The 71559-nt window shown below is 42.3% G+C and overlaps 2 protein-coding genes across 2 annotated transcripts; both read left to right on the forward strand.

Moving 5' to 3' along the window:
• The first annotated feature begins 1260 nt into the window (after positions 1–1260).
• HMX2 (H6 family homeobox 2) lies at positions 1261–3133 on the forward strand. The gene is made up of 2 exons (XM_021526382.4): positions 1261–1684; positions 2394–3133. Exons 1-2 carry the CDS (start codon positions 1408–1410, stop codon positions 2939–2941), a joined length of 825 nt encoding a protein of 274 aa, XP_021382057.2. The 5' UTR covers positions 1261–1407; the 3' UTR covers positions 2942–3133.
• Positions 3134–4221: 1088 nt separating this feature from the next.
• BUB3 (BUB3 mitotic checkpoint protein) lies at positions 4222–15953 on the forward strand. The gene is made up of 9 exons (XM_021526371.3): positions 4222–4254; positions 4439–4556; positions 6693–6887; positions 7373–7442; positions 8433–8584; positions 11271–11429; positions 12732–12909; positions 13411–13627; positions 15611–15953. The coding sequence occupies exons 2-9, from the start codon at positions 4548–4550 to the stop codon at positions 15618–15620; spliced, it is 990 nt and encodes a 329-aa protein (XP_021382046.1). The 5' UTR covers positions 4222–4254; positions 4439–4547; the 3' UTR covers positions 15621–15953.
• The last annotated feature ends 55606 nt before the right edge of the window (positions 15954–71559 follow it).

The following is a 71559-nucleotide window of genomic DNA, read 5'->3' on the forward strand; positions in this document are numbered from 1 at the left end:
AATCAACGGCTGGAGCTCGCCGAGACCCCTGCCCCACCCCGCGGTTAAAAACCCGGTGCTACGGCCCCTGCCAAGGCCAAGGATATTGCACCTGGACACGGATGCGACCAAACCCACCAGGATTTCCGAGCTGCAGCAGCCCGGCCGGGGACGGCTGCGGGCTCGGGGCCAGCCTCACCCACGGACACGGGTGTCCGCGGCGGAGGAGGGACCAGGGAGGGAGTTCATCCCTTCGGAGGCGGACAGGGCGGCAGGGGAAGCGTGGGGCTGGGGTCGTGGGGCGACTCGGGGATCAGTGTGGTGCAGAAACACCGGCCCCGTTACCGGGACTCATTTCTGAGGCTTCCCCCGCCGGTGGGAGGGAGGCCCCAGCTCCCGGTCCCGGGCAGCCGTCGGGGCTCGATCTCCTCCGGGGAAAGGGGCTCCAGGCCCCAAACCCGCGGGCCTGGGGAGCCTCTGGGGTCGCAGCTGCCGCTCCGTCTGCTCTGAGGAAATCCTGGCGGGCTCCTCGTCCTCGGCCCCACGTTCCCTTTGGGACAGGTGGGACACAGCAGCCGCCACCTGCGGGTTTCCCCTTCCGAGGGCAGCACCGGCGGGGGAAGAGCCGCGCTGGCTGTGATTTATAGGCAGCCCCGAGGGGAAGAGCCCCTGACTCTGACAAAGTTTATTGGGAAATGCAGCGGCACGTACCCTCCTCCCTCCTGCTCCCCACGGCTCCCAGGCCCGGGGACGAAAACGCGGGAGGCATTTCGTGGGACATTTGTTACCGGCTGCAGCACAGCAGCGCAAATCCCGGATTCTGGAAGGTTTCCCAGTGCCGCCGAGCAGGCAACACACACCGCGACAGGTTTTTTTTCCCCCTCCTTTAATGAGGAGCAGGGTAAAGATCCCCGGATATGCACAAGGTGTTTATCCCGACACCCCCCGCCCCCGGCCGGCATAAACCATTCAGCCCACGTCGCTGTCGCCCACTCGAGGCGGAGGGCAGGAGGGATGGCGGGCGGCCAGCATCCCTCCTCCGGGGCCGCGGGGTCAGCGTAGCCCCCGGGGACGGCGGCGAGGACCCGGCGGGGGTTCCCCCCTCCAGCCCCGGCGCATCCCCCCGCGCCTCCCCAACTCCCGGAGCCCGCGGGTTTCCAAAACTTTCCGTGGCCGCCGTGATTGGCGCGGCGGAGGCCACCTCCATGCAAATGAAGCCCCGCCGCCCGGCGCCCGCAGATCAATAGGGACGCGGGGGAAGGAGCATGCATTCCGCCTGGGTCGGCGCGGGGAGAGCCGGCCGCCGCACGCCCCAAGCGCCCCCCGAAACACCCCCCACCCACAGCTCCCCGCAGGCTGCCGGGGCACCCCCCTCCCGAACCCCTCTAAAGCGACAGCTTCCCTCCTCTGCTTTCTTATGAACCCAGGATGAGCAGCAAAGAAGACCCGAGCAAGTGCTGTCCGGCGGCTGCTCCCATCTCCAGTTTCACCATCCAGTCCATCCTGGGCAGCGGCAGCGCCGATCCCCCCCGGGAAGCCGGAGACAGGGCGCCCGGCTGGCCCGCCCGCGCCCGGACCCTCTCGCTGTCCTCGGAGGACGAGGAGCCGGACGAGAGCTGGAAGCACCGCGGCTGCTTCTGCCCCGAGGCTCAGGGCCCCGCCGAGGCGTGCCACAAGCACCAGCCCCTCAGCTTCACCTGTCTCGGTGAGTACCGGCGGCATGGGACGGGGCGGACGGGCCGGGAAGGGCCGCGGAGGGCTCGGCCCCGGTCCGGCCCCCGCCGGGAAGAGGGAGGCGGGGGCACGCCGCACCTTCTCTGCTCTCGGGGCACAGAGTGTTTGAGCCGTCCGTGGGTGAAGAGGGGAGGAAGGAACTCCAGGGAAAATGGGGTGACTTTTTTTTTAAAAAAAAATTCTTTTCCGCCCCATCCGCCGTTGATTTCCCCGAGGGATGCGGTGCGATGGATAACGCTCGTTTTCTAAGATTCCGATTACAGCGCTCGGGCAGAGGGAAGAACGATGTTTATTATGATTTTTTTTTTTTTTTTTAGCATTATTTCTGAATAAACGGTCTATGAAATGCGATGCTGTAAAGTAAAATTTGCCGACTCGTGTCGGATAGGAAGCCTGGTACTCAGCTGCTTTCACTGAGGCACTCACACCTACCTGTCCGTCCGTCCGTCCATCCATCCATCCATCCATCCATCCATCCATCCAAAAAAACAGGGGGGCAGGGATACCCAGGAGGGGATGGCTTTCCCCGGAGTCGGCTGTGTGTTCCCGGTGGGGCAGAGGCGGCGGGAGTCTACCCAGGGTCTCGCCTCGGTGCTTTTTTCCTCCGGGCCGGGGGGCTCGGCCGTCGGGGGTCCCGGTGCCGGCCGCCGTGCGACCCCCGCGCTGTCGCTCTGTTGCAGGCAGCGCCAAGGGGAGCGGAGCGGCGGCGGCGGGCAGCGGGGAGCGGGGACCGTTCCTCCCGCCCCCCCAGCAGGACTGTAAGGACGAGAAGGAGAAGCCGCTGGGACCCTCCTCGCCTTCCTGCGGGGACCGGCAGCGCGACGGCGGGGACCGGCAGGCCGGCGCCGCCAAGAAGAAGACGCGCACGGTGTTCAGCCGCTCGCAGGTCTATCAGCTGGAGTCCACCTTCGACATGAAGCGCTACCTGAGCAGCTCGGAGCGGGCCTGCCTGGCCTCCAGCCTGCAGCTCACCGAGACGCAGGTGAAGACCTGGTTCCAGAACCGCAGGAACAAGTGGAAACGGCAGCTCTCGGCCGAGCTGGAGGCGGCCAACATGGCCCACGCCTCGGCGCAGACTCTGGTGGGGATGCCGCTGGTGTTCAGAGACAATTCCCTCCTCCGAGTGCCGGTGCCCCGGTCCATCGCCTTCCCCGCCCCTCTCTACTACCCCGGCAGCAACCTCTCGGCCTTACCGCTCTACAACCTCTACAACAAGATCGACTACTGAGCCCCGCGCCCCCCGGCCCGTCGGGACCCGCACCGGGAGCGGGGCCGGGGCCGCCGCGGGGGCTCCGTGCGGGCTCTCAGGCCGCCCCCATGGAGGGGACACAGCACCGAAACTGATGGGAGGGACGGGCAAACGGAGAGCCCGGCGCGCCGGGGGCACGCCCGTTCTCCCCTCCTGCCATCCTGTCACTTGAAAAGAAAAAAAAAAAAAAAAGAATTAATTAAAAAAAAAGGCGTTATTTCAGATCTGTAAATATTTTTAAAGAAAGTAAGAAAGAAAAAAAAATTAAAGCGTTTTAAGCCTCGTTTGTAAATTTGCCACCTCGGTCGCGTGTCCCCGAGGGGAACCCCGGCTGCGGGACACCCCCGGTGCCGGTGCCGGTGCCGGGATCGATGCACGGGAGAGCCAAAACGACTTGTAACGCCGAGGGTTTATTTTTCCGGAATTTTTGCTCCTTATCTCGTTTCCTGCAGGGAATCCCAGCCGAACCTGACGGGGGCTCGCTGCCCTTCTCTCGGCTGGGAGATGAAGGGCATTTCCCGAAAAGTTTCGTAAACGGGGACCCTTTTTCTGTTTTTCGGAGTGTTTCGGTGGAAGCCGCGGTGATGGGCTCGGTGCTACCGGGGACCGGGCCCTGCTCTCCGCCGCCCGGGTCCGCACTGGGCATCCTCGACGGCTCCCCGCGGGACACGGCCTCGATGGGCCACTCAAAATCAGTAAATCCCGCGGCAAGTGGCGATTAAACTGCGGCCACCGGCTCCGAGGTACGGCCGGTACCGAGCGCCGGGGGTGTAACAGCGACAGCAACGAGGACAGCGAAAAAACAAACCCCCGAAAATCAGAGAAATCAAATATCCGAAGGGAAAAATAAGGCGTTTTTCAATGCGGGGAAGGAGAACGCTCTCCCCGCGCTCCACAGCCGGTGTTTGAGCCGCAGCCCCGGGGCAGCGGCAGCCGGGTTGGGGAGCACAGCCCCGCTCCGCCGCTCCGCCTTTCGGACTCATTTATTTTTAGGGGTAATAACTCGTATTTCGTGTTTTATCCGTTTACACTGCTAAAAGCCCAGCAGCAGCCTCTCTTTCCCCGCTGCACCCGTGCTGTCCCCCCGGGGGCATCTCCCCTCCGTTATCAGCCGGGACGGGACAGGGGACACGGCGCCGCCACCGGCCCGGGAGCGGCGAACTACAACTCCCGGCGCGCCCCGCGGCGGCGGGCTCGCGGCGCACGTCGGGGACGCACGTCACGCGCGTTCGAACCGGCCAATCGCGGGGGAGGGCGGCAGTGCGCGCGCGCGGGCGGCGGCGGCGGCTGAGGTGAGGCCGGGACCGGGAATTCGGGAATTCGGGATTTGGGATCGGGATTGGGGGTCCGGGGTTGAGGATCCGGGATTCTGGGCACGGCCTGACCCTCCCGTCCCGGCCCTGCGTTCATTCCCTGGTGCGGCGCCTTCCCTGCCTGTCTCCCAGGCCCTTCCCTCACTCTCTTCCCTTCCCGCAGCGTTTTCCTCATCCCGGCGCCGTTCTCAGGGACCGAGGCCTCGGGACTGCCCGAACTCACAAAGCTTTTCCTCGGCGGCCCGTGGAGCAGCGGGAGGAGCTCGTTCAGCATGAAGACGGTACTTCGAGTTTCATGTTTTCTGAATAAAAGCGCGGGAGGGGAGTCCCGAGGCTCTCACCGGAGCGTTCTGCTTTGTTCCAGCACCTCCGTCCACCTCAGTGACACTTGTGCCACGAGGAGCTATAAAAACACAGGTTTCTTGCTTGTTCACTAATTTTTTTTTTTAATTTTAATTTTTTTTTCCCAAAACCGAACCCCACAGTTAAATCAGAATTGTCATTTCAGCAGCACGTGCTTTCTCTGTAATATGAAAAAGTTTTTTCTTGTGGTCCCTCAACATTTTACCAGGACTTTGTTGTTTGAGGTGGGCACATCACTATGATTTGGCAATCCTGGTTGTGGAGCAGCTGTTTTGGTGAGAAATGTGGAGCTCTGGGTCTGATTTTTAAAATTTTTTTTAACCATATGTAAGAGGCAGGATATACTTAAATTCTGATATTATGAACATTGTTCTCGATTAGAAATATCTTTGGGACATCCTTCCAGGTTTCTTGTGTAAGTAGCTTTGCCTCCTGGAGTTGCTTTTGGGCTGGTTAATAATTTGTACCAGGCCTCAAATTATACAATAACTTGTACCTCAAACCTCATGTTTTATTGCTTGAGTTTTCCAGCCTAAGTAAACACAGCAATAAGATTGTGCAGTTTAATTTTCTCAGTTGTTCTGAATTCCTTTAGGTTTTGTGTCTCTGGACCTGCATCTGAAACATCCTCAGCAGGTGCTGCTGAATTTCAAGTGATGTTCCCATGGAAAGATGTGTGGCAAAACCTCAAGCCTCTCTTTTCCCAAGTGTTCCTACAGCAGGGCTAGAAAGGGGACTTAGGAAAAAGCTTCTCTATATTTAAAGGTTTTTTTTCCCCTTCACTTCATGCTTGAATAGCAGAAATTGCACTTTATATAGGCACAGTGGGTGTTTTTTGTGTTTTTTAGGGGGTGTCTTGGACAGCAAAGCTCCCACTCAGGAAATCTCTCCAGTGTAGGAATGTGTGCTCCTCACTTCATTACACAGCCTGATGATTGTTTAGTTCTGACGAGCACTGAACTGGAACCACTGTGCCCTAAATTTGCACCTTGCCCTTGGTTCATCTGCTCCTTGTCTCCTGGTTTATTCTCAGAGGTGTAATCTTATATTTGCAGTTGTACATACAAATTCTGGAACAGTGTTACAGAAAACCTGAGCTAATGCACTGCTCTGCCTCTTTAGCAGAAGGTAAACGTGCTGAGAAGGCCTTGAGAAACCTTGAAAAGAGTCTGTGGTTGTTTTATTTGTTTTGTGGGTGTGTAACCAACACTTTCTTCTTTTAGAGTGTTTGTAAGGTCCGAGCTGTTTTCCTGCTGAAATTTGCAGTTCATAGCTTCTGCTGCCCTTGGAAGTTTTTAGCAAGCTGGTCCTGATTGGGAGTGCTGCATTTGCCTTTGGGGTCACTGCTCTTTGATTGAAGTGCTGATATTTTTTCCTGGTCACATCCCAGTTCCATGGTCATGCCACATTTCAGCACTTCACAAAACATAACTTTCCTTTCTTTACCTGGATGCTAAGAGAAAACAATCTTACAGCTTTTTGTGCACATATTTCACTGCACTTATGGAAACCTCAAGGTCTGAAAGTTGCAGAGTGCCCACAGCTATATAAAAGATGATCCAGTTGCAATTCTTGGAAGTGTGTGACAGTCATACCAATCCAGGAGCAAATCAACACTTTTTGGAGTTTTCAAAGCCAATTTTTTCTGCTAATACATGTTTTTTAAAGTAACTTCTTGATGTTTACAATAACTTATAAATACTTCAAAAATCACAGTCACACACTCACCAGAGAGAGGGAAATACATTTGTAAGTAACAATATCCAAGCTTATAAATTATAATAATGATCATAATAGTTTTGTGTTGTTTATTCATGTTGCATTTGATATTTAAAAGCTCTCTGTGGAGAAAGGCATTTAATGAAGTTTTGGACAGGGATTGTCATATTGAATTTTAGAGTTTGGAGAAATGTGGGTGTTCTGAACCTGTTCTGTGTAAAAGTGAAGTTTTGAGCTCTGCTTTGGGCTGCCTTTCAGAGGGCTCAGTCTTGTTCCCTTGCTAGGCCTGTGTTCTTGCAGTCATTAAAATTGCATCTGTGCTTTATTGTCTGCAGATGACGGGATCAAACGAGTTCAAGCTCAACCAAACTCCAGATGATGGGATTTCATCAGTGAAGTTTAGTCCAAACACATCTCAGTTTCTGCTCGTTTCATCCTGGGACACAACTGTGCGGCTCTATGATGTTCCTGCCAACACCATGAGACTCAAATATCAGCATTCAGGAGCTGTCCTGGACTGTGCTTTTTATGTAAGTGTGGGAGGGGTTTTTTAATTATTGGTTTACAGCTGTAGAGTGCCCAAAGTATGAGAAATTGTCAGTCCCTGAAATTAAAGAGGGGGCCTGCCTGTGCTTTTTTTCACTGAATGTTTTGTCATATGGCTGATGCTGTGGATCAACACTAAAATCAGTTTTAGGATTATCCTGCATCCAGATGGGACTTAGGTTGTTAGTAATTTAAAATATGAAGAAATAGAAATTAATTGGTCTAGCCTCTATCTGTCTTTTTAAAATTTATTTTCGTTTTACTTCTAAACTGAAGAAATTCATATTGCTCAAAGCACTTTAGCATGTTGTAAAGCTTCTATCTGTTTAAGTCTGGGTCAGACCTTAACATTTGTGTCTTAATTCCTGTCTTCCCAAAACTCCTGAAAGCAAGTCCTTTGTTATGAGTTTAGGATGCTGAATGCAGAGCAACCATGGAAACCTAATAAGGTAAATTTTGTGCTTTATAGGATCCTACCCATGCCTGGAGTGGGGGGCTGGATCAGCAACTGAAAATGCACGACTTAAACACGGACCAAGGTGAGCAGATTGAATTCTAAATGCTGTCAGCTGCTGGTCTGAGCTTCAGATTTCTGTGCTTACATGCACAGAGTATTCTTCAGGTTCTTTGGGTGGTGGATATTTAAATATCTGCAGAATAACCAGTGACCCTAATAAGGACCACCTAAAAACCTGGAAGAATTTGGCATTGCCAGGAAGTTAGGTAGCTGCTTGCAGGATGCCTTGGATTGTTTCTCTGATGGTAATCATGCCCTGCCATAGGCTACAGTTAGGGGGAAGTAGCCAAGCTGAACTAAAACTGAGCATGTTGTTTTTCAGAGGTTTGTGGATGGATGTATTTAGAATCATCTTTCATGGCAGAGGGTATATAGAGCTTTTGCTTTTGTCAGGCATGGCCTTGTACTACAGTTTTTTCCTAAGAAAACGTTGCGTGAAAGTAACAGTTCCAGTGCCTTGTTGGTGCAAATATGGAACTGGTTTGTCTCACTTTTTTTGTGTTAAAGAGAAAGCAAATTTCAGTCAGTCACCAGCACCAGCCAGTAGCCAGGGCTTGACAAATCAGTGTGTGCAGTAATGGTACCAAAAAGCTCAAATAATTCTGCCACAGCTGACTTCCTACGAGTGTTTTAATATTTTTATTAAGATGCACATTGCTTTTTCTTGACATGTTATTGATGTACACAAACTTAAGTTGCTTTCTGTGTTAGTGTGTTTGTCAGTGTGATACCAGTTGATGCTTTATACCTGCAGAGATCTCTTACTGACTGCCTAGAATTCTTTGATCCTAAGCTCAAGAGACATAAATTTAAATGTAACAATCCTGATCTTTGCAAAAGTTATGCTTCTGAAGACTGAACTATCCTTAGAGGGACTTGTGGTGTAGAAATGCACCTTTAGAATGTCAGAAAATGCTTGTGCTGCAGTTGTGTTCTTTTTTTATTCTTTATTTCACACATTCTGGCTGTTTGTAGGGCCAGTGAAGTTGAAGTATATTGTGTTCTCTTACAGAAAACCTTGTTGGTGCCCACGATGCTCCTATCAGGTGTGTGGAGTATTGCCCAGAAGTGAATGTCATGGTGACTGGCAGCTGGGATCAAACAGTCAAACTCTGGGATCCCAGAACTCCCTGTAACGCAGGAACCTTCTCCCAGCCTGAGAAGGTATGTGCTGCATTCCAGGTGCTAAATAATGCATCCTGGCACTGAGACATCTCACAGGACACTGCCTTGGGCTGAACTTGTGAAGCTGTGAGCTGAATTTGTGAGGTTATATTTAATGATTTTTAAACTGGGTGGAATTGTAGCATTTTAAAAGATTGGTGTTCAGAACGAATTGTCATTTTTTGGTGAGGGCTTTGAGCTTTCCTCGGTGATCCTTAACTCTTGGTGCTTGTGCTGGACCACTTTCTTAAAATTTAAAATAAATTGGAAGGAAAATCAAATATCTTGGCTTAATTGTAATATGCACAGTTGATTTCCTTAAATGTTAAGATTTTAGGTATATCAGACCCTGGCAGTCCTAAGGTCTGATTGGTTTGGAATAGAAACATATCTCTATATCATATTTCTATGTGCTCAGAAAAATATCTCTTTAATGTTTTTTACTTGTGTTCAAAAAATTGAACAGAATCTTGTTTTGTATTAATGCCTAGTAAATTTGGTTATTCTCCTAAAGCTGAAATCCTCTGTGCTAATGAGAGACTCAGAGAAATAAGATAAAATGGGATGATGTCTTCAGCTTTTTCTAATGCCCATATGATGTGTTAGCTTCTCATGCTGCTTACAGCAGTGTCAGTGAAGGAATTAACAGGAATTCCTGTTTTTTTTTTTCAGAGGCTCCTAAACACAGACTGGCTTGCTGGATAATTTTACATACTAATATTTTTTTTTGCCTGTACCTTTTAAAAATTTCATTTAGCACTGTGACATCCTATTGTCAAGTCCTAATTATGAGCCATCATTACATTCCCTTTGCCCCTAAATAGCTCTTAGTTTTGTTCCAGCAGAGCTGGATCTACTTCTGGCCAGACCTTTGTGCAGAATAAAGTAATTGCATTATTTCTAGTTTTGATTTATAGATGTATGTAGCATGTAAAGAACTGTGATAAATTGCTGACAGAATATCATATAATGGACAGCCACAGTGAATCAAGCTGCTTATTGGTTCAGCAAGGTTCATTATGTCATTTTTTTAATGCTGCCTTTGATGAATGTGTACACCTACTCCACTGCATGACAACGGTTTCATTTGATTTATGGCTGTGTGGTGGAGAAAGAACACTCACTGTACAGGTGTGACATCAGTTTGTGAAGAAGATTTAAGATATTTAATCTTCTTTATGCTTTTGTTTCCCTATATGTACACAAACATATTTTATATATAGAGTTTATGAGTAGTTCTGGACCAATTTTTACATCAATAACAAAAAACTGTCCTGCTAAAATATGTAATTACTATTGCCTCAAAGTTTTCATACCTTTTTTAGGAGTAATTGGAATCATCAGAAATTTTGGGCAACTCCTGTGTGAATATTTAAGACTATTTCCATCTTAAAATCTTAGTTTTAAGAGTTCTGTAATCAAATTTAGAGAAGAAAGCATGCTCGGTGGATGAGGGTTGGTTAAAGAAAACTTTTTTATCTATATGTATACATACACACCTGTCTGTTTAGCTTTTTATTAGAAATTAACTTTTTGAAAATGTATTTGTAGCAAATGAAGAGAAAACTTGTTGTATCTGATGTTTCAGTGCAGTCTTACCAGAACTAAGCAGCTTTGTTTGGCTTCATCAGCGAACCAGAAAGTGAAAACAAATGAAATCCTCCAAGCACGTGCCAAAAGCAAACTATTCCCTCAGGCAGGATACCAGATCTCTTACACTTCTAATTCCTGATCTGAGGAATACCCAAGATCTGTTTCCTGTGTATTTGGCTGTATTGGATCACTGGAAAAAGCTCATTCTCATAATTTGCTCTTGTTAGCAGCTCAGTGGCAGTTGTAGATAGCTGGATTCCATCTGCTTATGTATCAACAACTTGGAATTCATTCCATAGCACAGGTTGGTTTTTTTTTTTTGACTAAACCTCTTTCCTTTTTCTTGTATTTTTGTTTTGTATTTTTTTAAACATATTACCAGATGAAGTGCATCCCAAGCAATAGCTGGAAACAACAATTCATGCACTGGATATTTTCATATGAAATTTGATAAGCCAAAATTTCCCACTGAGCCAAGTTTTGGGGTAGAGTTAAAATTCCAAGCCATTATTTTTTTTTTTTTTAATATGTCAAGCATATTGCTTTCTTCAAATTCACTTAGTTTTATTAAAGTACACAAAGTAATTTTTTTTAATGATCTCTTGGCAATTTTATTAACATGAAGCTCAACTCTAAATAGTCAGTTTATAAAGAAAAATACTTGGTTACCAGGTGGAGGAAAACAGAGAAGAAAATGTGTGATGTGGTTTTGGAGGACTAAACTGCAGGATCATGACCTGACAGTGGGAATGCAAAGCCAAGCCGAGATTAATTCCAGTATCCATCACTTCCCCTCCTGTTCCTTTGTATGAATTTTCCTTTTGCCATTAATTTTGGTAAATTTAATGCCTGGAATAGTTTTTGAGCTTCTGAATGCTACATCAGGGTGTTCTCACTAACCAGGTACACATTCCTGCTGCTTATCCCAAATTTGGGTTCTAAATGAAAGCTGAAGGGAATTCTGTTGCTGAGCATTCCGTGGGAGATGTCCCCAGTTGTGTTAGTGCTCATTGCTGACAGCTTATTCTGTACAAAGAGCAGGGGGGTTTCCAGGCTAATATCAGTGTTAAATACTGTAAATTTTTTTTTGAAGGTCTACACCCTCTCTGTGTCTGGGGACAGACTGATTGTGGGGACAGCAGGTCGGAGGGTGCTGGTGTGGGATTTGAGGAACATGGGATACGTTCAGCAGCGAAGGGAATCGAGCCTGAAATACCAGACCCGCTGCATCAGAGCATTCCCCAACAAACAGGTATGGGAGCAGTGGCAGCAGTCACATTTCTGCTGGATATTCTTCAGGAAAATGGGGCTTTATTTTCAAGTTTATTTTTCAGTGGGGATGTGTTTTGTGATCAAACTTCAGGAGGGGGGAGGCTTCCTGGGGTACATTAATTCTTTTTAGTGCAGCTTAGCAATGTTTGCCACTGACTTAGCAGCATATTATGTTGTCATTTTGTTCCTCAAGATTGTCTCCTTTTTAGAAATAACCTATTTAATGAATCATAATGCTGACATGTAATTAAAAAAAAAAATCCTTCACCTCCCCAGTTGCAGTAGAGGAGAGAAAGCCAGAACTGGTGGTTCCTAAGCAGCTTTTATGCATTGTAACCCAGGGTTCTTGAACAGTCTGTGAACAGGGGCAGGATTAAAACTGCATGAATGTCATTTATATATTTTTCTTTTTTTTCTCTCTGACTCCGTGGCATGCACTGCAGAACCCTGGATCCATTATCCAGGGGGAATTGTACAATTCAGGTGCTGTTACAGCTGTTCTGTGCAAGTTAACGTGGTGTGTCTGTGGTGTTTCTTTTTTTAAGGAAAGCAAGAAGATTGGCTTTCTCTGCCAAACTAATTTGTAAGGGAATTTTCTCCTGTACAGAGTGATAGTACAGGAATTGCAAGACCTAGTTACTTGTTCTTGAACTGGCATGAATGCTTTGTCCATTTTCAGTTCTAGTTATAGTAAAACAAGCTGATCTTCCAGATTGTATTGTATGATGGATTTTAAAGAGCCCTGGTATAGCTAGATATCATTGCAATCCTATTTCTGAAAAGATCTATTATGGACTTAACTCAAAAGTGATAATACAAGCATCTCAGGTTGCTCCAAGTCAGGACTGTAATTAACTGGATAAGTGAACACAACTTGTAATCAAGTTTCACTGAAAATACTATTTCAGCTTGAGTGTTTAGTTGTCAGTATAAAGCTCTGAACTAATTTTAATGTAATGTAATTCTGAAACTGAATAGTCCTGTTAGTATCTCTCATATTTCAGGTATTTAGGCCTTGGGGGATAGGTGAGCAAATGCAAGGTGTTCTTATCTCTTGAAATTCTTTTCCCCAAAGACAAGCTTGTTTTTCGACCTGCAGAAGTAATTACAAGTCTCATTGTCAGCTTAAAACTGATGCAATGAGACTCTCTCTTAGAAAGCTTTTTTCTGCCTTCCTACTTTCCTAGAATTTAGAAGGCTATGAAGTAAAATTGTACTGCAGTATTTTCTCCAGTTATAAACTTCAAAAACTTGTAGCTCCAATTTTTTTTTTTCTTTTTAGGGTTATGTTTTAAGTTCTATTGAAGGTCGTGTAGCCGTGGAATATTTGGATCCAAGCCCAGAAATCCAGAAGAAGAAATATGCATTCAAATGTCACCGTTTGAAGGAGAATAACATCGAGCAGATTTATCCAGTTAATGCCATTTCTTTCCATAATGTCCACAACACATTTGCTACAGGTAAATACTCAATTCTTTGTAATACTAGCCTCGGTTCCTTAAGTTTTGATGTAAATATATCAACCTTTACTTCATATGCCCTGACTTTTTAAGCATCTAAGTTGTATTCATGCCATAGGCAGGGTTTTAAAATTATGTGATGTAGTGAGAATTGTTAATTTTTAATGTTTTTTCCCCGAAGCACAGGCTTGTGTTTGGATCTGCAGATGTAATCACAAAGTTTCACTGTCAGTTTAAAACTATGATGCAATGAGAATCTTTCTTAAAAAGTTTTTTTCTACCTTACCACTTCCTTAGAATTTGGAAATTGTATTGCAGTCTTTTCTCTAATTAACTGCTTTAGCAGGGAGTTTGGGAATGCTCATTGTGCTCTTTACCAAACGAATCAGCCTTGTGTTTTTCCTGACAAAATAATAACGAGTAGTTTCTCCCCTCTGCTGCATCTCTTCAGTTTCATTTTTTCCCTCAATTCTAACTTACTTTTGAAACCCTGCCTTGCAGGCGGCTCCGACGGCTTTGTGAACATCTGGGATCCCTTCAACAAGAAGCGGCTGTGCCAGTTCCATCGCTACCCCACCAGCATCGCCTCGCTGGCCTTCAGCAACGACGGCACCACCCTGGCCATCGCCTCCTCCTACATGTACGAGATGGACGACATCGAGCACCCCGAGGACGGCATCTACATCCGCCAAGTGACAGATGCAGAAACAAAGCCCAAGTGAGTGTCTGCTTCAGCTGCACTTGAGCCTCTCCGAGCCTCCACCCCGAGATTTATTAATTTTCCTAAATTCATGAATAGTATTATTGATGGCAGGAGATAGTGCAGCTTGACAGTAGGGCTGGGTTTGATGTTATCTCCTTCGCCCAAGCTTTCAATATCCGTAGGTTGATAGACGGCTGATGGATAAAATTGTGCCTGGTTGTTTAGAGGGAGAAGAATGTCAAACTCTTCTCCTCTTTCAATAGGTGCTATTATATGAAGCTGTAGAGTTATTGCGAGCTCATTGCTTCAGGAATTGAGTGAAGAATTCAAGAATAATTTATGGTAGTAAATGTTGCGGTGTTTGGATATTTAAAACTTGGAATGAATGCGATCTGTCACACTGAGTATGCACCCAGCTGTCAGAGTGAGCTGTGAATTTAGATTCTGTTCTAGGAAGGTTGTGTAAAATCAAGGGAAAGCTCTCTCAGTTCCTGTGTGTTGGAGTTTGCTGCAGCCCTTTGATAACACACTTTTCTGTCATTGTTGCTGTCAAAACGAGGCAAACTGATTGATGGAGGTAAAAATTCCTGTTCAGCTTGCTTTGGCATCAATGTTACATAGAAAAATTGCCATCCCAGTGCAGAATTGTGCTGCCCTTAATGATGGAGGCACAGGAGCAGTTGGCTTTATTTTCAAATTCCTGTGCTTTATCACTGCTAGTTTTTTTCTCTTCTATTACTCAATCTGTCTTACACTTTATCAGGTTGTCTCCATTATTAAAAGTGGCTGTGCAAACAGATAAATAAATGATCAAATTTCTTGAGTTTAAAACCCCAAGATCTTTCCCTCCAGTCCTGGTTGCTTTGGAGCAGCTATTATATATCTACAAAGATGAGATATTTATTATTGTATAACTTCCACATCTCTCACTTGGAGATATTTGTTTTAAAGTAATTTTGATACTCCTAGAAAAATAAAGCCAGTACTATTTTAGCATTTATTTCTGGGAGTTCCTCAAGTGGAAAAATCCAAATATGGTAATTAACTAAAAAAAAACCAAAACAAAACAGCTTGTACTTTTTACATACATTTGAGTTTTTGTTTTTCAAAGTTGATAAAAGAATACTTGCTGCTGTTCATTTTCTTATAGTAAGAACTGCTTTCGGAGTTCTTTTTTTATTCATTGCTACTTAGAGTTGCTAATTCTGTAGATGCTTCATTCTGCTGTACAAGGAGGTTAATCTACAATTAAACAATATTTCCTCTTGGCTCTCCATTATTTTCTGAAACAGATGGTTCATCATTTCCTGGGCTGTTAAACACAGCAAGGTTAAGGTTAGGCTCTTGGGAATCAGCTAGTTTGGAATCTTATTAGGCTGTAGAAGGAAAACTAATAAGAATACTCCTTAATATCATTTTGTGACTGTAAACAATTATTTATTAGCAAACAATTGATCCCAGAAGGGCAAATTGTTTGAGTCAGTAATGAGCTGAGAAAAGACAGAGCATATCTGTGTATTTGGAAAATAATTGTAACGTAATTGCAATGCATTTAGACAGGCATCTTTTTGGACCTGTTTCTATCTTTAAATGAATTTCTGAAAACATTAACGAGGTTTGTATGCTTTTCTGACATTTACAAGTTGCTTGTGCCAACCTTAGGGCACTAAGAATGATGGGTATATTTTAGTGGTTCAGTAGTGTGAGTCATCTCTGGTTTATTCTAAAAATAAGTTACTTAGGACAGAAGACTAATGGCAGTTTCATAGTGATCTTTTTGCATGTTAATTTGAGTCACAGTGTCTCTGCACAATGCATTCTTAGTGCATCAAGATGGTGCCATATTATATAAAGATCACTTTTTTCATCATTAAACTCCTATATTCTATATCTTGGTACAAGTGAAAGCTGGCTTTCTGTTTTCCTAGGATGGTGAATGTTCTACCTGCTAATGATTGCTCTAAATATTCTTCCTAAAATAGAGTTTATTTATTGCAGGTCTACTTAGACTACTGCTGCTACTCCTTCTCTACAAGAGATGCTCACCTGCTTCTAACAAGGCTCCACTAAAACAAGTGAAGTGAGAAGAGCAATCTTTGTACTCCTGTCGTTTCTAATTAAGAAATGTTTGTTTGTTTATTGTAATTTGTCTAAATCTGTCATTCCTTGCCTGCTTCTAATGTTAGTGAAACTATTTTCTTTATCTGCTGTCTGGAGCTGAATTAGTTCAATCCTGTAGATAACCTTTTAAAAATTTAGATATTTTGTAGTATCTGATTATGAAAACTTCCACTGCTTTCTTATTTGTTCAATAAATATCTATAGATTTTTTGAAAATAAATACTTTGTGTAGCAGCTTTTACTGATTTTGAAACAAATGTTGAGACCAAATGCTTAAATTGCAGGAGTTACTGAGTTCTAGATCTTCCTGATGGAAAAATTTTTGAGTCTTTAATCTTTTTCCAGTGAGATGAATTGGGAAATAAAAAGAAATTTTTTTCTTGTGAGTATTACCACTAAAAGCTGTCTCACTCAACTCTGTTTGCAGTGCAGACTCAGACTGTTCTCCTGGTAGCTTGTATCAGGTGTTACTACTTAAATATTTATTTCACAGTGAATTTTACAGAGGGACAGAAAAGCTGAGGCTTGAGGAAGGTGATTGAGGTGTGGGTATTTTGGATTGGAAATGGAATTCATTCTTTGCTTCCAACTTCTTCTCTTCTATCAGTGCCTGTGTAGCCAGTGGGAGCACTTTATTACCTGTAGGAAAACAAACTTGCTGACAACAGGAATGGTACCAGATCGTTGCAGAGAAGGTGGTGATGGAGAGGAAACAGCTCTGTGTGTGCAGAAATCTGACAAACTTGAGCTGTTACCAGGTAGACATGGTAAATGAGTTGTATATGGAATATTTTATAGTTTGTCATGAGCTAGATGTGGATTCTTTGGTAATAGAAACTGGTTTTGATAGGTTTGGAAAAAAATGAAGATCTTTCTGAGTTAAATATGAATAGTGCCCTCACCACAGTGAAATCCAGCCTCTGTTCTGGTAGTTGTGCACCACCTCTGTTCCTTGCAGCTTTAATTGACTTTATTGCAGTGAGGGTTTCATGGCTGGTGTGGGGCAGAGGTTGAATTTTTGATTTTGCTAAAGAGGGTCAATTGCAGCCCAATCATGGGAACTAAGATTTCTCTCAGAGTGACTAGCAGAGCAATAATATGCTTGTGGAAAAAAGAAGTGAGGATGTGTCCAAATTAAAAAAAAAAAAAGTGTGAAGGCAGAATTAGGCTAGGACTAAAGAAAAGGTGGTTTAGTGATGATGTGGAAAAAGGAAAATGTGAAATGGGGAGAGGATAGAGTGGGGAGTTACAGGTGCAGAGCTGTGGGGAGCAAACTGAAATAAGAGGTAGAGAGCATAGGGCAAAACCAAAAGAATTAGGGGAATTCCAAATCTTTTGGTTGACAAAGGAAGCCATAATAATATAGCTAGGAAATTATGCTACCTGTGCAATGTTTCAGTGGTAAGTACTGGGGGAAAATCCTGTTAATATGCTGAGATCTGCATGTTCCAGTGGACAAAGTTTGCCCAGTATGAGGCAAAGACTTGCTGGTTCTCTTTTGGCTTAAAACCCAGAGGAGGATTCCTTGTGGTGAGCTGGTGTTTTATGTAAATGCTTGAAACAAAAATAATGAGACAGCCAGTGGGGAAAATGAACGTTGGTTGGTCAGGGCTACAGCTGTGTCCATGTGTTGGGTAGAAATGTCACAATGTGCAGTTGAAATACAGATACTTCTTTTACAAGATTAATCTCCCTTTTATTAGCACTCTCCTAGAAATGCAGGTCAAGGCAGAGGTTCATAAGCTGGAGGAATCAAGAAACAAGCCTTTTTGACTTCTGTAACAAGCAGCTGAACAAAGGATGTACTGACTCTTGATAGAGGAATTGAGAGCTAAAAAAGCTCCTTAAGTCACTGCTTTTTGGCTGGTGTTGAGGGCCGTGGAGAAAACATGGAGCCACAGCCATCACTGTAATAGAGTCATCAATCACCACTGACTGCTGGCAGCAGTGAATATCCAGGGTTGTCTCTCACAAGAGCCTCATAACACTGTAGTATTAGAAGCCAAGTGGCATCTGTGCCCTGAATGTCACAAAAGCAAGCTGGTAAGTACTTCTTTCTGTTGGCCAGTCCTTCAGGATAATCAGTGTGTGCTTACTGCATGCAGGTCTGGAGCTCTGCTGCATCTCAGGTGGGATGCTTAGTGCTGGTACTGCTGCAGTTATAATCAGTATTAAAAAAATGTCTTCTTTAGGTGGGTGTTTTCCCAAGCAAAACCAGCCAAAGCTGAGCTCTGAGCCCCCAACAAAGACTGAAGTGATGCTGCTGAGGATGACTATGAAGCTGTGTAGGTATTGCCAGCTCCATCTTAATTGCCTCACACTTTTGTATGTGCCCAGTGGTTTTCACTGCCTTGAGAATGACAGATTTTCTGTAGTTGGAGTCAATTAGTCCTCAAGTTCAGCAGTAATTCCACTGCTGCATCTGCTACCATGGGTGCCCAAAGGCTGGGTGGTTCTACTGCTGAGTTCTCTTGCAAATTTGGCCTGAATAACCCATCCCCTGTGAGGGATTGGTATCTGTCCCATTTCTTTGGACCAGCAAACATTGCTCTGGTGATTACACCATTAGCTGCTCTCATGTTGTTCAGCATAATCACAACCACAAAGGTAGTAATTTTTTAGTCAATATGCAACAACTGCTCCTCCAGCAATGTGACATTTGCTCTGAAAAGTGTCAGGATTCTTTGTTTCAAATTATTTAGACAGGTAAAATTTAGAAATGAAGAGTCAAAGACAGGACTTGCCCAGATATTCTTCTCTCTCTGTGAATATCTATTTATTCCTAAGGCTGTATGTGCAGTTTTTCACTTTATCAGACATTTTCCTATAGCATGAAAAGCACAGATGCTAAAACATGTGATAGCAACATGAGGGAGGTAATAGGTCTTCAGAGTCTCCCGTGATTACCTGCAAAGTGGAGGGAATAAACTGTTCTCCATGTCCACTGGGACAAGGCATAATGAGCTTAAATTGCAGCAGAGATTAGTGTAGACATTAGGAAAAACTTCTCAAGTGAAGGGATGGTTAAGTCCACGAATAAATGGCCTGAGGAAGCTGCAGTGTCTCCATCAGTGGAATTTCTCAAGCACAGGTTAGACCAGTGGCTGCCAGGAATTGGGGTTTTAACTGGTTCCATCTTTTGGGCAGGGAAGGTAAGGCAGTGCTGATTGTCCTTGTGGTTCTGCTCCCCAGCTTCCCCTGGCAGTGGGATGTGTCTCCCAGAGCCAGGGAGGCAGTGCCTGGGGAAAAGCTCTGCAGCCCTTATGGCACATTCCAGTACCTAAAGGGGGCTGGCAGGAAGGATGGAGAGGGACTTTGGACAAGGGCATGGAGTGACAGGACAAGGGGAATGACTTTAAACTGCCAGAGGGCGGGGATAGATGGGATTTTGGGAAGGAATTGTTCTCTGTGAGGGTGGGCAGGCTCTGCCACAGGGTCCCCAGAGCAGCTGTGGCTGCCCCTGGATCCCTGGCAGTGCCCAAGGCCAGGATGGACACTAGATCTTGGAGCAGCCTGGGACAGTGTCCCTGCCGTGGCAGGGGTGGCACTGGATGGGATTTAATGTCCCTTCCAACCTGACTATTCTGTGATTCTCTGGTTATACTTCTTCAAATCAATGTATGTATTCATTTTGTAGGCATTTCTCAACTTGGGTTAATTCTGAATTAGGGTTGTTTTCTGAATGAAGGTCAATCAAGAGTAGCTGACTTTTATTTGCTATATAAATTCTTACCATATCTTTATAAATTCTTACCATATCTTTAAGGTTGCACCCAGCTTCATCATCAGCAGCACTAAATAACTCAGCAGATTTGTGTGTTTTAATCTATTCCCCACTTGAAGAAACCCACTGTATTCTCTTCTGGGAAAAACACAGCAAGGTAGCCTCAAGTAGAAACAAAGCGATAATTTATTCACTTAGGCCCAAGATTTCCTGCTAATTAAACTAAGCAAGGGTTGCTTTTCCCTGCTTGTGTTTGCTGCAAGCCACCCTTGCTCTGCAGCCACAACAATGCAGCAAAGGCAGCGATTGCCTCATTCTCAGCTGGGCACAGGGGCACTGTCAGAGGTGATTCTGGTTGCAGAATTTGTTCCCTAAGTAGACAGGACAGACAAAGGTGGAGAGAGAAGAAATATTCTCATTTCACAGTTGTCTACAAAGGCACAGAATAAGGAAGTGAATTTCCTTGTCACAGAGCAAAGGCAGGACTTGAACAGATGTCTTGATTCTGACTGCATGTAATTGGTTTAATTTTTTGCCTCTGCTGTAGACTTACTGTGGGGAGTTATTTCAGTTAATCTTTTTTAGTCCTGTGATGTAATTTTTTGGTCAATAGAACGGCCAGGACTTCAGTATAAAGGTAAATGAGACCAAATTGTTAAAAAAGATTTAAGTCTATCTCTTAAAATGCAGTTTTAATCCAGTGTACACTGGTGTGTTGATATTCAGTAGTGCTACATGGGAAGAGAGATTCCAGTAAAATGCCAAGATTGCCTTTCCTTTAGTGAGGGGAGAGATGTGACAGGAAGAAAGTAGAAAGTACAAGCATGATTAGATGTTGTACTTCTAAAAATAATAAAATGTATCATTGTGTTTCTATATAGTATTATCTAGGCAGAAAAAAATTATAGTTGAAGCCATACAAATCAAAGACTATCAAGAAGTATTAAATAGAGAATTTGTAACTTGTTTTGTAGAACTAAAAAAAAAAAAAAAAATTGGTACAGCTGTTGCCTCTGCAGCAGTCAAGAGAATGAAGACATCAATAAAAAAATTTAATAGAAATGTTATTTACCATGTTGCATACCCCTGGTTTCTGATGCCTCCCATTGATGAATCAGTTTTCTTGTCCCACAGAGGCATTTTGTGTTCTGGGGAGCTGCAGTGCTGCATGTGCACATCTGCAGGATGCTCAGAGCTTGTTGCAAGGCTCTGGAGAAGCTGCAGGTGGGTTTTCCCTGGAAGCAAATGTAGGGTGTTTGTAAATGGCATCCCTGTTCCCAGGCCCAGTTTGCTTTAATATGTCTATAATCCCTGTTTTTAATTTTTCACTTGCTGGTGATAGTCCCTATTCCCCTCTGATAAAGATTATCACCTAAAGATTTCAACTTGTGGCACAGACTGTAATAGAACAGCATAAATATCCTGAATTTGCAAATTGTTTTGAGAACATCATCTTGACTGTTTCTCTTCCACCTATATTTTTAGTGTTAGAGATTATTTGATTTTTTGTGTGAAGGCTTTGGCCTGCAAACACACAGGCTCTGGAAGGTGGTGCTGCCTGAGCAGTGAGGGAAGTGCCCAGTTTCCATCAGAGAATATTAATTTCTGCTAATGAAATTTTGGAAGGGAGCATTTTAAGAAATATTTGTAGATAAACTTTTCAAATTAAACATGTGCAGAACTCTCAGCCCTATACCACAGATTAAATTGCAGGAATATATCAGGGCTGACATATTTCTCTGTTTCTCTATTTGTTTTTAGGATTATAGGCCTTGGTGTGGAAAACGAAAAGTGCTTAAATCTTTGATTTTTTTCCCTTGGTTATAATGGAGTCACTGTTCTTTCCTTGTCATCTGCAATGCTCAGATGCTTTTAATCAAATCCTCAGGATTTAAATTATTAACCATCTTTTTGGGATTACATTTTTTTATTCCTAATTACACGCAAAGATATATATCATGAAATATGCAGCATGTAATTGTGATTAAAGCGTGCAGCTTCCCAAAAGATGGGCCTAACAGTTTGATACACCCAAAATTTAATTAGGCAGATAATGGGGTTAGAGTGGAGATTTGTAAGGATGGAAATATTTGGAGCAATACTTTTTTTTTTTTTTTTTTTTTTTTGATAGTGGTGGAAATCACTATGGAAGCAAATGCAAATAAATTTCTTTACTCATCTCTAGTTGGTGTTGTGTTTTTTTTTTGTTTTGTTTTTGTTTTTCTGTCTTGGTCTTGAGATGATCCATGAAAAACTGAATTTATCTACACAGGGAGCAAGAAATTCAATGAATTGCAGAATTTTCTCCATAGTTGGGTCTTTTGGTTGTTCTTTCTTGAGAAACCAAGCTTTGACTTGAACCACAATGACTTTTCCCAGGTAGATTTCCTGGGCACGTTATTAAAGGCTGTCTCCTCTGCTTGGCTGCCTGCTTTCATGAGGGATGCAGGAATTTGATAGCTTTGAGACCTCCTTCCTCTGTCAAGCTCCCTTGTAATTGGTCTCTGCGTTCCCAAGTTATTAGGGGATGAGAGGAGCAGGGGACGGGCAGACAGACACAGCCAATTTCATTGCACCAATCTCATTTCCGCAGGGAGCTGGAATAAAAAAATCAATTAAGGTTAAAGACCCTCCAGTCCCCTCCTTCAATTACTTGGGCAGAACAATCCTTTGGCTGAAGTATCCATGATACACAATATCCTCCTCAGCCTCGTGCAGGATTAAAACCTCTTGGGGCTGTTTGGAGTGTCCAAGTACAGGATAAACCCCTGGATTTTCCATCAACATTAGCTGAGCTCCTGGAGCCTTTGGCAGTGCCAGGATTCCCTGCTGCAGCTTGCAGGGATGCTGGTTCCTCTTCCAGCATCAGGAGTTTCCTACAAGCTGCATTAGCCCAAAGGAACCTGGTCCCATGCTGCTTTTGTTTCAGCATTAAATTGTGCTGCTAATTAACCAATTTCTCCTCTTGTGAGGGCTTGTCTTATTTTTTCCCACATTCTGGAAATCTGCCCAGTCTTCTGTTTACTCTCCCTCCCCACCTCACTGGTAATTTGTGTTTAAATATTTGACATTTCATCTTCTACTCCTACAGTCAGGAGTAATTCAAGTATAACTTCCAAGTGGCACAGACACGTTGAGAGGTTGAATAGAACCATCACCTTTTTCTAACCATTTTCTGGACTATCTTCTAAATCACCATCAAAATCCCAAGCTAAAACAAAAAATCCCCAAACAAGTTTTTTTTTTTGCAGTTCTGACTGCAAACTGAGCCTATGTGAACAGTCTGAGATGATTATGATCTCAAAAGCAGTAAAAATCATCAATTTTCTGTGATCCTGCTTTACCCAGTGGATGTGTCCAGGTTCAACACTTTGGGGCTCTAGTGCCCTTTTCTTCCTCTTATTTCAGTATTTGTTTTGCTAACAGCTTGTTCTGCTGTGGAACTGGTTGCTGTAAAAAAAAATTCCCTTGTTTGCCTAGAATCTCTATAGTGAGGGATTTTGTTTGTGTGGAGAGAAGGAAATGAAAGATGGAAATGTTAATAGAGGAAGCACACATGTTTCAGATGATGTATTATATGTATCCCCTTGTTTCTTGTTTTACTTCTCTGCATTTTTCTTTTCTCCAAGGATGTTTTATTAAAAAAAAAAAAAAACAAAAAAAAAAAAGCAATGCTTTTCCTGTGCATCAACTTGAAGACATTTTGGTGGGACTTCATTGTATTATCACTTGAGTTTTTTAGTTCCTCATGGAGGGGAGTGGAACCAGGATTCCAACCCTGACCAAAAACCTTTTCAACTCAAGGGAGTTAAATTTAATTTCAATTTACTGTCTTGCTGTAAGGCTGAGAGAGAATTCCTCTGGCTAAACTCGGTGTGGAAAACCTTGTTTCTCCTGGCACAGCATCAACCTCTGCCTCAAAATGGTGGTAAATAAGGTTTTCCAGATTTTATTTGTAACTACAGCATCAGAATCACCTTTACAGAGAAATACTAAGATTTTAAACTCCTAAAGCAGAGGCTGTGGTTTATATCATTTGCATGTAATTACCATGGCCATTATTAATTCCCCCAGTAACTCTTTACTATTAGAAAAAAATTGCATTGCAGGACAGCAAGTATCTACCAGCAGGTATGGTTATGTTTTTTTTTTAGCTTCTAATGCAGCAGCCTTTCATCTGTGTCTGTAAGATTTACCTTTAACCTAAAATCTTTCACCCGTTATCTATAATGCATAATTATAAATACATTGTAGTCTAGAGTAAGTACAATTAAAAAGGGTAATTAGTTTCCCTCTCTCTCTCCCATCCTCCCACCCAAGTCCTTAGGTTTAATTTTCATGATTATGTTAGATTATGAGTAATTTTAAATCATGGTATCCAGTAGAGACTACTCCTACTCTGCAGCTCTTTTCAACAGTTGTTTATGGTAGTTTCAGCCTCTTTCTGCCTCTCTGAGGCTCTTTATTTTTAAAGCAAGGCAGACAAGGCCTAAAATTATTCCATTAAAGAGGTGCAATTTTTGTAATGGGACTTAGAGTGCTCTGCAGAAGTGCAGGCAAGTTTCTTCAATATCCTGAGCATTATTCGCTCATTTAGTTAAATGATGTTTCTAATTCCCTGGTAATTACATGTAATGAGGCACTCTTTCTCTTCTTGATGAGACTTTAGCTTAATATGAGATGTCGTATTTTTTCTTTTTTTTTTTTTTTTAGGGATAATTACCCTTCCCAGGAAAAGCAGGGGGTTTGTTGTGCAGAATATATAGCAAATTATTTTATTTCCTGCCATCTTGACTGCCAGTAAATTATAAAATTAAGTTTCAGTGGAGCATTAGCACCATTTTGGAAAGGCTTGAGATTTTTTTTTTCCTTATTCATGTATTGATGTCCTTTGGGACTGTTGAGCTATTATTCATAGAATAGATGTTTTTCTGCCAATTCCCAGTATTAGATGGTATTGAAGCAGCAACATAGGTTTAATTTTTTTGCCTGGATAATATCCAGTACAGAATGGTCTTGTTAGGTGCTTTTTCTATCAGGTAATTATAAAGTTTTACTAACACTTCCCCCCTTCCTTGGTGACTAATTAAATTTATTTTTATGCATGTTGTAATATTAATTGCTAGGGGACTTTTTCTTTTCAGTTCTGGATGAATGTTCATAGATTTCTTGCACAGTACATTATTTAGGGCATTGGAATGAATGAAAAGCTTCAGGATACATAAAGTTAACTACAATAATGCAGCATTTATCTCCAGTAAACATGAAATCAACAATTATTTTAATTACTCTTAGTTTCCTACATTTTGTCAGTGTCATTTCCTTCGTGTTACTCTGATGAGGTGAATCTTGTCTGTTTTTTTTTTTGTTTGTTTGTTTGTCTGGTTTTGGTTTTGTTTTGTTGTTTATTTTGTTTGTTTATTTTATTTTAAAATTTAAAATGCTGTAAAATTAGGAACAGAATACCATCTGGGAATCAGTGTGTATAAGTGTGATCTCTGCATTGGAATCTGAATTGCCATTTTTGAAGCATTTAAATGTCTAATTCAGGAAATTCAGGGATAGATTTATCTCCCCTACCTTCAGCTCTCTAAAAGCCAGGGTTTTGGTCCAAATGAGAAAGGCACCAGGCTCCCCTATTTCCAGTGTTTGGAATATTGTTAAATAACAGCTGTTTGTGCTGTTTTTATTGTTTGTACTGGGAAAAGCCTCCTCGTCCAGCAGGGGTGGCTGGAGAGGGAATGGGAGAAAGGAAAGTGATGTCATCAAAGTCCTGTGTGACTTCATTTCCTCTCTTTGGAAGAGACATTTTTGCAGCCAGCTGGGAAAATTTACCCTGCTCATCTTGGCAATGGCACTTCTGGAAAAGAAGGCCATGGAAGAAGCTTTATTAATATGAAGATGTATACTCCTGTGTGAATATATTGCATTTACACCCTTTGAAGTTGATCACACTATTTACATGCTTTAAAATATGTTAATTTAAGGGTTTGGTAGGGTCAGCATCTGAATCTGTAGTGATGAAAGGATTAAGTCTTGAAACTGGTGGGCTCTTTTATCAGCAATGCACTTTTCCTGTCTAAGAAACCACAGTGCTGCAAAGTTCTAAATATAAAGGCACATCTTCATGATAAAACCAAAATTTTGAGAGGCTAAAGTGCAATCAGCGGTAGAAAATAAATGACATAAATAACTTTTTGATCCCAAATACTGTGACCCCAATTCTATAGAAAGAAGCTGGAAAAATATGACTGCATCTCACTCTTTATTTCATCTTAAGCAATTTGACATCAATCAAATGACTATAGAGGCAAAGGCATGAACGTTTATTTCCCAGCCCACAGGATTGCTGTCAAATTGCAATTTTCAAAATTGAAAGAGTTGTTAAGCTAGATTTTCTCCATTTTCTTCCGAGTTCTTTCCCTCATACTTTCAGAAATGTGCCTCTCAATTTCGCAGTGTACTATCCTACAATGTGCGAGGAAATTAAAGGAGCTCCTGAAAAAATTCCTTACCATGCAGTGGTAAAATCTCATTTTCCTGTCTGCAACTCAGTGTACGAATCTAGAGGAAGACTACATCAAAGAACAGGGAATGAATGAAATTTGAGCATTGAGATAATGCCCTGGTGAGGCTGGCAGCTAAAAGGAACAAGTCTGGTGCCCTCATGTTACACGATTTGAAACTCTCTGGCCAGGACTGGTTACCTCCAGCCTGCTGCAACTCAAAGTTTGTCACATACTGCTAAGGAGAGGAACCTGCTGCTTTAAGGGTGTCAGCTTGGGGCAAAATCTGCCCCACAATATTAGAGAGAGGCAGGACATTAAAATTAAAAGCTTTTGTAACAACAGGAGTTGGAAGTTGGTTGAGATCTGTGGTCCCATTATCAAGAAAGCCACAGAAACCCTCTCTCATTAAGTTTCTCTGAGTTTCTGAAAGCCAAAGCTCCTGGATAGCCCTGAGCAGGTCAGCACGTCCTCATCTTTAAAATCAACAATAATGTTCTGCTCATGTCTTACAGCTGCCTCAGTCTGGTAGGAACTTCAAAGCCTGCCTAATATATGCAATTTTCTCTTAAAACAAGAACAACAAAAAGCTTCTAAGTGGAGAGAGTGCCTGTCTCAGCTGTTCTGACCAGCATTCAGCCCTGAACTCTGCCAAAGGAATTCCACCTTCTTTCTAAGATGCTGCCACAACTGTTGGGGTGCAGCGTGGTTCTGAGGTATCAAGTGTGATGCAGGAGATAACAATCAGCTCCGCAACTGGTCCATATTTAAATAAGGAAAAAATATTAGGCTTATATTATTAGGCCCCGAGATGCACCTGGCGGGCAGGAGAGGAGTGGAGGTAAGTTAGGCTGATACAGGAGTCTGAGTTTATCAGCACCTAATTTTCTATTTTTCAAATACTATTCTTCCCCAGTGTTTGGATTTTCCATTTTCATCTCTTAGTCTTCTTGTGGTTTAGCTCTAGGAATTTATCTGATCAAGAAAAAAAAGTAAAAGCAGATGGGAGTGGAGAATAGGAAACTCATTCTATTCCAGTTTCTCAGATTGTACATTTTATACCATAATGAGATAATGCCATGTTGTGAAGCTTCAGTATAAATCCCTGCAAAATCATGGCAGTTTGGGGTTTATTCCAGGGCTTAAAGATTGGCAGGTGTCAGCACGTTGAGCTGGCCTGGCTTGTGACCATACAGGCATTCAGATATATGCACCAGGCAGTGCTGGAGAATTATTCCCTGTTCTTGAGTGGGAATGATGATAAAGGGGCTCAAACCCCACCTGGTGCTGTGTGCCTCAGGGTGGAGCTGAGCAGACCAGGGTGGCCTCTCTTTGTGCCTGCCAGATGTGAGATGGGGAACAGCTGTCTGGAGAAAGGGCCACTCTCCAGGAGCAGGGTCCATCCTCCAGGAGAAGGGTCCATCCTGCAGGAGAAGGTTCCCTGCCCCAGGAGAAGAGTCCATCCTGCAGGAGAAGGCTCCATGCCCCAGGAGCAGGGTCCATCCTGCAGGAGAAGGTTCCATGCCCCTGGAGCAGGGTCCACCTTTCAGGAGAGCGAGGGGCAGCTCAGCCCTGCTCCAGGTTCTGGGTTCTTGAGGAGCAGGGAGGTGGAGCTGCCTGGATTTTGCTCTGCTGCAGGACGTGCCCAGCAGCCGCAGATGCTGCCGGTCACGGGAGCATCGGTCAGTGCATGGAGACCTGTCTGCCAGGCCTGGCTTAAGTCCAGCACTCCTTTCACAGGGGCTAATTAGGAGCCATCAGATTAAATTCCCTGTGACTTTATTAGTATCTCTAAGCCAATGGCCTGCAGGCAAAGCCCCTGTGAGTAAATCAGAGAAGTAACCATTTGTTGATGTTTCTGTCTGTCAGCCCCAGACATGGGCCCGTGTCCTGCTGGTAATGTGGCTCTGTCACATGCACTTACACCACTGCACATAGTTCAGATTGTTACAAATGCCTTTATCCATTCCCATTGACATTTTAAACAAACGGTGATATATTTAGTACAATAATTACAGTTATTTGATTACCTTTCTTTTAGCCTGAAGTAGAAGGCAACTGACAGATGTGAATACCTCCGAGACCAATGCTCTGTAATAAACTAACATTATTTATTACAAGATGCATTTTATTAATAGGAATTGGCAGTAATTAATTCAGTAAAGTTGATGTTACTAATAATTACATGTAATTCATGAAATATTTATGAAAGAAAACTGTGCATAAAAATGATGCAAAGGTCATTTAACTAATTAGTTAATAAATGTCACCAACATTTCTGGTGAGTCTCTCTAATTCTGAACAGTTTCAGCTTTTTCTTAGGGAAATACTTTTTGAAATATTTTGCTTTCGTGCATGACATCCTGAGATGGAAGTCAACATTTCTGGTTATTGTTTTGAGCCAATGCATGTACTGTTTCCTTTGCTAATCCACTTTGGCCTCTTTCCTTGTTCATAGTGAAAGATCCTAATTAGAGATAGCACGAGCTCAATCTAATTTAGGTTATCAGTGAGTTGTGGTGTCTCCCAGTTTAAGGATATATGAATATATCTCTGTCTTTTTAACTTGATTCCACTGACTTTCCATGGAATCAAATAACCATCATCCAAATTAATAGCTGACATCTGAACTGGAAAAGTCTTAATGTCATTTTTGCCTGGATTGAATGCAATGGCAAAAGAGCCCATTGACCTTGTGAGCTGCAGGATCAGACCCTGGGCTGCTCCACGGTCATGGCTGGAACAGTGATTTTGCACCAGTTTTTGGGAGCCTTTGCCATGGGATGTGCTAGTGTTATTTGCAGAGGAAGGTGCAGAATGAGGTTCTCTTGTCAAGCAGGGTGTCCCGTGTAGCACAGGCTGTTTGAGATTGTGTTTGGTCAGTGCCAGTTTTTCAGAGATGCTCAGGCAGTTTGAAGCACTAAGAGAGAATCCACAACTTCTCCCCATCTTCAACCCTGGGTGGGGTGTGGCTTCAGTTTCCTGCTGCAAGTTTTTTGTCAAACACAAATTACTGGGCTCAAGATAGAGTTTTGCTGTATGAAATTCCTTGTTGCCTTCTGAAGAAAGGCAGACTTGGTGACCTAATCATGTTCTTGTCCATGAGGCTGTGAGAGCCACCTTTGCACTTCCCTCATTCTGGCATTGCTCTCTGCTCAGTCACAAAGCAGCCTCCAGCACTCTGCCTTTTGGCAGAGGAGGGAATTGCTCCTCAGGGATGAGGAGATGAAGAGAGCAACGTGCTCACTGCCCTAAATCCAGGAGTGAGGAGTGGTGACCAAGGGCTGATGTCACTTCTACACGCTGCTCTGCGGGTGGGTTAAATGGCTCTGGAGCAGCTCTGGGCAGGGAGATGGACACAGGGTTGCCCTAAATCAGGGAGGGGATGTCTTGTAGTTGAGTCTTCCTTGAAGAGCTGTTCTCTTGTGCTGCTGCTGCACTGACAAGGAACTCTCACCAACCATTGCCACACAAACCTCTGTGTGGAGCCACAATTCCTCTTGTTTTGTGAAAGGGAGACTGCTGATCACTGAGGGAGCTTCTCAGAACTCATTCCTCAAGTTTGCCACTCACAACAACAAGATATCCAAGGATCACCCCTTTATTAGGTGCCAGGCTCAGGCACTTCCAAATGCCATCACTTTGTGCAGTAATATACCAGTATATACAGAATTACACACTGATTATCTGTGGTCTGTTTCTTTACCATGGACAAGCATGAATGTATAAACAATATAAAACCAAAATGTATAAATAACATCAAAACAAGAACATGGCCACCATAAGTGATTCATTGGAAAAGAATGATTGTATTTAGCAATGAGGGAGGTGTTAATAACAGCTCTAACACCCTTGGGGTCCCTACTGAGGTGGCCCTGTCACTGGTTGATGGCATTCCCTATGGAAAACACATACCTGTGTGGCGTTGAGGATGAGCCAGAGCCATACCAATCTCTTGGTCCTCTCCTACTAAACCCATCCCAGCTCATTAGTAAATGACAATGTTTGGCCTTGTAGTACTAAATAGCCTAAGTGAACAGGGAAACAATTTTCTGAGATTATTTTAATTGCTTGCCTTGCAAAATAAAAATGAAAAAGCTCTTGTTATTTTCAATTAATAAACAGACTCTCAGGAAGAAAGAGCTTCAGCAGCAAGCAGAAGGAACGGCAAAACAAGAGAAATATTCACAGGAGGGGCTGTTGCACAGGATATGTACAAACCCACAGCATCTCTCCCTGCTCTGGGAACCACCTGAGCCTTTACTTCAGCTCCAAACAGTCCCCTGGTGGGCAGCCACCCTGGGAAAAAACAGAGCAATCTTGAATTGCCTCAAATACACTTCCTAACCGGCAATGGTCCTGCTAGAACAATCTGAAACTCTCTGTCTCCTTATCTCCTGTCGACATCATTTTTCAGAGGGGGCAACAGCACCAAATTAACTCGCTGTGCTGCAGACAGTCTGTCTGATTGCCTTGTGGCTGTTGCCCATTCTGAACATTTCCTCCAGCAGTTTAAAACTAAGAGGAAAGTTCATGCGTGCTCGTGCACACAGATGCACACAACCCCGTGCCTCCCTTCTCTTACACTCAATTATGAGATACATTTGCAGCTTAAGGAATTCAGAGTCCTGTTGTTCTATGCCACGGCCAGTTTCTGGTGGCTGAAAATGTCAGGAATTCCCTTCTTCCCCCATGGGTTTTTTTTTCCCAAATCCAGACTAGGAACTTGAAAGAAAGAAAATAATAAGATGTATATAAATTAGTTTAATCCAAATATTATTTGTGGAAAGAATCACAGGGAAGTGTGACTGGCTGTGCTTGTGCCTGATTTGTTGTGTCCACTTAAGGCAGGAGCAAAAGGTTTGTTTGTCTCTTGTCTCTGGTATTTTTTGAGCCTTCTTATCATGTATGAAGGCCACCTTGTCTGCAGAAGTTTGATTTTTGGCTGAGATGCAGCTGCTGGGGCTAACTTGACCTACTATTTATTCTTGTATCAATATAAACCACAGGTGTTATCAGTAAAAAAGAAAACATGAAAGACTAGTAATTGTTTCTTCAACAGCAAATTATTATATATAAAATGTATCAGTTTCATGTTATTAAATATGCAGATAATCAATATATATATGTCTATTAAAAAAGAAAAGAAATAATGGTTTGTAAGAGGAAGGGCTCTTCCCCATCCCAGACACAGTTTTGCTCTCCCTGAGGATCCAACCCCTGTTTTTGTGTTGTTGTCTCACGCCTGCCCAGCCACGGTCCCAACACTCAGCATTCACAGGCAAAGAAGACATGGTGAAATTTAGAAAAGAATGAGCAAAGTCGAGAAAACAAAACCATGCTTTCTTCTAGGAAAACTTGCTGGAAACCCTAAGAGGTGTTAAATTCATTTAATCCTTGCCGTGTTTTATTTGGCTGCTGTTGCTTTTGGCTTAAGAAATGAGTTCTGCTATTTTAGCCAGCATTTCTGAGAGTAGCCTTGAACAGGGGGGGTGATTTTAGAGATGATTTTAGAAAAAGCTGCTTTAAAAACAAAAGCTCTCCCACACAGCAGAATAGAAGATTTCTAAAGCACTTTTCCCTCTCTTTCTCCTAGAAAACACATTTGTAACCATTAGTTGGGTGTCACGTTTCCTGATGGGGGTATTTTCTCCCTTTGCATCCCCTCCTAGGGGGGTGAGGGCTGCTGCCTCTCCAGCCCTGCTGCTCATGAATCATCTCAGTGCAGAGGGCTCCAGGATTTGCACCTCCCTTCCTGCTGCAAACTTTTGCAGAAGAGAAAGAGGAATCTCTTTTTTTTGGAGAGGTTTCCAGGCTAAGGAAGGATCCATTCATTGATGGGACCATTACATTAGGAACTAATTATAAGTCCTTGGAACCAGAGGTCCTCTGTTGTGTTGTACTCTAAAAGCAATTTATCTTGTCACTGTTCAAATGCCATAATGTAATAAGGAATAGTCCAAAACTTGCAGAACAAGCAGAAGCCCAAACAAGCCAAGAAGCTATAGCAGAATAGATAATTTCTTTTAATATTTCCTACTGATGCAAGTTCAATAAAAGTTATGAAACTGGAAACTTTATTAATTTCCTTCTAAACAGGTAAATTCTATGTATGCTAAGCTCACTGTTTAAGGATGCTTAATGAAAATGGATTAAAATTTGAAATAAACAAAAACATTTCCCTCAGAGACTGATTTCCTGTTGGAATTGTTGACTTTGATCTTCCTATGCCTTGCATTTGTCAATATTGGCTGTCAATGCTTTCGTGTAATCAATTTGTCTCCTTAGTAGACTTCTCTGAGATCTCTCTGAACTTCATCAGTGCAAATCTGATGAATTTCTAATGTGATTTCTAAGCTATGACAACATTTTGCTCCTCCCCTCCCACAGGTTGTCTCTTACAAGAACCTCTTCATGGTTTGGGGATGAGTTTGTCAAAAGCCATGAGCTTTCTGCCTTCCTTCTTTCAAGCCCTTAATATCACCTAGGAGCAGCAGCCTCTGTGAAGGAAACTTTGGTGATTTTTTACAATTCCCTTTGCATGTGAGAAGGTCTTACACTGTTGGTTTATTACAGAGTGCATGTTTGGGTGTCCATGGACTTGCAGAATTGTTTAGGTTGGAAAGACCTCTGAGACCATCGAGTCCAGCCTTTAATCCAGCCCTGCCAAGGCCAGCACTGCCCCATGTCCCCAAGTGCCACATCCTCATGGTTGTTCTACTCTCCCAAGGCTGGTGACCCCACCACTGCCCTGGGCTGCCTGCTGCACTGCTTGACAACTGTTTCTATTAAGAAATTTTCCTTCATATCCAATCTAAGAAGGATAGGAAGGTCTCCCCTTCCAGAAGGTCCCCCTGAGCCTCCTTTTCTCCAGGCTGAGCCCCTTCCCAGCTCCCTCAGCTTCTCCTGGGGTTCCAACCCCTTCCCCAGCTACATTGTCCTTTGCCTTTTTCTCTGTGTGTGTCCCCAAAAAGAAGCCTTACCTGTTGTTATGAACCCACATTACACAAGGGAGGGGAGAAATTGGGAGTTTTAAGTACTTTACTGAGCAACCCCACAAACCACCCCTCAGAATGACAAGCATCTCTCCGAGATATTTTTGGTAGGTTACCAACTGGAGCCAATTTCCTTTCAGATGTAAATCTGCTCGCTGGTGTAAAACTGCAAGGATTTGCAAAGTTATGTTTCCAAAGCAAAGAAAATGTCAGCAAATTCCCAAACAAAACCAAGTTCTCTTTATCCAGATTAATCTGCATTATTTACTAGTATGAGGAAAGATTCAATAGGGCTTGTAATGAAACCAAACTTCAGAATTCCTCATGGCACCCCCAAGCTAAAGATTTTTAGGTGAATTGCTGTGGCTTTTTGTACAATATATGATTTCCATATTGTTTGACATGTTTTCACTTGACATCAGATTAGCCAACAGGTTAAATATTGTGGTTTCAAAGTGTTAATTTAGCACAGTTACAAATTAGAATTTTAACATATTTGGAATTTTGATGAGACTAAAAGGCAAATTGTAATGTTTTAAGCAGCTGATTTTAGGTGCAGTTCAGCAATTAAGTTAATTTTGAGCTTTCTGGTGCTGAGAAGGCCACTCAGGGCTGATAATAGCTTATTTTCTCAGATGGAGATTGAGAAGCTGACTACAAACTTCCAAACGAACACATGTGCTTGATTTGTCTATTTGTATTCAAGTTTACCTTTTCTGGTTGTCAGTAACACTACCCCACCTGCCCTATACAGCCTGTAGTGCTCAAACCTATTTGGAAAATCATGTGAATAGGGATTTGCATCACTACAATTTCCTTTCCATTTAGGAAGCATCTGCTATATCTTTAAAAGTAACAGGTTTGAAGAGGCCACAGGCTGTGAAACAGACTAAAGCATTATTAAAATGAAACAAAAACTTAAAAAAAAAAAAGCTAGCTGGACCTAATTCAACAGCAGTTTCAACTTTTTTTTTCTTTTTTTTTTTTTCCTCTTTTTACCTTGAAAAGGTTAAAAGCATTTGGGTCCTTGTGGAAAATGTAATTGCATTTCAGCCTTGTTTATGTGTGAATCTAAAGAGTACTGATAATCTGCCATGTGAAAAAGTTCTGTTCTTTTGCTAACAGGTCTTTCCATTAAGTAAACAGTTAAGGCCTAATTGGAACTTTTATCTGTACCCTGTCACTCTAACTGATCAACCATGGCTAGCAGTCATAGAAATGTTATTTTGAGTACCTCAATTGTACAGATCCAAGTAGTGCAAGGAAAGAGGGAAAAACTCAGCTGCAGTTTTTCTTAACAGCAAATAAAAAAGCAAAGTTCTGTGAAGATGTGTTATGGCAGGTTAAGTTAACAGTGTTATCTTGCTAACCTTCATGCATATCATTTCCACAGGCAGCTGGAGTTTTTGTCAGGGGAATCGACTCATCCCAGGACATTTCTGTCTCTAACCAGGTTTTCTGTTCTTTTGAAGGTGGGCAGTGCCATTGTGATGCTGCTTCTTTGCCATTTATCTCAAAGGAAGGCTCTAAACCAAAATATTCCAGCCAGACTTTGTCCTTTAATCTGCCTACATCATCACTGGGAGGTCTACACAAAAAAAAAAACCCAATTTCCATGATTTTCCTGAGGTGAGACTCACAGTCTCCTCCCCAGCTTCTCTCTGTTTCTCTGCCCGAGCCCCAGATTTGCAGGGAAAAAAACAAATCTCATTTTAAGAATTGTTTTAGGCAACCAGGATATTTTGTTTCTGCATCTGTTTGCTCCACTTCCTAGTCAGTGCCTGGAAATTCGGCTTTGGCTTCTCCTGAGTCTCATTGCACACATCCCACATGGAAAGAAAAAATACAACTGCTTTCCAAAAACATTCAGTGTTGGATTGTTCTTTCTTTCACAGGGATCAGGGTTTAGCCAGGGCAAAGGGAATCCCATCCCAGTCTGTATCAGAGTCCAGAGAACACTTGTGCTGCTTTTGAAAAGTTATAGCTTGGATTTTCAGGCACAGCTCCTTTGATGGTTTTTGCTTCTCTCTACACATCCCCTGATTCAAACATAGAAGCTTCCTTTTTTTCCCTGGTAGTATTGCTGGTTTGTACTGGCTGGCAGGCACCACGCATTGCTATCAGTAGGGTTATTGTGGTGCCCATTAGAAAATTGTGTTTCAGGTGTTTCAAATGGGATTTTGGATCCTGCAGTTTTGAACACTGGATTTGGGAGAAGAACCTGACTTTGAAACAGCGATAGCAACTCCCTCCTTGATCATCAGCCCTTTACAATCCTCTTCCATCTGGCACTGACAAATTAATGGACCTCTAGAGAATAGATCATTGAGCTCCTTCCTTGTCTCAAGGCAGAATGAACATATCCCAATCATTGGAAGAAGGAAAGATGAATGCTGTCTTCCACAAATCCACTTCACTAGAGCTCAGTATCCCAATCCCAACTGTCCACTCATGGAGTGTGGCAGCACATTTCTCTCCCTCTCAGGATTTTTCATAGAGGTGCACAGAGAGAAATGAAAGAGAAAACAATTTCTATTTCTGCTCCTTGTTTTCCTATGTGGAATGTGTTTGGAGAATTGTTTATCTGGAGTGATTGCTTGGTTGGATTCTGGTGAGGATTGTTTGAGCCTGATGGCCAATCCAATCCAATCCAATCCAATCCAATCCAATCCAATCCAACCCAATCCAACCCAATCCAATCCAATCCAATCCAATCCAATCCAATCCAATCCAATCCAATCCAATCCAATCCAATCCAATCCAATCCAATCCAATCCAATCCAATCCAATCCAATCCAATCCAATCCAACCCAACCCAATCCAATCCAATCCAATCCAATCCAATCCAATCCAATCCAATCCAATCCAATCCAATCCACCTGTGGCTGGACTCTCAGAGAGGGTCACGAGTTGAGGTTAGAGTCAGAGAAAGTAGTATGTAGTTTTAGCATCCTCCTTTTATATAGTATATTGATGTATTTTAGCATAGTTATAATAAAGAAATCATTCAGCTTTCTGAACTGAGTCAGACATTGTCATTTCCTCCCATTGGGTTCACCTGCATTTACAATAATGCAGTGCAGCCCCAATTCTAATCCCATCTCAATCCCAATCCCAACCCCAGCTGTGAGGTTGGTGGAACGTGGGAGTGCTGGGCTTGTAGCTTCAGTGTTTTTTTGTCCTGGTGATGGTACTTCAGCCATGCTTTGTTGGCAGGAATGCCCTGACCTGGGACTCAGATTCCTTTGGGAGTGTTCAGGTTTGGGCTCTGCTGCTGTGGCCAAAACTCTGAGCCCTGTGGTGGGGATTTGACCTTCCCAGGCACGGAGGAATCAGCGAGGTGCCACTGCTGAGCTCTTGCTGAGCACAGAGGAAAGGCTGGAGTGCTTCATCCCTACATCAGCCAAGGAGCCAGGGTGCTGGGCTGGGGCTGACTGTGTTTGTCCACAGTTTGTGGCTGTGTTTGTGCAGCCAGACTGAAAGTTCTGTCGATGTACACACACACAAAAAATTCCTCTTTACTCATCCTGTCTTCTCCAAGGCTACTTTGATAAGGGGATTCCATTTTCTCCTCCAGACTTCTGCCGAGGCTTGGGAGGTATCCCATTTCAGGGAGGCTGTCTGACACTCAGAGCATCACCCTGCTCCATTGTTTGCAGGAGCACGATGAAACTTTTGTGTCCTGGGCCGAGCTCATGCCCTGTGGCCCCCGGCAGATCATTCTCCCTGCAATTAGTATTCATGGTTAGCTAAGCAGAACTTCTACAACACATCTGTCCTGCTTTGAAGGTTGAGTTACATGGTTTCAAAGTGGCCAGAGGAAAGGTTCCTATATGAAGAAGATATCTGGGAATATCCATTGTCTTTTTGTGTGTTTAATGCTTGTGTTTCAGGTAGGATTTCCTTGCTATTTATTCAGTGCTTTCTAATTTAGCACATGATAAAGTGGGACAGACAGTAAGAACACAGTGATTTTAAAATCTTCCATTGAATTCTGTTCTAGATTTCCATTTGCTTTCTAAGATTTGGGAGAGGAGATGGTATTTTTACTTCTTCAGAAAATTTGCATGGGTTATCTGTAAAGTTTTTACATTTTTTGCAAATGTAGCAAACATTTTTTCCCCAATGCTTCTATGTATTTCCAATACCTCCATATATTTCACATCCAGAGAAGCATGACAGAATCATAGAATGACTTGGGTTGGAAGGGACCTTAAAAAAAAAAAATTCTAAATGTTGACATGGCCAACATGCTGCATAAATGCCTCCTTTGCTAAAAATATCTCCAGTCAAAGCTTCTCCTTGTGTGTCCTATGAAGACAAGAAAGGGAGGCTCCAAGGAGACCTTAGAGCCCCTTCCAGTACCTGAAGGGACTCCAAAAGAGCTGGAAAGGGACTGTGGAAAAGGGCCTGGAATGACAGGACAAGGGGGAATGGGTTTAGGCTGAAAGTGGGTAAATTTAGATGGGCTGAGAAATGCAACAAGCCTTGCTGGCAACACAACCTCTTGGTTGCAGTGCAGGGTTTGGGAAAGGATCTCAAACTGTGAGACAGTTTTTTTGTTGCCATGCTTGAATGAATCTCTGAAATTTATTGTTTTAATGGATCTAATTATTGGGATATTTAATTTTTGGCTAGGACGTGTCAGTGTGTACACGGCCCTCCAGAGAAATTTGTTCCTTTAAGAGGCAAACTTTTAAAAAGGGATTATTCTATTGGCCTGTAAAAGGACAGTTTAGCTGGGTTTTGAATGGAGAGTTATGAGTTCACTGTGACCCAGATACCAGTGAAAGTGTATCACGGGTGATCACTTTTTCTAATGTAAATCATTTAACATTGGTAATTTTCCTCTGTTGCTAATGCCATTAGTTACTTTAGAGGTAAAAAATAAAAGGATGTTTTACCTATCTTTTTTTTTTAAATTTTGCTAGCTACCCATAGCTTAACTTAATGATTTGTATAAGTGATAGTAATTGCTGAAACTACAGTTGAGTATTATTAGCTATAAAATGAACATGGTTATATGTCCAACACAACTAGCAAGGAACAGAAATGCAGTTGTATCCAAGAGAAAATAATTACAGCAATAATCAGTGTAATTCATGATAATGGCTGAATTGAATTTCACACCATAGCTCCAAGCACTTACATTTAATGAATGTAGTTTGTGCTTGTTTACTAAAAAGGTTTTTAGCAGAAAATCGATAATGTAACTTCAGTGTTTCTAATTGCAAATGCAATTTTTTAAAAAAAGTAGTGGTTCAATAAGGATTTTGTAGGGAAAATTAAGGTATGTGAGTGCAGCAAATGCTGTTACTTTAATTAGGCTACCTGCACATTAGTGCTATAGTTCCTTAATATTTATTTATTACTCCATATTGATTAAAATTGGTTTGAATTCCATTTTTAAGACTAGCTAATGTAATGAACATTGAAACTTTTCAGCAGGCGCTGGCTGTGACTAAGCAGATAATTTCTAATGGGACTGTCCTCACAAAAAGGTGTTTTTACCTTAAAAGCATCATCACACCAGCAAGGAGGAGCAGGCCTAGCTACAGAGCTGCTTTCTACATGCTGAACACTAAAAAGTTGCTCATTCTTCATGTGGAATGCAGAATGAATAAAGTGATTGGCACTTGGGGGTATAATTATAATTGCTTAATTGGTGCAAGTGTATTCACGGCCTCATTTGTGATGAGGGATACCGCTGGGTTTTCAAATGGTGAGGGAGCTGAGGAATGCAATGCCAGGTGAATTTTTCAGTCCCTTGGCCTCACAATCTGGGCTGTGGCCTCCTAGAGCAAGTCAGAGGGAGTTCATAGAAATTATTGAGATATAAAACTCTAGCCAAGATAACCAAAAATAATCCCAGAGGCAGATTTGTGGGGATTAAACCCCACAGCGCTGCTTTTACTGAAGTCAACAGCAAATCTCCCACTCCATCACCTGGTGGCTCACCAAGGCTGGAGCACTGAGGCTGGGCAGTGCAAAGGAGGTGGGAGGGAAGGCAGAGCACTCAGAAAACAGAGGAGAGAAGGAACAACCAGAGGTGGGGTTCCTGGAGCTCAGCTACCTGCAAACACAGCTTGCTTTTACCTCCAGGCTTGTGGTGACAAAGGCCCAAGCCCTGCATTGCTGAGGAAAGGGGGAAGAGCTGTGAACCTCTCCTGAACATTCTCACACAAGCTGCTAAACCACCTTTATGGTCTGCAGGGAGAGTTTTGAATGGGTCAAAAATCATGGTCAGTGGAGATGTTCTATCTTAAAGTCACAGAACCACAGAATGGTTTGGGGTGGAAGGGACCTCTAAAGGTCATCTGGTCCAGCCTCCTTGCCATAAGAAGGGATATCTTCACATGAATGAGAAGAAAGTCATTAAGTCATGGACCTTCCAAATCCAAGGTGGTCTTTCAGCTGGAGGGATGTCACTGCCCAACCAGCAGCAATAATATTGTAACTGGACTTAAACTGTGGCAGCAAATTAAGTGCGATTCACCAGGAAAAGATGAAGCGATCCGTAGGGGTTTAAAAAAAATAAACCCTGATCACTCAAGATTTGTGCTCTGATTATTTTCTGCCGCTGCCTGCCCTCAGTGCTAGAACCAGCACTGCATTTTCTGCTGGGTTCAGTCAGGCATTTTACTCTACAAAAACAACTAGCTCCTTTCCAACCAATGATTACTTGTAATTATGCTTTCCCCTGCCATTATTCTAATAGACTGTCATGCTGCACAGAGGAGGCGTTTGGAGACTGCTTTTATGGATGGACTGTTGGAACACTTAATATAGCTCTATTTTTGAATTATCAGGTTCTATCCTTTTGAAGTCTGTGTTAGTGGAACTCCTATTTATGAAATGTGCTGTGCTTAAAGGTTTGCTATTGATGAAGAGGTCCAACAGAGGCCTTTATCGTAAGTACTGCAGCATTCTCCCTGAGAAATAAATAGCCTTGCTAAAAGGTATGTTGTGTACCAAGGTTGCAAATTATCAGCCAAGCACCTTATAACTGTATACTTCAAAAATGCCTTTCTGCTTTCTGTTTGTTCTCCTTTTTTTTTCCACAACATGAGCAGTGTTTTTACAAACCACATAAGGAATAAAAATCCCCCAGAACCCCAATCTGTTGGCTCTTTAATTGGACAGCATGTCCTCTTTGTAACTCTTTAATATTCATATATACCTTGGCAGAAGGTGCTGTTTGCAGGTGTGTCATGCCCTGAATTTTGGGGGAGTTTTCAGCTCCCACTCAGAGAGGGATTCCAAACTCTGATTTATTGCAGAATTTCATCACCGTGGCAGCCCCACCAAAGCTGTGAGCTGAGCATTACCTAGGACAAGGTAATGAGAATCACACCACATGTACAGGAAAAATGAAAAAAGGCAACCAGGTGTTTTTAGTCCCTGAATAGTTTTAGTTTGCAGTCAAAGTCCAGGTAGGACGGATCTTTGCACCTTCATTTTTGGGTTGAAGTTACTGGGAGCTCAGTGATGAAAGCTACTGCCTGCTCTTCCTCTCTTTTGAATTCAGCTCCTAAGCCCAATCTTTAATTCTGCCACTGCTCCATATCTTAAGATATTTAGACCTGAAGACAAAGTGGGCTGATGATATGATATTATATGATATGATTATGATGATATGATATAATATGATTATGATAATATTATGATGTGATGATATGATTGATATGATATGATATGATATGATATGATATGATGTGATATGATTGATATGATATGATATGATATGATATGATATGATATGATATGATATACATTGATTTCTCTATCTGCTGCTGAGCCATACCCTGGTTTAAGATCAGAATGAACTTGTTCTCAATAGAGTTTATTCCAAAAATTAAAAGGAAATAATATTTTTTTTTATTAGTTAGTTTATAATATCACAACATGGTGACTTCTGTGGGAGCTACTACATCCAAACATTCCTTTCTTGTCCTTGGGAGCCCATTCTTAGCTGTGTTTGCAGACCTGGAGTATGCCAGGACTGGAGTCACAGCTCCTGGTGTGCTCCTGGATCTGGGGCTGGCAGGACACCGAGCATTGGGATGTGTCCCACGGAGTGGGGTGATCCTGAGAGGGGACACTGTGGGGACAAAGCAAGAAGGTGGGGAAGGATCTGGAGCCCCAGGAGGGGCTGAGGGAGCTGAGGGGGCTCAGCCTGGAGCAAAGGGGGATCAGGGGGACCTTGTGGCTCTCACAGCTCCTGCCAGGAGGGGACAGCCGGGGGGTCAGGCTCTGCTCCAGGAACAGGGACAGGAGGAGAAGAAATGGCTTCAAGATTAGCCAGAGGAGGTTTAGATTGGATTTAGGAGGTTTCTGCACAGAAAGGATGGTCAAACATTAGAACTGGCTGCCCAGGGCGGTGGTGGAGCCCCCATCCCTGGAGGGATTTAAAAGCTGTGTGGATGTGGCCCTTGGGGACACGGGGCAGTGCTGGCCTTGGCAGTGCTGGGGAATGGCTGGGCTCAGTGACCTTGGGGGGCTTTTCCAACCTAAAGGATTCTGTGATTCCATGATTTCATGACAAGGGCAGCACCGAGGGAAGCAGTGGGTGCACGAAACGAGGAGGGTGCCTCGTGGAGGGGTTTCCATTTAACACAACAAATAAGGCAAGTCTTGCTCTAAAGTGTTTATCTGGAGTTTTTCCTTTGGAGCCGTAATGTATCAGAGCCCTGACTTTGCACTCCCACATTCATCTTTGCTTATGTATTTTACCCTCACCGATGGCTTTCCCCTTAAGCCTGTCTATTTGCCTGTAGATTTGACAGATGACAGCTTCTCTTTGGGATGTTGGATGGCGTTTGTAGGGCTATGATGCCAGGAGCGTTCTGAGCGCTGGTGTTGCATATTTATTGATCTCCATATTCCCAATAATCTGATGCACGTCACATTTGACAACATTATGTGGAGAGGTCAGCTGTATGGGGCTAATGAAACTGTTTCAAAGATGGATGTTGTTTTCCACAACATTAACCTTGCAAATAGCTGTCACTAGTGCATTTCACTATGGGGCTTGGCGTTTGAGAACCTCCCTTTTTTTATTGTTGATGTTAACATTAAACAAAACCTGGAGCCATTAAATCTCAGTATTTATATACAATAGGAAACATGGACGACATGGCATCACTCCAAATGAAAATCTTATTAACAGCACACGGTGCTTGTGGCAAAGTCCTGAACAATCTGAAAATTGGTTTGGCTGTCTGAAATGTTTGACAGATTGGCTAAGGATGATGTAAAAGGACTGAACAGGGAACAGCTGAATTCTAAGGATTAAAGTGGCAAATAGAAAGCCCTGATGTAATCAAAAAGCACATTGCACTTTCATATTTTACTGCGATATTACTCTGCTCACCAGGAGCTTATTACATCCAGGGCAATATAAAATTTAGATTACCTTTTTATTTTAAAATTATTTCCCTAGCATGTGTAATGTGACGAGGAAGCACTCCGTTTCTAAAGAGGTCTCTTGAAGTTCTTTTTTTTTTCGTTAAAAAATACTGCCATGGTGATTTCAATATTTAATTGTAGGTTTTCTGCTGTCATGCTGAGGCACTTCAAAACAGGAGTCCTAAGGGCGATAAAAATAATCCTTGGAGGCCCCTTTTCCACATTACAGTGGTTGAAAACAGTTGTAGTAACTCTTTTTCGATGTCATACTGCATCTTTTGTAATGTAAATTTTGCACATACTTACAAAACACAATTCCAAATATGATTTTGATAGGCAAGCAATTTAGAAAGGTTTGTGTTGGCCATCTGAGCTGTGAAGTACCACATATATTTCCAGTGTCTTCTGGGACTTCAGGGCATTTTAAGTGAGAAGGAAAAGAACAACCTTCATCCTGCTCTGGAAGCTCATGATTGTGTTTTAATATTTTAAAGAGCAGTTGGCAAATGCTAATATAAAGCCCATTGGCAAAGGGTGGAATTCTGACCCCTGCACAGAGGAAAGGTCAGATGATGGTGGTGAGGACAGCTGAATGTGCCTTCACAGGGTCCTTAAGGTGGCTTGGGCTGGAGCTGCTGCAAGGTCTCAGTGGGGCAAGAGCTGCTGAGGCTGCTCTGCAGCTCTTGGGCAGCTCTCAAACATCAGGCAATAGCTTTGTTGTTAAAACTTGCTTTCATAAAATCATGGATGTTTAAAATCAGGCTCTGCTTGGAGGCAAGACGTGCCCCTGAGAAAGGTGGTGGTGGTGTTCAATCATCAGCTGATAAAGGCACTGGAGGGGCATTTCCCAGTTGAGCTGCATCAGCTTCATGCCTTGAATCATGAAATCATGGACTGGTTTGGGTTGGAAGGGACCTTAAATCCCATCCAGTGCCACCCCTGCCATGGCAGGGACACCTTCCACTGTCCCAGGTGCTCCAGCCCCAGTGTCCAGCCTGGCCTTGGGCACTGCCAGGGATCCAGGAGCAGCCACAGCTGCTCTGGGCACCTGTCCCAAGGCCTTACACCCTCAATTTCTTCCCAATATCCCATCCAAATCTACCCACTTTCAGCTTAAGGCCATTCCCCCTTCTCCTTTCACTTCATGTTCTTACATAAAATCCCTCTCCATCCCTCTTGCCTCTCCCTTTAGGTCCCAGAAGATGTTGCAGTGTCTCAAATGATCCCCTCCAAATGAAAGGATAAAAAGTTTCACTGAGAAGGGAACGCTGTAAGGCAACTTTTAAAAAATGCAGTCTAGTCCTAACCTACAATAGGTTGTGGTTCACTGAGGTTATTGTAAATTGTACAGAAGTTAAATCTTTTCTCTAACCTTTCACCTGGGTTGTCTGAGTGGAGAGAAGAAGCTTTGGGGGGCATCACATGGGTCAGGATGAGAGCTCCTGCTGGCTGGAGGCATCTTGTGATGAAAAATCTAGAAAGGTTAAGGCAGATGCTTAATTTTTAAACCCAAAAGTCAATGAAGTGCAAATTACCCCAGTAAACTACTTTCTGTCTCTATAGAAACTTTCAAATAAAATGTTATTTGGGCTTCTTTTGAGAATTGTCTCAAGAAATGGTCAGAAAGGAAGAAGGATGGACTTTTTATTTCATATTTATTTTACAGCACATCTTCTAATATGCAATTTGCTTCTTAAAAATTTGTTAAGAATGCAAATATTCACAAGTCATAAAAAGAAGGTCTCTTCCCTCAGTTTTTGGCAGTTTCTTTGGTGTCTGCATTATTTATTTAGTGACTTAGGATAAGGTCATGGAGAGTTTTTCCAGAAGTAGAATCTAATGCCAAGTGAATGTTTTAGAGAGAGTTAAAACAGAGGATTTATGACATCACTTAGTAATGCTTAACATTGTTAATTGAAAAAACATTCTCTTGTAATAATTCTCAAGTTGTGCATTATCATTATCACACGAAACTGCAAAAATGTAATAAGTACATTTCTATAACATGATTTCTGATATTGCTAAGCTCACATACTATAAAATATTAAGTGCTCACCAAGAATGAATCTATGGAAAAAAATCCTTTTTACTCTAAAAACTAATGAGCTATGATTTATTTTATTTGTCTTTTGGGTTTAAAGCCTCCAGATCTAATTTTCAAGCTCTTTTCTGAATCCAGGAGAGTTGGTTTATTTCCTAAAGAATATAGGGACAGGTCAGTACAGCCTCTCATAAAGGCTCCAGGAGCTCAGATTTTAAGCTTTCAAGTGATTATGACACAAACAGCTTTAACTGTCAGCAATGCTTTGGAATTCTTAAAAAATATAAAAAAATCTTTTAGAAGATGTTAAGAGAGGCATCTCCTTGCTGTGAAAATATACATTTCTGTACATGGAGGCAAGATTCTGTCACAATAGTGAATCTTTCTCATGCTCCCAATCCATCCTGAGATTTGGATCAAGGACCACATTTTTTTGCTTGGTTTTACCATGACCTGGGATGTTTTTTCCCTCTCTTCTTTTCTGATGGGTACAAATGTGCCCCTGCACATTTTGGCTGTTGGCAAAGCACAGAAAGGTGGGGCAAGGCCAGTTTGGCTGCTCAGGTGTGAAGGGTCAGGTCTCTGCCTTCAGAGGGGACATTTGGCCTTGGCTGCCATCTGAGCAGGGCTGGCAGCTGTATCTGTCTGCAGTAAGGAGCTGTAATGCTCTGCCTCTTCATCCTTAAAAACTGAGAAATACCTGCCCTTAATATCACTAATGTCTCCAAAATAGTGCTTACCTGGGACTTCGGGGAGGGAATGGCTCTAGTTCTAGGCTTCTGGACAGAATCGAATTTATTCCTTAGGGAACCTCATCTTTGCCTCAGAGCTGCAAAGTGCTGTGCACTCTACCCTGATTGTTCAGTAACTTGCAGAAATGAGCCCATATAAAGCATTAAAGAACTTCAGAGCCCTGTGTTTGATTGCATGGTGTTAGAGAGAGAGGGAAGATGAGAACAGCAGCCACAGGACTCAGGCCAGAATCCTGAATTAATGGGGAGCAGCAGCTCCTACCTGCTGGGGGAAGTGAAAAGTGCTGCTGGAGTGAGGATTTCAGGGTTTGCAACAGAGTTGTACAGATTCTTCATAGATTAATTGTTTATAAGGGCAGGATTCATTAGCTGCTTGTCTAAGAATTTATGTGGGAGCTGCTATTTATGCTGAAGTACAACCACGTGAGTCCTGCTCTTTGCATCTTCTGCTTGGCATCATCTCAGGGATGCCCATCTGATACCCACTCATGGATCTGCTTTCCTCCTGGGCCCTGGCTCAAGGGTCAGGGCCTGGCAGTCAGGTGAGAGCCCGATTCCATCTCTGATGGACAGGATGTTCTTGCTTTATAGTGTGTCAGGGAATCAGGACTGGATTGGATAGCACAGAAATTTTTTTACTGGAAAGATTATTGAACCATAGAACAAGCTCACCTGTCAGGTGTTAAGGCTGGGGATGAGGAAGGAGAAAAGAGGAAACTGTGGGAGATACTTGCCCATGTCACTTTCCAAGTAGCTTGGTTTATAAAACCAAAACCCTGTAAAAGGACAACACTACTCAAAGAATTACAGCGCTGCTTTTCACAGGTGCAGTGGGTGCTCCCAGGCACCTGGAGCACACCAGGGAACCACAAGAGATGCCCGTCCCACCCAGGACAGCACCTGGGCATGCAGAGATGGTTCCAGTGGGCTCACACTGGAATCCTTTGGGTGCAGACCACGGCTTCCCACTCACCTGCCTCCTGCCAAGGAAATGCAAAACATTTGTGCGTTATTTGGTTTGGTTTCGCGGCATCGCAACCCGTTCAGAGTTAGCAAAGTGCAGCAAACTGGCTCTTAAATGCAGGTTAAAGGCCTTGATGAAATACAGAACACCTCAAAAAGACAACTTGAATTTTTGCCATTTTAAACTTTGCATGGCTGGCGTGCTGGAGCAGCCCCCCAGGTTAATGAGCCGTGGGTTTAAACAGCAATTGAAGAAGTCGGTTATAAATACAGAGCAGTTTGCTTTTTGCCTTCCTGTTGCTTTCCCGGGCTTCCCAGGGCCTTCCACTGATGGAGAGCTTTTAATTTCACATTTTGGCCCCCACCACAGGTGATAAACAAAGGTTTCCCATTGCTGTGACTCGGGTCAGTGCTGTAGCCTCAGCGTCAATCCTGCTGCCTGTAATTACACACAAAAGGTTACCGGGATCCACGGCTAATTTGCAGCCTCTGTTTAGCAGAATTTAATAGCAGGTATTACTGGTGCAGCAGTAATTAAGGACCTTTGTCAATAAGACGGAATAGATGGCCACACTTTGTTGTAATCATTGGACTTTTGAGAACCCAGAGGAGTGAAAAGCAGTGAGAGGAGCAATCCATTTCACGAATAACATGGCTGTCCTTTCACCCCCCACTCCCCCCGCCTCCTGAAACCAGCAATGGAATAATAATTCCCCCAAGCAATGAAAGTACAGGAATAAAAGTACTTACCCTCCAGCCTGTGATTTTTTTTTTTTTTAACTTTTTATTTACTCTACTCTGCTTTTTATTTGCTTCGGGCTGCATTTGATGAAGTATTGTTTAAACAGCGCCGAGCAAAATGGATATAGGGAGATGGAAAATAGAAAGAGGAGGAATTTTAACCAGGTGGATATATGCATTTGCCTTTAAGGTGGATGGTGTTGAGTTTATCAATTATTTCCTCTGGATTTAAAAAAAAAAAAAAAAAAAAAGAGAAAGAAATGACAAAAACAAGTGGCTTGGTGAAGAGATGGAGAGAGTCATTTAGAGCTGTCTCTGCACAGAGCGGTTCAGCTGTAAATGGGTCACAAACAAGGGGCGAGGAGTGAAGTTGGTGCAGCGTTGTGGCCCCCTCCTGCCCCCCCTGCAGCACTAATGTAGCCCTGAATGGGCTGGCACTGGTTTGAGAGCCCCAGCACACACACACACACAGCCTGGCCCAGGCTGCTGGCCTGGGGAGCTGCCAGCCCGGAGGACACAATTCAAAGAGTGCTTTAAGGTGTACACTCCTCGCAGTAATTGGTGAAGAAGCTGCATTTCACTCCCTGCTTTTAATAGCGGTTGGAGTAGTGGCTCTTTATGAAGGCTCTCTTTTTTAAAGCAGCTTTAACTATACCCTTTCTGTCAGTAATGCCTGAAAAACTTCTACCTTTAATCATTCCTGGATCAGGCAGCAAACAAGCAGCTCCTTTTCCTTTTTCAATTACGTGCTAGATATTCAGCACACATATAAAAAAAGGGGGAAAAAAAAGAGGCATCTTGAGCCTATCATGTATTAAATGCAGCTCTTTGCTGCTGCATTAAAATAACACCAAGGATCTCGCTTCAGCCAACAAAAGCCAGAAATATAAAGTTAAAGCTGCAGTGCTCTTTTTTATCTCCTCCATTGTGAGGAGGCATTGTAGCACTCTTAAAACAGTGGGACATTTTTCCATACCTATGGGCGATGATACTTAGCTGAGAGATCCTGACCTTTGTGATTCTGAGACTCCTGGCGAATTTTTTACAGCATCTTATGGATGGGCTCTGCTTGATGCTGTTCCTGTGAGTTTTTTTTTTTTTTTTCTTTTTCCTTCTTTTTGGCACTGCTCTTTCAAGAAGGAAGACAGGAAATGGCAAACTGATGCTTTGGCTGAGTTTGTTTTGAAGGTCCCCATCTTGATGGAGGTCCCCATCTTAATGAGTTCATGTATATAAGATCAGGCAAATTGTCCTAAGTGGGCACTTGCCCACAAAACAAAAAAAAAGATCATTCCATGGAGGATCCAAGCTTAAAATATGAAGGAGATTGAAGGTCAGGGTTCATATGAATCAGGAAAATCATGAGAGAAATACCAGGGATAGGAATATAATTTGGCATTTTTTGAGTCAATAGCATTATATCATAGCTCATATTTATTTTTTTCTCCCAACAGAAGACTAACAAGCTGTGGAAAATGCAGAGAAAATTTTGGAATGTGTAGAGAGAAGGGAAAACTGATGGATACAGCCTTTTGGTGGATGAAGGTTACAGCAGTGAGTTACAGTCTCTTTTGGAAAAGGAGCCATTCCTGGTGAAAGTTGAAGAGAAATTCTTTGAAGGTGAAGTGTTTAGTAACAGCACTGGTGACATCAAACTGGAAAATCATGGTCAGAGTTTTCCTTCTGATCAATGCTGGTTTTTTATCTGCAACAGATAAAAATGAAGAGACAATGTCAACAGACAAGAATATTGCTGCAGGATAATGGTGCCCTGCTGCTACCCAGATGTCCAAGGCCAATCCAGGACATTTATTTTCCAAGCAGGAGCCATTGATCTGGAAAGATATTTGTCATTGCTTTGTAGGGCAACCCTGCAGATAGGATAAACACAGAGAGGAGATCTTGTGGTGGTGATTTGGAGCAGCTCCCCTGGCTCCTGTTTGGTGGGGATCCAAAGTAATCTGGGTTGATGACTGTGAGGAGTCTGAAAACCAGTGCTTATTTCTGACCTTGGGAAGCTGTCTCTATGGAACAAATGGAATCTAGGTGCAAAGGGCAGAGAAGGGCCAGATGTATCCCAAGCTGATCAGAAGGGTGGAGCAAACCTGATCTGTCCAGGACTGTTCTTCTGCAGCTTTGTCAGGAGCAGCCAGAAGGTAAATATGAAGGTCTGAGGTTCAAAGGTTAGTTCTGTTCCTTAAGGGAAAATGGATCTCCTGCACAGTTGAAGGTCACTGCTCAATAAGTCACACTCTTTAACCTTTCCTCTTTTTGGTCATTTGATAGCCAAGCCTCTTCCCTATAAATGCAGAGCACATTGCATACAATTGCCATGGATTCAATCCTGTGCTATTCCAATGCTAGAAATGACAACATGGATTTAATGAAAGGATCATTTCAAGGTAAATTCGTTTGTGGTCTGTGGACAAAGTCTGAACTCATTCCTCTTTTGTCTCGCTGCTCTTCCCCCCTGACTTGCCCCCAGTAATGGTTGATGTGAAAGGCAAGAGCCTGGGGCTGACCCTGTTGTTCCTCCAGGTGTGTTCCTGGCTCATCTCCAGCCTCAATCACCACTGAAGTCCAGTGTAGCATCAGCTGGACCCATAAAACTCCCATTCCTGGGCCTTGTCCTTTTCCCATTTGCATTTCAAGGCTTTGATGTGCCCCACCACCCTCACAGGGAAGAATTTTTTGCCAGTATCCCATCTATCCCTGCCCTCTGGAAGTGGGAAGCCATTTCCTGTGTCCTGTTCCTCCAGGCCCTTCCAAAGTCCCTCTCCAGCTCTCTTGGACCCCCTTAAAGCACTGGAAGGGTCTGAGCTCTCCCTGGAGCCTTCTCCAGGCTGAACACCCCCAGCTCTCCCAGCCTGTCTTTACAGCAGAGGTGCTCCAGCCCCCTGAGCATCTCTGTGGCCACCTCTGGACATGCTCCAAAGGTCCATGGCTCCATTTTCCAGTGAGAATTTCACAAGTGTATTTCACAAATTACATTTTTCCACAGTTTCTCAGAGAGTTTTGCCTTTGAGGGTTTGTGTTCATGCATGGATCATTCATTCTGACTAAAATAGCTGCAGAACCTCTGAAAGAGCTGAGCATGTTTGAGGGAAAAAAAATCCTGTCTGGGGCTATCTTATCTGCATGGTCTCAACTGCTCTTAATATACGTGGGAATGGAAAATTAACTTTGCAGGCTTTGTCCTTAAAAATTTATCAATAGGCTTGAGTTTAGAGATGAATGTGTTCACCCCCAAGATGTCTGAGACCTGTAAAACCCCCAGTGCATGCAGGGACTGAGCTGAGGGGCTCAGTCTTGAACTGATTTTGGAGAGGGTTGAATTTTTTGTGGCTGAGATCTTTTACATTTGCCAGAACTTACCAAAGGGAAAAGCAACCTTGATTTGGCCAATAATTCTGTACTAACACTATACTCTAATTGCTTTCAGCTTTCAGAGTGTTTTGTTATTCTTCATTGTGTTTCCCTGATGGAAATGACACTGTCAGCTAATTTGCCAGGCTGGTTTGTATCTAACCATGGAGAGAGATTCTGGTTTTGCTCCTTTTTGTAACGTGCTGGGATCAGAGCTGAGGAGTTGAGATAAGATCTGCCCCTCAACCCGCTGGTTTTGTCCATGCAAGGTTGTATGTTTGGGGTTTTCTTGCTCCAAATCCTGCATTTTTAATATAAATAAAAAATTTGATCTCTGCCACTGGGAAACTGCATCCCATTTTTTTTCCTAACAGAAAAATGGGAATAGGTTTCCTTTAACTAGTGGAAGGGTCTAGACTCTAAAAAGGTTTTTATTATTGTGTGCCTGGGGTCCTTAGTTTTAGACATTTGTCTTGTGGCAAACCAGTAGGGAACTAGAAAGGCAGTATTTTGCAACTCCTAGACCCCCAGCTCTAAATAATGACTCCAAGCTGAAATTGAAGCAGGTGCATCATCTCCTTCATTGTGTCACTTTTAGCACAGACATTATACTTTATGGGCTTCCACTATCCAAATAGTTTGTGCAACGGACCCTAAAAGTGGTGATGCATCAATCAATCAGTCAGGGCTTTACTGCTCCAACTTTCTTTACAGGAGGCTTCTAAGCCATATTTTAATGCAAGATGAGGAGCCCAGCAGAATACAAATGCCCTGGGACGCAGCCCCATTGTGTGTGCTCCCTTCCAGGGCTGGAGCTGCACTCTGGGGAATATCCCAGGGCATCAGTCACAGCAGCCCAATGCATCCCTGCTGGAACCTCATGGATCGTGCCAGGCCAGGCTGGCTCAGGGGGTGGTCTGCATGAGCTCCTGGGAGCTAAAAAGGATGGAAAATCAGGATGGAAAATCACCCTGGCTTGGTTTTTCTGCCTGCTCATAGCAGGGCTGAGGGGTCTTCACCCATCAGCAGGATGATTTATGTCCTAAATGTGGGATGGGTGCCCTGCACCCTCTGCTCCTGACTCCTGGGGTTTTAGCTCACATCATGTACAGCTGCTCCTCCTGGGCTCATTTGGCTGTTTTCAGTTTTTTGGCTGTTTTGGTGTGGAAATATCTCTCAGGTTTTCCATAATCATTGTGTGTGGGCATTAGTTTTGCCATCAGCACGACAAATACGTCTGCAGTGACAAAGAAATAAATGCAGATATGGGTACAGCCCGCTGTATGGAAACACTGCTGAAATCCAGGAATATTACACTGTTAGTGCAAGTGAACAAGTTATGGGTTATGACTTGGTTATTGCATGGAAACTTTGCAGTCCAGGCCTCGGGCTCTGATGTAAATGCCTTGGCTTGAGCTGGCAGTGGTTATGTGAGGTGATTGGATCGTGTTAGTGCTTTCATCAGACACACAGGCAAATAAATTTCACCTTGAAGCTGTGTGCTGACATCTGCATAACTTTGTTTTATTGCCCACTTCCCATCCAGTTCCAAAGAGTAACTTAGGAAAGGAAATTTAAGGAAAAAGAGATGATCATGTTGAGAAAGAAAAAAAGAATCTGGCACTTGAGTATAAAATTCTGTAGGTTATATTGTATAGTATGTGCAATGCACAGTGCTTTGGATTCTTTTTAAGAGGACCAAAATTTGCATAATGTTTTAATAAAACTTGTTGGTAGATATGCAACCAGCATTTATTCTGCAAAACAGGATGTTTTCTAATTCTTGTCCCTTCTCCAAATCCTCATGTTGCTTATATGAGCTCACGGAGTTTATTATAATATTTGTAGTAGAAATCTCTAATTTGATAATTCTCTAGTGAGTTTAATGAGCCTGAAAAGTGACATTTAGAGCTAGTTTTCTCTTTGTGCTTTGAAAAATGAAATACAAGTAGTTATCTGTTAAATGAGATAATTACAGTGCTACTTTGCTAAAGGCACATATTAGTGATTTTTAGCTTGTTTCGCTTAATTAGAGCTTTACAAAATGTAGAGTGACAACCCGCTAACAGACCTGTTGGAACAGTTACTGAGACTGTGAAATAAAACCAGTTGTTCTAAACAAGTCACAAAAAGAGATTGATGAAATGGCTGGCAGCTCAGGCAGAAATTTAAGCCTTGGCTGCATTAGAGCAAATGTAATAATAGCAGCAAGTAACCCATATTTTTAATTTTACTGATCTTTCTGCAATAATTATAAGGAACTTCTAATGTCTGTAATTAGAATGTTAGAGATAGGGTGACTTAGACCAGTGCTGCACTGTGAAAAATTGGATACTTACCATAATTGAAAATTAATCACTTTTCATTACCAGGAAGGGATGCAGTGATTACTTTGAGTGGGCTGAGATGCATCACATGAATTATGGGCAAACAAATTCATGTGGTTGAAGTTGGTGAGTTTGAGGCCAGGCTGTGCCAGGAGTACCTCTGCTGATGTAATGTGATGGATAATGAAAATCGGGGTGTATTTGTTTGGCTGGTAATTGCAGCCCAGAATTTTTGCTTTGCTGGAAGTTCTGATGGAGAGGATCACTGAATTTTATCAGTCATCCCTCCAGCACTGTTGTTCTAAACTTCAGAAAGCCAGATGTAATCCAGCAAATTGATGCTGCTCTGGCAGAAGCCTCTGAGCAGGTTGGAGCAGGGAGGGAGGGGATAACCTGTGAGGTTTGTTCTCTGGGCAGGGATGGATTGTGGATCATTGCCTGTTAGCTGACCCACGCAGTGGCTGTGCAGAAAATCTGCTTTTCCCTGCTCAGATCATGGGAGCTTATGGAAACACTGAAATCTCTGGGGTTCAGGAAAGTTTGGTCTTTCTGGCAGATCCACTGCGGAGAAGGCAAGTTATTTTTCTGTTTAGTTGAGAAAGATCTCATTTATTTCTTCTTTAACCAGCCCTACTCTTGTGCTGTGTGTCTTTGCTGATTTATGACTTGAACCACCATGTGTGGCCCCTCAGCACCCCACGGTGCCTCTGCATTTAAAAGGTGGCATTTTATGTTCCAAGGATGATGTGCAAATGTCACCATCTTGCTCCACAATTCTTCTCCTTGTGCACCTGTCACTGATTCCAGCTGCCAAATGCAAGGGCAGGAGGCAAACAAAGTCTGCTCCAGACATTGCTTTGTAAGTTGGAAATCGCTTTTTGCCCAGATAGGGATTTCTCAAACCCCACCTGATTTTAGGAGTAAGGAATGAGCATAACTGTGAGGGAGATGCTCCCTTTGTGCTTGGCTCTTATGGCTTTGTTTTGGCTGAAGGAGGAAAGGTGAAATAGAAGCTCTGGCTGTCCCTGAGTCTCCATGAGCACAGCTGCACTGTCCTGGCTCTGCACCTTCCTCTCCTGTCATTAGCCTGGGCAAGGATGTGGCTGCTCATGACTGGGTGATTGATGTCAAATGTAGTAGCAACATTAAATTTGTCTGAAATGGACAAAGAAAATCATTATTCACTGTAAAAATCTTGTCTAAAGTTCCCATCTAGCCAGAGCTGCTCCGAAATTACATTTGTATGAATTTTAAAATGTTTTTTTGAATTTCTTGGCCCATGATTGTTCCCAAGGTCGCAAACTCAGAAAGCTGGGAACTGAGGCTTGCAGTGAAAAATGTGCCTGTAATATATCTTCATATTTGCAAATGTATTTTATTGCTGTCCATATCCTGTGAGAAAAATCCAATGTTCTTAAAAGACAAGCACTGCTTGTTATAGAGACACTTATTAATGTTTATTAGAAACTCATTTCACTAACATCCATGGCTTTATTGGAAGTTCCTTAAGTAGCAAATCCAATTTCCTTTCTTATGCTTGTGCTTACTTAATTAACATCAAAAATTGAATGAGGCAAAAACAAAGTTTGATATTCATTTTAATAACTTATATAAAGTTAGCATAATCTCATTGAGGCCATTCTTCATCGCTCCAACTGCAGACACAAAGTGCCTTTGCAGCCGTTTGGGGTTTTACATCATGCAGGTTAGATAACCTAGCAACTAATGAGAGAGCCAGGAGAGAAAGGAATTCATTTTCAGATCAACCCTTTATGGGCTGTGTTCTGGAGAGGCAGGACTTTGTGTGTGCTGGGCAGGGAGCTGGGGATGCTTGGACCTAGAAAAGGGCTGGGAGGAGTTGCTGGGCAGGAAACCTTCAGAAAACCATGAGCAACCTCATGTTGTTATGGTTATAAGGACAGAAAATAGGGGATCAGCCATCAGAAAATCAGCCAGGAACCAGAGGTTATGATGGCTATGGGGAGAGAAAGTTGGGATCTACAGGAATTTTCCAGTGGCAGCACCTTTTGTGTGTGCAGCATCCTGCCCCGTGGTGAGGTCAGCCCCACACGTGCACCAGCTTAAGGCTGCTCCTGCTGCACTCCTATAAAAATATCCCCTGATCATGTGATGTCTGTTGACCTTAGAACAAGCGTTATCATATTGGAAAGTAATGATAAAAAAATCCCCTACTACAGTAAAGCTATTATAAGCTGGAGTGTTTGTGCCATTACTGGGGAATATGGTATTGATTTTTTAATAAATTATGCCATAACCTACATTTTTGCCTTAGGTTAAAATTTAACACCAGAAGCAGAGGAAAGGTGCAATGCACAGATATCAGAACAATATATTTTACTCCACCTCAGACTTCAGCACACGCTTGAAAATCAAGAGTGGTGGGGCCTTGGCCACCATCATTTGTGATGTCCCCTCTTGTTAGTGTTCAGGAACACAAAATCATGGAATGATTGTTTGCAGGTGCTTTTATGGAAGAGCTCTGGGTGTCAGGGGTACAGACCCAAATCTGACATGGGTTTGGGATGAACGCGTTTTTATACCCTTATCGTTATATAACTACATGTTAATTATTGAATTTATATTGACATTGATCTCATCCAAGCATGGATTCTTGTAATCTCCCCCAAACATCGTTTCTCATGATTCCTGTTATGATTAAACAATAATCACATCCAATTACCAATCATCACATTTAACAATCATATTATTTATCATATCACAATCACATCATTTATCATAGGCATTAAATGATTATACAGGTGCAGTTTTGTATGGTCCAGTAAAGCCCAACTTTTTTTCAGGGTCTACCAGGGCCAACCTTTCTTTCCTCCTGAATATGCCATGGTTTTATAAACATTTTATCCCTGTACTATCACTCTCCCCTGGCTCCTGGGCAGGACTGAGGACACTGAGGTGCAGCTGTGTCACCCCAAATAGGTTTGGCTGCTCTGCTGCCTCATTTCCCTTCCAGACTGTGGAGGGTTCAAAAGGAAATCATGACTGTTCCTCAGCTATAAAATAATCTTGCTTCAGTAGTGCTGAATGTCAACAAGAAACGTCTCAGAAGTAATTTTATGGAAGCAAAAGAAAGAAAACCCAACCCTATAACCATTGTGATATTTTGATATTTAGGTGAAATATTTTTTGTGTGAAAGTAGATGAAGGTTTTCTTTCTGGCTTTCATTTTTTGAATTTCTTCTTAACTTTAGAAGGAAAAATCAGTGTCCTCAATGTTTTCACTCTATTTTCAAGGAAAGGCAGTGAAATATTTAAGGGAGAAAAGAAATTCTATGCTATTCTTCTAGTGGCTAAATATAAATATCCATGTAAATCTTGAGCTGTATCACAGATAATTAAGCAGGTAAATGGGGATGAAACCCAAGAGTGTTTGATAGAAGGGCTTTCAATGCAAACCAAAAGCAGCTCTGTGTGTGCACCAACATTCAGCTCAGAGAGGGAAGGTGGGGAGGGACAGATGGAGACCTGCTACTCCCATGTTGCAACTCCTGAGACAACTATTTCAAAAGCTATTTTTGCCTCCCATTTTCCACCCAGTTAGCATCAAACAGCTGCTCTTTTCCTCATCATTCACAGGAGCCCTAGCAATGGGATGCTTTTTTGGAGGTTCTGAGGATATCACTCCTTTACACCGATGTGTGTGGGACAAAGGTGCCATAGGTAGGTATGAAATTATTGCTTCAAAATGAAATTAAATTATTGCTTCAAAATGACGCAATAAATATTTCGATGCAGGTACTTGTGCTTATCCTTTCCCTCTTTGTGTACCAGGGAAAATTCAGGTGCGTAAATGCCATCACTTGGAATATTCTTATCTTTGAAGGTGCCCTAATTTGCAGCAGAAAGTTCATTAATGTCTGCAGTTCAGATCTCTGAACTCAGTCTGCACTGCCCAAGGAGGGCAGGACACCTTGAGGTGGAAGTTAGTGGGGGATACATCCAAATCCACCACAAATCATGGGAATGTGCAACAGGGTGAGCAGTTGGGAAAGCAGCTGAGCACAGACAGGGAGTGAGAGATGTAGGAGAAGGAAACTTTTCCAGAAAAAGGAGAACTAATGGGTAGAATGGAGATGGACTCACCAGCTCCACAAGTGAAAGCAGATTTCCTGTGACACAGATATCTTATTAATGCCCTGCTGACAAGGGGATTAACCCTCCAGGATAGCAGTTCCAGCAGTCTGCAATCACAAGTGTGTTTGTGTCCCCAAAACCAGCATTTGTGTATCATCTCTCCACAGATGCTTGGAGACTGCCGTGGAAAATTTGCTCCCTCAAAGCAGGAATAAACTCAGATAATTTTTAGATACTTACAAAAATATCCCCTAAGTAAAAAATTTAAAAGTCCCCATTAGTATTAAACATTTCCTTTTCATGCTGTCAGTGCTGCCACAGAAAGAGAAATGTACCTCAGCTTGGCTCAAGCTTAAATTCCCTCTCTTCTTGTACTCTTTAAATAGCAGATTGTCAGCTTAAGAGACTTGTTGCCGGTGATGTCTGAGATTCATAATTCATCTAAAAGAGTTGGGAAATTCATGGCTGTTTTTCATATCCTGATCACCACGTTGGTTTTTGTTCATCCCAGTGTTAAATGTGGCTTTAGGGGGCTGCTCCTGACTTCCTGCACTGTGGAAGAGGGGATGGAGGGGATGTTGGCTTTCATGAAATCAAGCAGCTGCAACCAAAGCCCAGGATTTTTCTCTTTAAGACACACGTGAACTTGTGGAGCTGTGCTACTTTGAAATACATGGCTGGAATATCTGAGACACAACACTCTAAAATTAAAAATTATATTTGAAAATTCATACTAATTAAAAAGGGACATCTATAGCCAAACAGAAAAAAAAAAAAAAAATCAATCACCTTACTGGTCCTTCCTCAGTTAAGTAACAAAAATTGTTCAATTTGTTTTATGTCTCTAAGTGAGGAACCTTTTCCTCACTTTGATTCATGGACAGAGGTTAGAAGATGGCACAGTGGAAAGGAAATTAACATTTAACCTGCCTGCCTGCATATCCGAGCTGATGTCTCAATGTGGTGCAGCTGTGAGTAAATTTTCCCAATAAACCAGACACAGAATCTGTAATATTCATACAGCTACTTGTGCCCTCAGGAAAGCTCAGACAGTTTTCTGGCCATTAGAGACCAAACTAGGAAAAATAATCTGTGCAGGATGTGTTGCTACTTGACATAAATCCGTATTTTTTTAAAATGTTAGGAGTTACTTTGTTAGCCAACACACATTGAAAAATGCTAATTTGCAGTCTGGAGACTAAAAAAAATTTTTTTTTTTTTCATAATACAGTTATTCAAGAACAGGCGATGATAGAGCAAAACTGGCATTGCTCCATATGATTGTGCAAATTAAACTTGAACTTTCCTTTTAATCCCAGTCCAGGATCAGACCTATGTATAAGCAGACTTGAGGCCTTCTGCATGTTCTTCCAGCCTCCCTAAAAGCACATTGGAACAGGATTAGCTACAGCTCCGAGAGCCAAATAAAAAATATGCTCAATATGATCATATAATATTTCATTTACGTAATGATTTTTTCTTTTTTTTTCTTTTTTTTTTAAATTATTTTTCAGAAGAACAAAGAGGGATTGTGAGCCAAGTATTTTGCAATGTGAAATAGAAAATGGAATAAAAATCATGAATCCAACTTCTCTCTTTGCAAGCTGCAGTTTTTCATCCCCACTGCAGAAAGTTGTGGCTTTGGATTTTTGGCTGTCATGCTGGAGGTGCAGCTTTATTTATTTATTTGTGGCCACCATTGCCATGGAAGCAATTGCAATACCACATATCCTCAATTCTGGCATCTGAGAGACAGTCAGACAAGAAAAGGAAGGAGATAGCCAGCTATAAAAGAGGAAAGCTGCTGTTTACACTCAGTGATGTGAGTAATCAGCTGTGATGGGGGAAAAAAGGCAGAAAAAAAATCCTGTAACACTTTAATTGGTGCTTTGAGAAAATATTATAGGGTTTTGTTTTTTTTTTTAAGTTTGTCAGAGTGAGACTGTGTTTAATAAGTAGGATGATTAGGTATTTTTATATTGATATTTTTGCTCCCTTCCTGGTAATAGCAGCCTAATCTCAGAGTAGCAAAGACAGATTCACAAGATGTTATTTCCCTGGAAAATTAAGGCCTGACTTCCTGGGAAGCTGTGGGAGATAATTGCTCCTACAAAGCATTTCTGAGAATGGCTACAAGGTGAGACAGGTATCAGCCACAGCTGTACACAGGGATGCTTCTTATGGGGCAAAACCCACAAGAGCTTGAATTTACCCAAATATTGGCCTAATTCTGCAGCCTTCACTGTCCTCCTTGGCTGCCCTGCTGTGCTCTGTGCCACATTAACCATGTGCTTTCAGAGATTAGGATCAAGAGGTCGGTCCCAGTCCCTGCCTAAGCAGTTTTGGATTACCCCAACAACACGTGACAGCCTTAAATTAGGACAACTGTCCCATTAAGGGACTCCCTGCATGTCTCTGGTGGAAAAAGTTGTATTTGTATCCCTCAGGCTGTTGTATTTCTGGGCAGAGTTGTCCTCCATGCTGAGCTCTTCAGGTGCTCAGTTCCTCGCCTGCTGTTGCTCACTGTGAGCTGGGTGAGCTGGAGTTGTTTGAGGACTTTGCCAGGACTTTACATGGACTGGAATGAGTTCAGGAACTGTCACCCTTATTCTTAAGATTTTCTAAAGCCTTCTGAGTTTACATTCTGTTAGAAAACTTTCTCACACAGTTTTCTATAAACAACATATTGTTTTGCATTCCCTCATAGGGGTGGAGAAATTTGATGTACTGGTGGTTTGTCCAATATCTTTGGAGAGGTGGCCCATTCACTCTCCAATCCACTTCACCTCTGGAAAAGTGTAAAAGTTGGAATCAGAGAATAAACTTCCTTCTTCTTTACCTTGCAAATAGCAGTGGCCCACGCTGTGCTTTCACGTGTCCTATAGCGACAAGGAACAGCCCCACGAGCAGGACACCTTCAGGTCTGCAGGGTGGAGGCTGTGGCAAGAAAGGACCACAAGCCAGGGACATCTCTCCCTTGCCACCTTGAGTGAGGTGTGTGGGTCCCTTCCCATCACTGTGCTGAGTGGAGGGAAGAGATTTTTGTATCTCTTTGATTGTTTTAGGTGTATGTTTGATATTCGGGGTGCAGACTCTTACTGGTATTTATGGACCCTGTTCCTACAGAAATACTTTGAGGATGTGGACTGTAGAAAACAAAAAAAATAAGATAATGTTAAGATACAAGACAGTGGCAGCACCTTCTACTGTACAAACACATTTCTGTTTCAAATGGGTTTTGGTTCTGTTCCTTTGTAACTATTATTAGAACTAATTTCAAGATAGTAGCTTCCAATGCCTTTTTCAGAGAGAGACGTGGAGTAAAGTAACTGTCTGTGGCAGAAAAGGAAAAAAAGAGAGCTGCAGAATGGAGAATAATGGTGTTTGAACCAAAAGGAAAAATGCTGTGTATGTGCAGTTAGATGCAGCTTTTTTGTTTGCACTTCATTTGATTATCAGTATTTTCAGCCATCTCAGGCATTAATACTCCCTGCAGGGAGGGGCAGGGTTCATAGCCTTTTCAAAGCAGCACTAATGAGTGCCTTTAACTTAATAAAATGATCATTTGCCAACTACTTACCATAATGTGAACTAGATGCTTTCAGTCCAGAGATTAAAAGGAGTTTTCTTTGCAAAAACACTGTAGTTGCTGCTACTGCGTAAGTCATACACAGATATAGATAGATAGATATATAGTGTTTGTTGGTTATTGGTTTTGAAACCTTGAGATCTCTTAAAATAGGTTGGAAGGAGTTGTTAGAGTCTATATTGTTTCAATAATATATGGATTATCACTCTCTAAATACGCAGTGACATAAAAGGCAATAATGCCTTTTATGGATCCCATGTGGCCTATTACACTAATGATCCATGAATAATGGGGTCACGGGATGAGTTTTGAACAGTGCCTTTCTTTGTTGGTTGTTTTTCTCATTTATTTACCCAGGAAAATTCAGTTTTAAGTGTCTGCTTTTCAGCAAGGTCCTACGTTTTACTGAGTTTTCATGTGAGTTAATGGACACCAGAGAGGTCAAGTGACTTCCCAAAGGTTACACAATGAGTCACTGGATTTGTCCAGGATAAAATACAAGAACCTTTGAGTTCTCTGTCTGTGGCTGTGACTGATGCTAAAACTGAGAGGTTTTGGATCAGCCTGACCTGCAATAAATCTCTGTTCCTGCTTTGAGGAGCAATCACAGCTTGGTGCTCAGTGCAGAAATCTGAAGCTCCTGGAGCAACATTTCCCATATTTCTCAGGGAAACAACCAGAAGGAGCAGGAGTGATGCAAACACCGCTGCAAACACTCACTGCTTTCATCCCTGTGACAGAGATTCTCTCTTAAATAAAACCAAACAACATGGATTTAAACAACACACGGAAGCCCAAACCCACAGTTCACCCAATGCTAGTCCAAAACAAGAGGGTTTGTGTCGGAATCTGAGGTATTGATGATTCCAAAATTGCAAAAAGTCTCTGTCTGTCAGCCCCGCTGCCAAAGCAGAAGCCATAATTGGTCTGTGCTGGTTTCCAGGTTGTTTATTCTGTTTATCTCTCACATGTTCTGCTGCCCTGCCCAGCTCTGTCCTGCAGAGCAGCGTGTGGGGCTCTGTCCTCAGTGGGATGTGACAAACATTAAATACCAGAAACTCCCTGGGCTGGATTGACAAGAACGTGCCAATATCTGTCACCTACGTTGGACAGTGTGTCCCCAGCCTGAACCAACAGAAAAATGCCAACAGCACAGTGAGACATGGAGGGCATGAAGAAGGAGAAAAAGGACAAGGCACACCCAATTTCCTCCATCTTGTCCCCTTTGAACCCCTCATCTAGAATCCTAAAATTTTACTTTTGCACCCGTGCCACACTTAATTATTACTGATATCAAACACTCAGAGCTGGTAATTGATCCTGTAAGATGGAAAACTCTTTTCCATGGGCAGAGATCACAGACAGTGTCTCTGGGGGCTCTGTCCAGGGGGTTTCCTGACCCCTGCCAGGGTCCCAGGGCAGCCAGAGGGAAGCTCTGGATTCCCACAGGTTTGTTTAGAACTTTTTCTATTTCCTACCTTCCTGCAGTGGTTCCTTTCACCTCAACTGGAAAACTTTCACATTATCCCTCTTGATTTAGGAGTAGGAGTTACTGGCACTGCTCCTCCAGGTGCTGTAGAGGTGGAGGCTCAGTTGCAGAGGTGAGGTGTGTCCTGGAGAGCATCCCCACTGCAATTCTGGCTGCATTGCTGCAGAGGAACAGCTCACTGCTCTATCAACACTGCCCTGCCTTCCTGCTCACGCCTCTGCCAGGAGGAGAAGGGTTTCTGCACTCAGCTCAGACTGGGAATTGATAAATTCCATGCCCTGGGCAGATCTCTTACCTGGATATTCCTCAGCTGCAAAAACGAGCCCCCTTTTGGTGCCTTGTCTCTCCTGATTTTCTGTGTACACAGAGCTCTGCAGCTGCAAAGGGCTCATTATTATTGTTTTTATTATTGCTAACTACAGAATATTATTTCATGCGTTTAATGGAGTATAAAGCAATTACAGAATGTAAGGGACTACGGAAATACAGAAAGATCAGCCTGGAATAATAATTTGATTCTGAAACTTTGTTGCTTAAAGACTTCAGGGTAAAATTGTAGTACAACATATGAGCTTTTAATGAAATGACTCCCATTACTTTGAGTCTAAATGGACAAAACCTACATAACACATGGAAAATTTTCTTTTAATTAGCAAATATTTTGTATTAGGGTATAGCTGTCAAATTCTAATTTCTCAAATGGTGTTCAGCAAGGAGCTAGAAGTGTTTCTAGCACCCGTGCTTCCATATTTATACATCTCTGAGCTGGAAATCCTATCAGTTCCACTGAAAACACATCAGGTGAAGGCTGTGGCTCGTGGGTGCAGAAGCATTGCAGAAAATTCCTGAGAAATCAGAGGAGGCACCTCTGATCCAGCTGCATTTCAGTGCTGCTGACATCTGGTGCTGTCTGGAGCTCGCTCAGGAAAAGGAGCTGAGGCCACCGAGTGTGTTTGAGCCGTTCCAGCACGGAAGGAGGTCACAATTAATTAATTAATTAATTAATTAATTAATTAACGACTCCTTAAGCTGTGCCTCCACTGTGTAAACACTCTGCTCTTTGCCTGTTCTGCCTGGGCTCTGAGTGAGCCAAGGCTGCTCCTCCCTGTGACAGCTCAGTGCCTGCAACCACCTTCCTAAAAAATCAGATTTTAGACCCACAGTGCTGGGGAGAAGTCACACAAAACCTCGCTGGCAGCACACTGCCTTTCAAACTGTTTGCCTTATAATTATATCTTTACAGCTAACTGGGCTATCCAAATGATTTTCCCCTCTCCCCCTCCCCAAGTCCACTGACCTGTGGCTAATGAGATTTGTGTTTCGATTAGTTGTAGAACATAAATTAACTAATCAATGGGAATGGATTCACATCCTTTCTTGTAAAAGAGCTCTGCTGCAGTGATCTGTGTTTAATATTCAAATCAATTTCAAATTCTCAGGATGATTCTGCTAATATGGCAGGCTGGGACTCGCAGCATCTGTATCCTCGCCACAACCTGTAAATATGGCATGTTTATGGAATTGCCCACTGACCTCCAAAGCCTTCTCTGGTCTCATTGATTTACTATTTCACTTAATAGTGATGATGAGAAGCTTTGGGGCTGGCAGTGAAGCTGGGAAAGGCACTGGAGAAAACATTTCCCTTCCTTTACAAGGGTGTTAAGACTAAGCAGAGGTCCCAGGACTTTGAAAAATGCTGTTTGGGTTTGGTCTGAGCATTCTGAGTCCATTTTATTCTGCCTCAAATTTCTCCTGTTCTAGAGATGAGGGTGAAAATTGGTTATTACCAAAAAAGCAGTTTTCTAAGGATGAGGTTCTTTAGTTTGCTTTCAAGGTAGAGAGATCTTTATATTTTGCCTTGCCTGTAGTTGTCTCATCTGTACAATTAACCAGCTTTTTGGCATAAAATGCAAAAATTTGTACAGTTTTCAAAGCATCTGTGGCCTTTATGGTACAAGTTCTGTTAGTACTGAAGCCACAGAAAATTAAATGTTCCCCAAAGAACTTCCAGATGTGTTTTATTCTAATAGGGTCATTATACAGTAAATTAAAAAGCAGGGTAAATGGAACTGTAAAATTTAAATTAGTCTAAAACCACATCTCTTTGCTTTGAACATTCATTTGTGGGGTTGCATTTGCAATAAATGTGAATTAGGCAGCTGCAATAACTGTTAATCATATATTTATAAAATAGTAATGAGGAAATGAATAGCAGAGTAAGACAGCTGCACATTTCTCTAATAGTATGTCAACTGTGAACATAATAAGATGTAGAAAATTGTTTGGTGTTACGCTGATAATGCAGCTGAATGTAAGAGATCACTTCAACCTCTTAACTTTACAGGAAATTATATATAAAATCCATAAAAAGCCATAATAATACATTAGGCCTCTGAATTGTAGTCAATGTTTTTCTTTGCTTTGATTTTTCTGAAATGGGCCATACTTTTCCCAAAGTAATCTGCCAAAGATCACTGAGGCTTTTGTTTCGGTCTGCTCTTTATTCACCATCTTGCAGTTTCATTTAAAAGACAGCGCTTCTGAAAGCCAAAAGTGACCTAACTTCTCCCTCCAGGAATGCTCCCACATCCCTCTCCTTGAAGAGTTTTGCCAGGTTTGAGCACCCCACTCTCAGCCCTGATGGGGTTATCCCTGCTGAGAGCACTGACCCAATTCAGAACCCCACGCAAGGCACAGCAAGATGGGAAATTTAAATGTGACATAAATATAGATTTTAAAAAATTACAATAAATTATATAATAAATTAGATTATCTATAATAAATATAAAAATGATATCATAAATAAATTATATTATAAATTATATATAAAATTATAATAACTTATATATTAATTTCAGATAATTTATATTTTTCATATTTACTTCTCTAAAATATGTTTATATATTTATATATATAGATATACTTTATATATTTATATATTTATATATTAGAGATATTTATTATATATAAAACATATTTAATATGCTATATATTATATTATTATATTTTGTATATTATATATAATTATATATAATTTATATATAATTATATATAATATATAATACATATTATATATAATTATATAATTTTAATATAATTTTTATATAATTTTAATATAAACGTATATAGATATGATTATAAATATATTATATAATTCTATATTTTATTTTATATAATTATATATATATGCATATACATATACATATGCATATGCATATACATATACATACAAATATACATACACATATACATATACATATACTTTTTTTTTTGAGAGTAGTAAATATATACATATATATATATTTTTTTTTAAAATTTTTTTTTTTTTGAGAGTAGTAAAGGGTTCATGCCATGGCCTGAGGCCATCTGTCTGTCTTTCCCAGATATGGTAAAATTATAAAGAGGTTGAGATAATTTGAGATAATTGCAAAAACCAAGTCAAACCACCTAAAGCCAAGCAATAAATAGAAATCTTTGAGCAGCCCTTTAGCTCTGCTGCTTGTGCCAGCAGACATCGCAGCCTGCCCTGGTGCCAGGTGCTGCTCGCTTGCACTCGCAGTTTTTAAGCAGCCTTAATTGAATTTTGCAGCAGGATTGGGGTGAAGAGGAGAATGACACAGCCACAGGAAAGGAATTAGGCAAGTGCTGGGCTGCAAAGTGCCAGGCAGGGAATAGGTGCTAAATGTGTCAGGGGAAGGCTGCCACAGGAAATGTCACTTAGAAAGTGGCAGGACTTGGCTGGGAAAAGCAAAGAAAGGGGTGAGGGACCCAGTCCCAGCCCGGGCTGCTGCTGCTGGGGCAGTTCCTGGGATTTAATCAGCTTTTTGCTGGGATGTGGCTCTGCAAGCTGGGTTAAAACCCCTCCAGTTTAACCCACAGCTGCAGCTGCTGGGTACAGCTGAGTGGGGAGTGTCTGATCCCCAAAGCAGGACCACAGGGCAGCAAATAAACCCACTTTTCATGGAAAAGCCCCATGGAGTACATAGGGAAATCATGTGTGATCTGATTGTAAATGCGTGGTTTTACTGTAAATAATTTTGTCTGGTTTTACCATCAATGTTTATTGCAGTACCATGTTGTGATATATTTTTTTATTTTTAATGCTCTTAAATTTTGAATGATATGAGCAGCCCCCTCTAATTTTTTTTTTAAATACAGAGAGAAAGGGAGACTGAAGATTTCATAATCATCAATTTCCCAGACTAAAAGCCTTTCAGAGCATAGAAGCCATGACAGACTTGAAAAATCAGTCAGTGAAGGAGGAGTCAACCCTCTCTGGGCACAAAAGACTTTTCAATTAGTCTTGTGTGTTTAAAGGTGAGGTGAGAGGCCACCAGAGGTCTGGGTGGCCTGGCCAAGGTCAGGAGCTCTGCAGCACCACCAGCTCTGTTGACCTTCTGGAAAACCTTTCTGGGCACTCATTGGACATAACCTTTAGCCTTCATCAAGCTGTTGCCTTTAGTACCCAAGGCTTTTATTTTATTTTATTTTATTTTATTTTATTTTATTTTATTTTATTTTATTTTATTTTATTTTACTTTATTTTTTATTTTATTTTGTTATTTTATTTTGATTTTTATTTTATTTTCAGGTGGGAGATAGCACAAATTTTTTTGGCCATCTTAAAAACTATAAAGATATCACACAGTGGCCAGATAGGAGCTGAAAATGTCCTTGGTGTAACCTTATCAAAGGAAATGTTCATGCAACATCACCACATTATCCTGAGCTCTCACAAGAGGCAGAAAGAGGGACACGGGATACAGATGGAGACATAGATATAGAGATGCATTCAGGTCGAATTCATCCTATAAAATTTTGGCCTTTTACATGCCAAAACAAAGCAAAAAATTGTTCTTATTAAATATAAATTAAAGGGTAAGCAGTGGAAAATGGGTTGTTTTCAAATCTTTCCTTTTTTCTTCCTTCTTTGAAACAGACGGTTCAATTCTCTGGGAGAAGCAAAGTTCAAGCTCTCATTTCCCACTGTACATTTCTGTGTTAGTGCCTCACAAAATAGCAGTTCATTTCTGGAAATCCTATTACTGTCCACACTCAAGCAGCAACTTTACCAGATACATCTGTTACCTGGCAGCTTCTTCCTACACAACTCCCACCTCTGAGAGTTAAAGCTTATAGTTTTAAAAGGAAAATTGAAATAGGCCAATTTTGAACAATGCACATTTTGGGGACTGGGGGAGAAAAAGAGCACACGCCACTGGCAGCTCCAAGAGCCTCATCTCGCCTTGTTTTTGGGTCTGGGCAGAGAGGGAAAACAGAGTGGTGCATTATCATTATCTCCGAGATGTTTATTTGGTGTGTGGACACTCAAGCAAAGAACTAATGCAATCAGAAAGTTAAAATATATGGGCTGGAAATACAAATTCATTAGACGTACACAAAACGTATGCTGCAGCGGATCTGTCGTTGAAATGAGATTTTGACAATTATATGGATGGCCTGGTTGAGATGACATACGATTTGCTCACTTTGTGCCATGATTTAATTATTGCAAAAGATGTGTGGAGTTAGGACCCTGTGGTTCTCTCGTGGCCCTGAGCTGAAGTGGGGCTGCTCCATCTGTCATACTTGGTGTTTGCTGCCTGGAAGATTTTTTTTTTGTGTGTTTACATATAGATATATAGATGTGAAATATATAGAATTTTATATTTTACTGTGGAATTAGTAGGTGCCTGCAGCCAGGGGAGCTGATGCAGATCTTTCCACTGACCTCAGCAGGGCTGGGCCTCGCTCCTTCCCCGCGCATCGCCCTTGAGGTGCTCCTCATGGAAACCTCATATTTTGTCATTCAGGATCCAAAGCAGAACCAGGTGCTCCCCAGGCTGCTCCAGGTGATTTTTACCTGGGTATGTGTCCTAGTTTAGGGCAAATTTGGGGAAAAACCCTCTGGAAGGAGCCCCCAGAAAACAAACCCCCACGGCCCCTCCCCACCCACCTGGTTTGGGAAAAAATTTTCTCTGAGAGGAGTGGAAAAGAACGTGTTTAGTTAACAAACAAAGCACTCCCCAGCACAAAAAAAAAAAAAAAAAAAAAACAACACCAGATGACAACAAAACTGTTTCACCACTCTGAAGAGATGAACAAATCCAGAAAGTCTCTCCTGGGAGTGGTCGCCCGGGTCTGGGTGCTGGGGATTGCTCTGGGCACTGGGGATGGCTGCTGCAGGTCACAAAATGCAGGCTCCTGGTGTTCCTTGGTGTCTCCCAGATCCCAGTCCGGAGCAGGCTGGATGGTATTCAGGAAAAAGAAAGGAAAAGAAACAGTCCAGGGAAAGAATTGGACTGCTTGGCTAAACTAACTAGGAAGCAAAGGCAAAAGCAGAAGCAAGCCAAGCAAACCAAGCCCGCCAGCACCAGGTTCTTCTAGACAGCAGACCATGGGGAGAGGTGAACCGGCTGATAACAAAACAAACCTTCACTTTCAGAGTCAGTTCTGAAAGCACAGAACATAATATCAAACATAAACAGAAGACAGGATTGGGGATACAAACACCATAACGTCACCCTAGGACAGTATGAGCATATCCATCCTTTTCCTTGCCACCCTGGTCCAGGAGAAAGGACGTGCTGGGTCTCCATCTCCTCTCTCTTGGGATGGTGTGCTAGTTCTGAGCTCAGCATTCCAAATTTGCAGAAACATCTTCTCCCTCCCCACCATCCTTCCAAGGGACATCATCAATGACACCCTGCCAGTTGCTGGTGTGTCACTCTGGGAGTCGGGCCAGGCCTGTGTGAGGATCTCCAGATGTTCCTACAAATCCTGGATGGAATCACTGCTCTGCTGGAAACCCTGCTGGTACCAAGAGGGTCTCAGCTCCTCCTCACAGCAGCCTTGCTCTTGCCTGATGTTCAGTATTTATTCACAGTATTTATTTATATTTCAAACATGCATTAAAAATGCAGCATCCAGCATGAACATTTAGACAGAAAAACGATGGTGACTTCCCTGTCTGAACGTAGAACACATATTAAAACCCCCCAACTATTAAAATGGAAGCATGATTTGATAACTTCTTGCAAATGTAGTAAATGCCACTTCTTACAAATGAACACTAGCAATCAATTTAATTTCTCAAATAAAATGATTAAATTGCCGTTATTGGGGAATCATTATTTTATTGCTGAAACCTTTTAAAATGTTAATTATTGTGCCCCTTCAAAAGCTTTCATCTTGTCTGACTTTGCTCTTATAGAAAAAAGTGTCTCCTGGTTGTGACTTGCAAATTGAATGAAAATTCATGCTTTACCTTTCCTCTCTCTCTATTTTTTTTTTAACACCTGCAACTGTTCTCCTTGGCTGTAATATTTATATGAATTTAACTTTAATTTTTCTCTGCTTTCATCTTCTGAATTAGTCAGTATAAAGCATAGAACACTCCTTCTCTGCTGCTTTCCTGTTTATTTGCTTTAACAATAGATTCATTAACTAGATTTTGGTGCTCAAGCTATGCGGACACATCCATTTCAAAGGAGGCTTTAATGGCATTTCATATTTTTCTACATTAAGGAAGATTAAAGTATATTACAATACCCTTTACTGCTCTATTTTCTTCATTTTAGAAGTGGTCAGTTTTTAAATTTTTTTCCCTCTTTCTTTCATCTGCAGTGTTCAATAAATTGTCCAGGCCTTTCAGATGATAGTTACAGCAAATTGAGTTCCATATTACAACTCTGAACCATTGTTTAGCCCATCATCAGTCAGATAAAGCACTCCTATTCACACAGGACATCAAAAGAACAAATATATGTTCAAAGTGGCTAAAAAGATTACTGTGACTTGGATATATCATTTTGTTAATTGTTAGTGATTATTCTGCTGGTCTAGAGGTGGTGAATTTGCTGACTCTGAGCTCATGCTTGTGATGTAATCAGAGGGGAATATATAGATATTCACGGCTGGAAATTACACCATTCAAAAAGGGTCAGGTCTATCATCTTCTAATAGCTGGAGGTGGACTAATAGCAACATTTTAATAAGAAGGAAGATGCAGGCTGATGTCTTCATCTCACACGTGTGAAAGGCGTGAAGTGCTCCGGGGAATTTCAGCCGGCGCTCGGATCAGTCTGAGGGTGGTGGTGGGTGCTGAGCCAAACTCAGCCCTGGCTGGGCTGTGCCTGGAGCTGCCCCGGTGAGAATTGGGGCTCTTGGCCAGGTGGGAATGGCTGAAGTTGATGCTTTTGGTTTGTGTGTGTTTAATGCTTTCCACTCTGAGCTATGCCCTGGAAATGGCTGGTGGTGTTTTAGTGACTCCCAGCACTGGTGGCTGCCCCACAGCTGTGATGGGGAGGTGCTTTAGAGGTGAGACACAGAGATGTAAAACCTGAGATCCTCCAAAGAGGGAAAAAAAAAACCAAGCCCACCTGAATTTCCAGCTCCCAGGCACTCGTATTTTCCTCTTCCACCACTGACACTTGAGTATCTCAATGAAAACATGCATATTTGCAGGATGTAAAATGAACACTTTGCAGATTTCTGCTCTTCAACGGTAATTTCAGGAATCTTGCAAATGCAAAAAAGCTTAAGGATGAAATTTTGAATGGCTGTCTGCAATTGCAGGCTGCATTTCTTTGCTCGTGTGTTTTACCCTGCACTGGGTAAAATGGAAAGGCAGCACTAAGAATGCCTGAGCATATGAAAGGCTGGAAGACAGATTTTCCAACAGAACAATTGCAGGGTGTAGGTTTTAGGCAATAAGCAGGTAGCCTCGTTCTCTCAAAAGAAGAAAGAAAATAATGGAAAACTGTAACATTCATTTGGAGGCCTCAAAGGCATAAAAAACCCAATTCCAACTGTTATAGGTCCCTGCAGGAGTCTACAAAGGAACTAAGCTTTTTAAGTAAGAAAACTAGATTTTGGCCCAGAGGGCCCTGTCATTGCTGCTTAATAGATGAAACTCTTTTGATACAAATATGCTGTTTACTTCTCAGCTTCAGCTTTCATAAAATATAACCTTTTTATGATTTACGACCCCTGAAAAAGTGCAGGATGGATTTTTAGCTCTGAATTGGTTGAATGTCAACAAGAAAAATATAGATAACATATAGAAATAGCAGGGTGTTAATGCCACACAAAATGATGAAATTATTTTGGTTTAGAAAAGTTAAGTTTGTTCTTAAAGTTCTTTCTTGAGTGAAACTGAGGAAAGGGTTTGCTGGTAAAGCCACGGGAGGCTTTGCATGATGCAAAATGTTATGGAAGGTTTGGATGGGATTTTGGGAAGGAATTGTTCCCTGGGAGGGTGCTGAGTCCTGGCACAGGTGCTCAGAGCAGCTGTGGCTGCCCCTGGATCCCTGGCAGTGCCCAAAGCCAGGCTGGATATTGAGGCTGGAGCAGCCTGGGACAGTGGAAGGTGTCCCTGCCATGGCAGGGGTGGCACTGGGTGGGATTTAAGGTCCCTTCCAGCCCAAATAATTCAGAAATTCTCTGCCTCCTTTTTGCTCTAAGACAGCATTTGTTTTCCTGGAGATTGCAAAACCAATGACACAGAATTGAGATGTGGCTTCAGGAGGGACAAACTGTTCAGTGTGGCCAGTGACACCTCAGGTATTGGCCCAGATTAAGTTTGGCTCAAGTGATCTCTTCAGATTCATTATTTTAATGGGAAATTACAGTTTAAAGATACGTTCCAAAGCTAATTTTTATAAAGACTCTTCTTATTTGCAGTGGTTATCAAAATAAAACTGAAATTATCAGAAGTGGTGTAATCTCCCTTCTTTATTTGCCCAAGTTATTTCCTTTCCTCTTGATAACCACACTGATGCCTATGGACAAGTTGTAATATATAGACACAT

This window comes from Lonchura striata, chromosome 6 (assembly GCF_050655825.1).
Source record: "Lonchura striata isolate lonStrDom1 chromosome 6, ASM5065582v1, whole genome shotgun sequence".
Taxonomy (NCBI): Eukaryota; Metazoa; Chordata; class Aves; order Passeriformes; family Estrildidae; genus Lonchura; species Lonchura striata.

Bases quoted from the DNA above. Each gene is read 5' to 3' on its own strand.
- BUB3 (XM_021526371.3), top strand. The intron at 6,888-7,372 runs GTAAGTGTGGGA...TGTGCTTTATAG, and splicing joins TCCTGGACTGTGCTTTTTAT to GATCCTACCCATGCCTGGAG. The intron at 11,430-12,731 runs GTATGGGAGCAG...TTTTCTTTTTAG, and splicing joins GAGCATTCCCCAACAAACAG to GGTTATGTTTTAAGTTCTAT.
- HMX2 (XM_021526382.4), top strand. From the start codon at position 1,408: ATGAGCAGCAAAGAAGACCCGAGCAAGTGCTGTCCGGCGGCTGCTCCC. The intron at 1,685-2,393 runs GTGAGTACCGGC...GCTCTGTTGCAG, and splicing joins CCTCAGCTTCACCTGTCTCG to GCAGCGCCAAGGGGAGCGGA.